The sequence below is a fragment of the Furipterus horrens genome, unplaced genomic scaffold (assembly GCF_987537825.1).
Source record: "Furipterus horrens unplaced genomic scaffold, mFurHor1.1.pri manual_scaffold_6, whole genome shotgun sequence".
NCBI lineage: Eukaryota > Metazoa > Chordata > Mammalia > Chiroptera > Furipteridae > Furipterus > Furipterus horrens.
Window position 1 is genome coordinate 65,491,483 of NW_028327176.1, and position 72,089 is coordinate 65,563,571.

The 72,089-nt window shown below is 38.8% G+C and overlaps 2 pseudogenes; one reads left to right on the forward strand and one right to left on the reverse strand.

Annotated features, from left to right (window-relative positions):
* Positions 1 to 36,323: 36,323 nt before the first annotated feature.
* LOC150006334 (trinucleotide repeat-containing gene 6C protein pseudogene) lies at positions 36,324 to 38,690 on the reverse strand (annotated as a pseudogene).
* A 249-nt stretch (positions 38,691 to 38,939) lies between these two features.
* LOC150006335 (protein RRP5 homolog pseudogene) lies at positions 38,940 to 40,189 on the forward strand (annotated as a pseudogene).
* Positions 40,190 to 72,089: the final 31,900 nt, after the last annotated feature.

Below are 72,089 nucleotides of genomic sequence, written 5' to 3' on the forward strand. Positions count from 1 at the left end.
ACCAGGACAGGGTCTTTTTTATAGGGAGTTAATGGTTGGCAACTAAGAGATAACATCAAGCAGTTACCTATATTCTGTACATTCATTAACCCCCTTCCCAGGTGCTGATGCTTATCTTTGGGCATCAGGCTTTCTAGGTAGTCAGACAAGCCTGAGGCTTTAGAGTTAAACAGTCAGAGAAGGTTAAACAGGCTCCAACGTTTCCCAGATACCTTTACTGCTGCAGCCATATTGCATCTCTGACTTCCAATAAAAATGAATATATAATGAAGCCTCAATAAATGCTTTAGATACTCATGCTGACAGTGGGCTTCTATGTTGACAATACTGTATATATCACCACATATCCTAGTCAGAAGTATAAGGCATCCTGAAGGACACAGAAGCTTTGCGTTTGAGAACCTCACAATCCCAGATTTCACCCTCTGCATCTCTTTCCTTGGTTCTGATTTTTATCCTTTTGCTATAATAAAACTGTAATCATAAGTACAACACATTCTTGAATTCTATAAGTCATTCTATCAAATTATCAAATTATCAAATTGGAAGGCATCCATGGTGACCCTTGAATTTGTAACTAGCTAGTCTAAAGTGAGAGTATCCCCAAGGACCTATGAACTTGCAGCTAGTGTCAGAAGTCTCAAACAGACTAGGGAGTCTGGAAGACTGTGCCCTTAATCTTGCAGTTTGGCTAACTCTGGGTTAATACATTGGTAAAAGATAAAGAGTGGATATAGCAAAAGAACAAATTAGTCAATGGGAACATCATACTGAAGACCTATTCCAGAAAAAGAAAAAAGTTAAATAAACAAAAACTCTTAAATGCTAACATTGGAATAATAAAGTCAGAGAAGAGAAAAATATCAAATAGAAGGGAATATTTGAAAAGATAATTGAGCTAAATTTCCCAGAATAATGAAAAGAAAAAAGAAAAAAAAAGGAAAAGAAAGGAAAAAAAGGAAAGGAAGGGAACAAAAGGGAAGGGAAGAAGGAAATATCTGAACATCTGACTAGAAAGCCCTACAGAATGTCAAACAAAAGAGATAAAAATAAAATTATAAAAATTTTTAAGAAAATCAAAGATAATAAAAAATAAGTAGAAAATTCTAAAATCTCTGGAGAAAAAGCAGACATCATATTCAAAAGGAATGATCATATCGACTGACCTCTAACCCTTTTAATAGCAACACTAAACATGAGAACTCAATAAAAAAATATTTTTAAAGAATTAAAGGCAAAGAAATTTGAACATAGAACTGTATATCCAGCCAAATTTCTAATTAAATATGAGATTTTATATATACATATATAAATTTAAGTTATATATAAATTAAAATTAATTTTTAATTAACTTTACCATTATCTTCACACATAATTTATGTGTATGTGTGTATTAAGAGAGTAGATAAACCTCTCTAGAAGATAAAGGCTTCAGAATATTTGACATGTAATTTCTTCATGTAAACATTTTGGAAGAAGTATTAAATAGAGAAACAAATCAAGGTGATGCTGTAAGAAAGCCCTCCACATACAGTATTAAATATCAATAATATTTAGATAGAGATAATATAATGAAGTTTGTATTTGTCTAAAAAATGTAAAATACCAAAATATATTTCCATAATAATGAAAAATTAAAATGCTACATAATATTAACAGTTTAGAGATTATAAAATGGGAAAATAATACGTAAATATTTGTGCCTTAAGATAAGGATATGTACATCAATTCTTTTTTTTAAAGTACTAATAAGAAGTAAAAAAGTAGGATAGTTGAACAATAAGCAAATAAAATATAAATAAATCCAAATATATTAATAATTACAATAAACATAAGAAGAATAAACTCAGCAATTAATAAACAGGTCATCAGGTTGGGTTAAAAAGTATCTGTGTGGAAGAGATTTAAACCATAACTATTAGGAAAGGTTGAATTTAAAAAGATGCAAAAGGAATATCAGCAAAATTTTCTACTATGAGTGTGTTGTTGTTGGTATCTTTCCTGAAGTCCTCCAAGATTTTCCTTGTATATTTGGGTACTCCTATGTTGAGTGCATATATGTTTACAATGATTTTATCTTCTTGATGGTTTTACTCCATTAAGTATATGTAGTGTCCTTGTCTCTTTTTATGGTCTTTGTTTTGAAGTTTATTGTCTGATATAAGTGTTGCTACCCCTGCTTTTTTTTCATGCCTGTTTGCTTAGAATATTTTTTTCCATCCCGTTAATTTCAGTCTGTGTAGATCTTTTGTTCTAAAGTGGGTCTCTTGTAGACAGCATATATGTGGGTAATGTTTTCTTATCCATTTGGCTACCCTATGTCTTTTGATTGGAGCATTTAATCCATTTACATTTAAAATTATTGTTGATAGGTACTTATTTCATTGCCATTTTTTCCTTTTGTGCCTGTGTTCTCTCTCTCTTCTTCTTCTTCTTCTTCTTCTTCTTCTTCTTCTTCTTCTTCTTCTTCTTCTTCTTCTTCTTCGAGCAAGCCCTTTTGCATCTCTTTCAATGATGGCTTGGTGGAAATGTATTCTTTTAACTTTCTTTTTTTTCTTTTGGTCTGAGAAACTCCTTATTTCACCTTCTATTTTAAATGAGAGCCTTGCTGGGCTGAGTAGTATGGTTGCAGGCCTTTGCTTTTCATTACTTATAATACTTCTTGCCATTCCCTTCTGGCTTGTAGTATTTCTGTTGAGAAATCAGTTGATAACATTATTAGAGCTCCTTTGTATGTTACTAGCTATTTCTCCCTTGCTGCCTTTAAAATTCTCTCTTTGTCTTTAAATTTTACCATTTAATTATGATGTGTCTTGGAGTGGGTCTCTTGGGTTCATCTTGATTGAGACACTCTGTGCTTCCTGGACTTGCATGACTTTTTCCCTCATCAAGTTAGGGAAGTGTTTTCTGTCATTGCTTTTCCAAGCAGATTTTCTATCCTTTGCTCCCCTTCTTCTCCTTTTGGTATCCTATGATATGAATATTATTATATTTCATGTTGTCCTTTAGCTCCCTTAAACCTTCTTTATTCTTTTTGAGTCTTTTTTCATTTTATTGCTTTGTCTGGAAATTTTTTTCTACCTTGTCCTCCAGTTCACTGATTTGATCCTCTGCTTCATCTAGCCTGCTTTTGATTCTTTCTACTTTGGTCTTCATTTCAAATATTGTATTCTTAATTTCCTCCTGGCTCTTATTGATAGTTTCTGTGCCCTTTTTCATGCTTGCGTAGTTCCCAGTAAGATCCTTGTACCTTCCATAGGGTTCCTTGTAGCTCTTACTGAACACCTTGAGCACCCTTATAACCATTATTTTGAACTCAGTGTCTGGTAGTTTGCTTGAGTCTATTTCATTTAGCACTCTTTCTGAGGATTCCTCCTTTCCTTCAATTGGTGGTTGTTTCTTTGTCTCCCCATTTCAGGTGACCCTTCTTGTTCATTTATATGTATTAGATTAATCTTTTTTGACTCCCTATCTTCATGGTGTGACCTTCTGTAGTAGATCTGTTGATCTCAGTGGTGCAGTCTCTTGATCTCCAGAGCTGGATGCTCTTGGGATACTCTTATGCCATTTATGTGGGTTCTCTGGTTGTAAGTGGATTTTTGTTGTTGTTGGGATTTTTGTTTTTCGTTTTTTGGTGGGTCCTTCCCTCTAGCTGGCTGACTGAGAGTTATACCACCCACCATGTCTTGAATGCTGCTAGAACAAAACCAAATAACTAAGGAAACAAAGCCACACCCACAAAAATAACCCCCACCCACAACCGCACTATCAACAGCAAATAAGAAAATATTAATAAAGGTATAAAGAGATTAAGACTGTTATTAAAAAAAGGAAAATGAACATAAGATGACTAACTGAAAGAAAAATTATTTTGAGAGGGTAGAAGGAGGAGAAATAATAAGAGTAGGGAATAGAAACAAGGCAAAAAAATAAATAAAATAAAATTTACATTGTAAATAAAAATGGGAGGGATGAAGGCAAAATGAATTAAGAAAAGGGAAGAGTATAGTATTAGGTTTAAACACATATTTTTAATGTAGTGAAAAAAATAGGAAAAAAACAGGAAACAAATTGGAGAAAAAGATCCACCACAGCCATATCAACAACAAATTATCAAGGACTAATATAGGTGGAATGGGAATAAAAAGGAAAAAAGAAAGAAAGGAAAGCTTAAGAGGTGTCTAGAGGAAAGAAAAGCAATTTTGAGAAGATAGAGGGAGAAGAAATATTAAGAATGAGGAATGAAAACCAGGATGAGACAGGGAAAAAATGAAATTAAAAACAAACAAAAACAGGTGGGGGACAGGCAGGAGGGAGGCAAAATGGAGTAGGAGAGGAGAATGGTAAAATGTGAGATTTGAATTACAGAAATAGTGAAGATCTAGAAATAAAGTTGAAGAAATGCAATAGCAACCACCATATCCACAACCAATGAGCAAATATTGATAAAGGTGGAGAATGAATAAGAGTATTTAAGACCGGGAAAAAAAATGTGAAATAACTAATGACAAGAAAAATGGTTTTGAAAGACTGGAAGGTGGAGAAATAGTAAGAGTGTAGAATTGAATCAAGTCACAGCAAGAGAAAAAATAAAATTTAAAACGAAAATTAGAGAAAGGAAGAAGGTAAAATGGAGTAAGAGAAGGGAGGAGTGAAATATGAGGTTTGAGATAAACTAAAATATAAAAACTAGTGAAATAATAGGCACAAACTTGAAAGGAGAGATGAATGTTAAAAAGCTATACAAGAGAGAAAATAATGCAAATAATGAAGAAGACCACAGGGGAATTCATCTCAGTACAGTGTTTACTATTGTGTTATCTTTCTGTATCCACCCCTGGTAATGTTAGATGGTGTCCTAGTCTGGCCCTAAGCAGCCTGTTCAAGAATAAAAGGGATTCAGTCTGTGGCTGTCTCTTTCAGATTTGAGGGTACCCACTATTCTTCCCTGACAGCTTTCTATTAGCCCTAGGCCCAAGAGTGGTTCATTTAATGCCCCGAGAGGACTACCAGCACCTTCTCCATCTGCCTCCAGAGTGAGCCTCTGGTGCAATCGATAGGGTGGAAACCCTGGGTAACCCCAAGGGGGCACTGTTCAGTCTTCAGGGAAGATGGTGGGAGTGTTTTCTTGCCCTCTCACCCCTCATTTTGGTCTATCCCAGAGTCTTTCCAATAATGTGTGGTTTCTGGTGAATTAGCTGTCAGTTTCCTGCGAGGAACGAATCTGTGTAAAAGGGGCTGCTTTTTCCTGCTTGGAACAGACAGCAGCTCTGTCTAGGTACTGAGGCTGGGATGGGGCCCTGCACACCCTTCTTGTACCTCCCTCTAATCTCTCTGCTCTGCTGGTTTCAGTAGATCAGGGCCCAAGGAACAGTGTATCTTTTTGATGATCCTAGATTCTAGTGAATGTGAAATACTGTTTAACTGTGGTTGTAATTTGTATTTCTCTAACAACTAATGAAGTTGACCATTTTTATGTGTTTATTAACCCCTGTGTCTTCTTTCCTGAAATGTATTTTCAAGACTTTGATCAATTTTTAATTGTATTGATTTTTTTCTATTATTAAATTTAAAGAATTCAATTACATTTTTGGAATACAAGTACTTCATTATATTTAGGATTTGCAAATATTTTCTCTACATTTTTCTTTTTAATGGTTTCTATTGAATTGTGGCATTTTTATTTTAGTGAATTTTAATTTATCAACTTTTTCCATTTGTACAGCTGTGCTTTTTTTGGTGCCATAGATAAGAACCCTTTGCCTAACCCAAGGTCACAGAAATTTTTTCTAGGTTTCTTCTTGAAGTTTAAAGTTTTAGCTCTTATCTTCAGATCTAAAATCTGTTTTAGTTAGTTTTTGTGTTTAGTGGAGTGAGGATTTAAGTTTTCCGTGTATTTGCATACTGAATTATCCCCAAACCATTTGTTAAACAGATTTATATACACTTAGTTTCAGTTTTAGATTCAGTAGAGAGGTCATCTCAGATGGGAGGAATCAGGGGAGATGAAGGTAGAGTATTACATAGGAGATGCCAGTTACTGTCATTGTCCTAGTTTCATTATTCATGAGCATTTATGATATGATAAAAACAAATAAACAAAAGGGAGATTCATTTACCAATGATTAAGATTATGTTTAGAATTAGAGATTTTACTAAGTCCAAGTATTTGTACCTGAAATCTAATAGAAAAAAATTTTTAATGTGGATAATTATGCCTAATTGGTAGAGTTGCTTTAAGGATCAGAAAAATAAATATGTATAAAGTGGTTGACATGTGGTAGATGCTAAACCCACAGAAGCTTTCTTGGTTATTATGAGACTATATTACTAGTACTGAAGGAGAAAATAGACTCATTTCAGATTAAAAGCCACATAATAATTTGGTGGATTTAAGTTAGCCACAGAAAGAAGGCTTATCAAAGGTCTCTCATCAATAAAACTGTCTCTCTGTTTATTCCTGAGAATATCTTATATGCTTGTAGATCTTATTGACCTGACTCTATTTAAAATAATGAAAGAAAAACTATGATTTTCATCTCTGCTCTAGTAAAATACTGGTTTAAAAAATAACAAAAGCCTGATCAAAGTGATTTGGGAAAATTTGCCATTATAACAAAAAGACTCCTCTCCCTCCAAGAGCTTTACTTTCTAAAGCAGCCTATGTCAGGCACATGCATTCTGTCACCCAATGCTGCTGCCACAGCAGTTCCATCAATGAATCCAAACAAAGGTGACATAAAAACCTCTCTGTCTCTCAATATACCTGGAGGAAAATAAAATTATATTTATATATGCAAACAAAGGTAGCTATATAGTAGAGCTGAGGATATCTAGCAATAAAACACACAAAACTATTAGGATTCTAAATCCCCTTCCATTTTGAGCCTAGAAACTGAAAAGAAAATTGAAACAGGCCAGACATTTTGTTGTAACGAGCTAAAACTTTACTAATAATTCAGAAAGGGACAGAGATAATTTAGTTTCTGAAGTGAGCAAAAACTAAAATCACCTGCCCATTAATTATCATGAGACACACCGAGAAACTCTTAGAAACTTGGATTTCTTACTCATTAATAAAAGTCAAAGTGTAAGTGAACTTATTAGAGAAACTAGGGAATAAAAATATTCTTGGTCCCAACACCAGGAAAGACAATAACTTATGACACTACTACTCCAAGACCAAAAAAAAAAAAAAATAGACATAAAAAACAGCCCTACTGACCCCATAACTCATTGTAACTATATCCGAAGAGGCTGTGTTGGTGAGGGCATGGGAAACAGCCATCCTGATCTCTACTATTCCATGTCATGTTTTTTGTTTTCTTCTCCCTCTCCCACCACATGGCATTTCTGTCAACTTTTACCCCAACTTATCTCCCTCTTGTGTATTTTCTGAACCAATGAGCACAGGATCTTAGGTACCCAAGGCAGAAACCCACAAGTCCCACTACATTGTCCCACAGCCCTGCCCCAGCATCTGATCAGTTATAAAATTCTGTTGACTCAATCAACTTACTGTTTCTTGAATCTGTTCATTTATCATCCCCACTGCTACCTTTTCAGGCCTTGTCATTTCTTGCCTGAATTACTGCAGCTGTGTCTTATATTCCATGCCAGTTTATTTACCCACTTCAATCCATTCTCCAAAATTAGCTAATGAACTTGCTGAAACAAACATCAGAACTTAGGTGCCTCCCCAATTATAAAAGAATAACATTTAAATTGCATGGCATAACATTCACAACCCTGCATGAGCCAGCCCCTGTTTCATTCCCCAACCTCACCTCTTTACATTTCCCTGCTTGTGCTTTTCATTTCATCTGTCCAAGCCAACAGTGCCCCTGAAAAAAAGTAAAAAATAAACTGATGAATTGATTTTTAAAATTATATTAACCCATCATATCCAAAATATTGTCATTTCAGATAAAATGTGGTATACATATACACATGCACGTGGAAAGAATATTATTCATCTATGAAAATTAAGGGAATCCTGCCATGTGCAGCAACCTGGATGAACCTTGAGGGCATTATGCTCAGTGAAATAAGTCAAAGAAAGACAAAATTGTATGATATCACTTATACATGGAATCCAAAAAACCAAACTCATAACAACAGAGAGTAAATAGTGGTTACCAGAGACTGGGGGTGGGCAAACTGGGGAAATGTTAAGAGTGCAAACTTGCAACCAGTGGAGAAATAAGTCTTGGATATCTAATGCACAGCATAGTGATTATAAACAATAATATGTATTATAAACTTCAAAGTTGCTAAGAGAGAGAGAGATCTTAATTGTTCCCAATGCAAATATATATATGTGTGTGTGTATATATATATATAATTACAGGAGTGACAAAGGTATTAACTAACACTATGGTGGCAATCAAATTGCAATACAAAAAGGTATCAAATCAACATGTTGTACGTCTTCAACTTTCACAAATGCCATATGTCAATTATATCTCAATTTAAAAAATTATCATTTCAACATGTTCAATAGTCACATACGGGGAGTAGTTACCAAATCAGATAGTGCAGATCTAAAGTACTTAGGATTTCCCCAGTCTTCCCTATGCCTACTTGTCTTTGGAATTTTCCCTAAGCTGCCACCTCTGGCTGGAACTCTCTCCTTCCTCATTCACATCCTACCACCCCATGGTGATTATCATTTCTCCATTATTGTGCCCTTCCTGACTCACCTCCTTCTAATTATGTTTCTTTCATACATTCCCAGAGCATCCTGAGTTTTCCTCAGCAAGGAAGGTTTTGGGTTTGTTTGTTTGTTTTAAATGGTGTCACAGATGTCTCAAAATATCCAGCAATTAGCAAAATATTTGACACATAGTAAATTAAGTGGACACTAATAGTTGCCTGCCTGGCCAGAATTCCTGTCTTACTCAGGTATCTACCCCACTTTATATGTCCCATGTGACAAAGGATGTAGAGTTCATTGCAGCTCTAAGATCAAATTAATCAGCACATTATATTATCCTGGGGATTATTATTGGTCTGGGATGGGCATGTGACCAGAGTTAGTTCAATCAAGCTGAAGGGAAAGAAATCTCAGAGTTAAGGCAAGGTTTTTGCTTTTTTCCCACCGTACGTGACCAAGAATGTGTATGCTGCCCCTATTACTATTGGCAGTCTTCTTATGAGCAGCCCTCTAACAGAGCAAAGACAGGGAAAGAACATGGGGCCATTAAGTAGCAAGGTTTTGAAGTCTAGATGGAGCCTGAATTTCAGAGTTTATGAGATAATAAATTTCCTAATTTTTAAACCCAGTTTGAGTGAGCTTTTTTTTTTTTTTACCTGCAGTCCAAAGTATTTAAGAGATATATGTTAAATGAATGTTTATGTGACATTGTTCTAGACATTTTACATAAAATAACCCCTTTCCAAAAAACCCATATAAGCTTGATAATTTCTGTGTCTTTTAAATTTTACTTCTATGTCTTGTTAAAAATCATTTCAGAGGTAAGATCTTTTTATACTAAATGGAGCATTTTTTTTTCTTCTACCAACCCCAAGGTGGAAAGCCTTCCCAATATATGTTTCCTGGGATTTTAGAGTGCGGGAGATCAGGAATGGTGGGGTGTTTGCATTTTTCACATCTGTTCCATAGTCCCCATTCCATAACTGTACAGAGATATGGGGTGGTAACTCATTTGTCTCTTTAGTTTTTACACCATCAAGCCAACCAAATGTAACAGAAAGCACGATACATAAACCAGTGGTACTGGACCATGATTAGATAGGATTTTGGGTTGAATTTCTTCGGAAGGATATGGGAGTGGGGAGTGCTATATATGTGGGAACATACTGAGATGGGTATTGATGAGTTGTGGCAGAGACCAAGCTAAGTATTCACATAATCTCTATTCACTCTCTTCTCTCTAGGCCCCTCATTTACAGTTAGATTGGGGGCCATATGAATGAATCTAACTAAAAGAATGTAATTATATGTAACATATGAGATCTGTCCAGAAAAAGTTCAGTCACTGTTAATATGACAATAACAGTTTGCACAACATCAATGTAACCTGGCAGCCAAAGAGAGTGAACTGGAATACACATGTGTGAACAATGATGGCTTCACTGTGCTAGTCAGTAGGGTTGGTAGACAGCATTGAATGAGGGTGTGTACTGTGTGATCCTCTCATTCAAAATGACTTAGTGAGTAGAGCACTGAATCTGCATCAAATTTTGCATTAAGCTTGAACATTCCTCTGTGGAAACTATTCAGATGACTCAGAAGGCCACAGCTATGGGCAACTGGCGACTGGCAGTTTCATCACAACAATATACCCACTCATGAGTCACGTTTTGTGCAGAGTGTTTTGGTGAAACATCAAATCACCCAGGTGACTCAACCCTGCTACAGCCCAGACTTGGCATCCTGTGACTTCTGGCTTTTCCCCAAACTAAAATCACCTTTGAAAGGAAAAATATTTCAGACTGTCAATGAGATTTAGAAAAATATAACAGGGAGCTCATGGCAACTGGGAGAACTGTGTGCCTACTTTGAAGGGGACCAAGGCATCATTGTCTTGTGTACAATGTTTTTTGTACTTGTATCTTCTTCTATAAATGTCTCTATTTTTCATATCACATAGCCAGATACCTTCTGGATAGACCTTGTATGCCCCTTCAGGTCTGGTCCTTGCAATAATCCCATGTGATAATCAACACTGTTCTATGATGGTCTGCACTGAAAATGGTGGCACTGCAAAATAGATGTCAGAATTGCTGGAGTAATGCTTGGAAAGGAGCCCAACCTCCATCAGACTAAAACATGAACCATAAAGAAGCTCTTCTTATTTTAAGCCACTAAGATTTTTATGGTGTTTTCTTAAAGACACTGGTGTTGCTTATGCTGACTAAATAGTACTCAATAAATGTTTGCAGAATGAGTGAACTGGGCTAATGTGTGGTATCATTTCCCTTTATGGTATGTCCATAGAAATTTATGCCAAAACAAAAATATAAAATAAATATAATAAAATTTAGAGCTGCACACTTCCTGAGTTTATAGCATCTGTATCTGAATACATGCCTCAGCACATGCCTGTTCAAAGCATGTGCTTAAAAAACATTTATTGTCACTTTTCCCCAAAGGGACCTATTAGCTTAGCAAAGGCTCAGCATTTCATAGACTCCTCTTAACCTGATTTTAGGTAGAGATACATATTTTATAGAATTAAGGTTAATTTTATTTTTGCCTTATACTTTTATATTTTAACTTAATAGCCATTAGTCATTATTTCATTATAATCAGGAAAAATATACAAGTTAATTGTAAGATATTATCAATCAAGTTGGACATTTTATAAAGAAGCAAAAAACCATGGCATTAAATTAAGATTTTAAGTAACAAACAAATACAAGGAAAACAAAGAAATGCACTCAGAAGCATTAACTATAACAATCATCATTATGAAAAAATTCTGTCAAGCAGCAATTCAGGCAAATGCTAACTAACAGAAGACACAATTACAAGAAAAATCAGCCTCAAGTTTCTATTCTCTGTCTTACTGTGTACAAAAATAAAATGTTATGTGTTATTTCAACACCTAAAAGGTTAGTTTTCATCACCTGGAATCAGAATCCTAATTTAACACTGTGATCCTTAATGTACTAAAGTACAATACACAGAGCCTTTTGACCAAAAACAGGAATAAGGAAGATTACAGTGTATGTTTTGAGATTTGAAAATGTAATCAGAAAATAATAGGCAAGGAGAGCTAGAAACTGGGAAAGGATGAGGGATCTGGTAGATTAGACCTTGTGCGCTTTGATTTAGCATCTTGTTCAACCACTTAGCATCTTATTCCCTAAAGAGTGTTTATCTTGATGTTTTGTAGGAAGAGTATAAATTGCACATAAGAATTAATTAATTTAATGCTTCAGTGTTCTACCTAATCAGATTATAAATCATTATCTTAGATGGTGTCTCTTATAATTATGACATCCCTAAGAGGTAAATTTGTAGATTACGTTATTGATTAAAAGTGGGGAGGGTGAGAGACATAAAATCATAGAGATTGACTGCCAGAGTTTGGCAGGGGCAATTGAGTGGCTAATGGTGTCATTTATTGTGGAAGTCCACACATTCTAATGTGCATAAGAATCACTTAGAAAACTTTTAACTATTTCAATTCCCAGGCCCACTCCCTAAAATTCTGGCTCACTAGATTTATGAAAGGAGCCCAAGGATTTCCATTATTTTAAAAGCATCCCTTGATGACTCTGGTGCAGATGGGTTGGGGATTCATATTTTCTGAGCTATATATAAATAAGGGGCACCCTATTAGAGAAACAGAATTAGGGAAAAGGTTCTAAGTTTTAAGGGAAGAAAAGAATATCCTGCTGATGTGAATCTGAACAAATATGTTTCTATCTGCCCTCTAAGTTAACCCTGTGAAAGAAATGAACATTGAGTAGTACTCAGCCAGGACATTAAAAGATTCCCAAATCATTACAATATAGGCAGCTCTAAGAATCCAGAAACTATGCAAACTCAGACAAAGAAGTCTACCCTCAAAAGACTATTATTTCCATATCCAAAATATATAAAGAGCTGATACGACTCAACATCAAGAAAACAAACAACCCAATTAAAAAATGGGCAAGGGACCTGAACAAACACTTCTCCGAAGAGGACATACAGAAGGTCCATAGACACATGAAAAAATGCTCAACATCATTAGCCATCAGGGAGATGCAAATAAAAACCACAATGAGATACCACCTTACACCAGTCAGAATGGCCATCATCAACAAATCAACAAGCAACAAGTGCTGGCGAGGATGTGGAGAAACGGGAACCCTACTGCACTGTTGGTGGGAATGCAGACTGGTGCAACCACTATGGAGAACAGTATGGAATTACCTCAAAAGATTAAAAATGGAACTGCCTTTTGAACCAGCGACTCCACTACTAGGATTATACCCGAAGAATCTTGAAACACCAATTCAAAAGAACTTATGCACCCCTATGTTCATAGCAGCACTGTTTACAATAGCTAAGTGCTGGAAACAACCTAAGTGCCCATCTGTAGATGAGTGGATCAAAAAACTGTGGTACATTTACACAATGGAATACTATGTAGCAGAAAGAAAGAAGGAACTCCTACCATTTGCAACAACATGGATGGAACTAGAGAGGATTATGCTTAGTGAAATAAGCCAGGCAAAGAAAGAAAAATACCATATGATATCACCTAATACAGGAAACTAAAGAACAACACAGACAAAGGAACTAAATAGAACAAAAAGCAGAGTAGCAGTCAATAGGGGGGAGGGGAGAGGGAGAGAAGGGGGATAAGTAAGGGAAGGGTTTAATTAAAGAGCCTGTATGAAGGACTCATGGACATGGACAGCGGGGAGGGATATGATTGCGGGAGAGGGGGTGGGCTGGGTGGGGGAGAGAAATTGGGGGAAAAGGGGACAACTGTAATTGAAAAACCAAAAAAAAAAAAAAAAAAAAAAAAAAAAAAGACTATTATTTCCAAGCCCTGGGAAGGAAGGGAGTAGATAGATTAAATATGAGAAAATAAAACAAAACGTCTGACATTATTTAAGTACTCTCAGTACTTATTGCAATCCAGACATTGTTATATCTTCTCTATGTGCTTTATAATATTTTCTGTTCATTAAACTCATAGCATGATATCATGCTTACAAAGGATGACAAACAATGCTGTGGGGGAGAGAGGAGGAGAGGGACACACAGGTAAAAGTACACGGTGACAAACAGTCCTACAAAGATTACCTAGCACATAAGGCAAACAGCTTATTATGGCTGAGAACTTGAAGCATAGACAGTAGAACAAAACTCAGTTTAAATTAACACAGCCCCTAGGAGAGGGGCTAGTTCCTCCAGTATAAATCAGCCATAGCAGAAGACAGAGCCACGTTGTTAATGCCATTATGGTTGGTTTTAAAGAATTCTGGGATAGAAATGTTAATTCTTTCATTTCAACATTTAAAGATGGTATCATTAAAAGAATTATAAAATACCATTTTTAAGTATCCTTATGGGTGCAAGTCTCTCCTTAATTGCCGGGTAAGTATAACCTTGGCAATTCTCTCAATTTAAGGGAATGCTAGATGTGTAGAGAAGCCATACAAGAGATGGCAATCTTCCTCACTGGAAATTTTCTCTTTGAGAAAAACTGAGCATATTATGATGCATTATTAATAGCCACCAAGGAGAATAATTTTGAATAAAATTCAAAGAATATATCTATAATGGCTTCCTACTCAGTAATTTCTTACCAATTTCTCTTTTAATGGCTCAATACAATTCCATTGCTTTTGGCATTCAGAGGCTTCATTAACATATTCCTACTTTCATTGAATTCTAAAACCAAAAGTTAAGATTGAATGATAGCCAAGAAAAAAAACATTTCATATATTTCTGCTAACCAGCAACCTGATGCATAACTCTGCTCATGTTTAATATATCTGTCAAAATTCTATTTTCAAAATTATACACTTTAGCTGTTTTTTATCATATTATGTAGCCTAGGTAATGGATTATTCCCCCTATTAAAGTGGCTCAAAAAATGTACATTACTTTTAAAAGTGCATGTCAACTGGCAGATTTAAATAATAAAAATAAAGCGTCGGCCTGAGAAACAAGTGTTGCTGGTTGGATTCCCAGTCAGGGCACACTAGGTTGCATGTCAGGTCCCCAGTTGGGGGCATGAGTGAGAGGCAACCACACAGTGATGCTTCTCTCTCTCTCTTTCTCCTTTCTCTTCTCTCTAAAAATAAACAAACAAACAAATTATTATAAATAAATAAATAAATAAATAATAAAAATAAAATGATTGGAATTTCACTTATCCTTGAAAGATTGGGAAATTGCTGTTTAATGCATTTAAATGAAGTAAAAATACTCTGATTGATTGGGGAGCAGGTTGCTATGTAAGTTGGTTACAGTATTTGGCGTTCACACACTCGTCAGTACATGAAACTTTTTATATAGATATGTAAACTCCCTGGGCACAGGCCCAGTTTTAAAATTTTGTGTCTCTAAAATGAAGAAATGGTTGAGGGCAGAAAGCTGTTACAATAAAATAACTGACTTCAGAGACAGCCACTTCTGGAGTAAGCATGGATTCCAGAGGATTTTCAAGGCAGAAGGTGACAGGACACCAAACTGTGCCTACTCTGAGGACCTACAGAGTTGAAACCATGGAAGGAAGAGGCTTTAAGTAGGGAGCAAACGGGTTTAATATGGAAAGTCCATTGGAGATGCCAGTGAAGGAAACAAGGGTTGGGCAGGGAAGATTATGGGTGTGAGTTTTGGATCTGCAAGGCTGATGTGGACATTGCACCCTTGCTGAGGGATGCTAAACTGGAATCCCACAAATTAATTGTACAACTGGTCATGCTTTACTACTTACACATACATCATCGTTTAATCATCAGAAAATGTTATCCAATATAAATATTGCTACCTTAGCTTCTTTTTCCCTTTACATTTTCATGAAATAACTTTTTCCATCTTTCATTCTGAGGTGGGTCTCTTATAGACAGCATATATATAATATATAGGTCTTGTTTTCTTATCCATTCAGCTTCTTTATGTCTTTTGATTGAAGCACTTAAGCCATTTACATTTAAAGTGATTATTGATATGGATTGAGCATCAGCCTGTGAATCAAGTGTTGCTGGTTCAATTCCCAGTCAGGGCACATGACTAGGTTGCAAGTGAGAGGCAACCACACAGTGATGTTTCTTTCCCTCTCTTTCTCCTTTCCCCTCTTTCTAAATAAATAAATAAACAAATAAATTATTTTTAAGTGATTATTGATCAATATATATTTATTGTTGTTTTATTTCTTAACTGTTATCCTGTTTTGTTTTGTTTTTTACCTTTTTCTTCTTTTTCTTAAAGCAAGCCCTTTAACATTTGTTGCACTGCTGGTTTGTTGTTAACAAACTCCTTTAGCTTTTCTTTGTCTGGGAAGCTGTTTATTTCTCCTTCAATTTTAAATTATGGCCTTGCTTGGTAAAGTAACCTTGGTTGTACGTCCTTGCTTTTCATTATCTTGCATATTTCATGCCAATCCCTTCTGGTCTGAAATGTTTTTGTTGAGAAATCAGCTTATAGTCTAATGGGACCTCCCATGTAGGTAACTAACTGCTTTTCTCTTGCAGTTTTTAATATTTTCTCTTCCTTTTTAAGCCTTTGCATTTTAATTATGATGTCTCTTGGTGTAGGCCTCTTTGGGTCCATCTTATTTGGGACTCTCTGTGCTTTCTAGACTTGATTTTTTTTTTCCCCTTCACCAGGTTAGGGAAGTTCTCAGGAATTATTTCTTCAAATAGGTTCTTGATCTCTTGCTCACTCTCTTCTCCTTCTGGTATTCCCATGATGTGGATGTTTTTATGTTTCACATTGATGCAAAAGTTTCTTAAACTCTCATTTTTTTAATTATTTTTTTTCTGCTCTACTTAGGTATTTTTTTCTTTGTCTTCCAAATTGCAGATTTGATTATCTGCTCCATCTAACAGACTGTTTATTCTTTCCATTCTCTTGTTTATTTCAGATATTGCATTCTTTATTTCTCACTGGTTCTTTTTTATGGTTTCTATGTTTCATTTGAATATCCTTATAATCATTACTCTCTAAACTCTATATCTGATAAATTGCTAGCCTCTATTTCATTTAGTTCTTCTTCTGGAGAATTTTCTTATTCTTTTATTAGAGTCTGTTTGTCCTCAGGCAAGGAAAACAAAAGAAAAAAAGCAAATGGGACTACATCAAACTAAAAAGTTTTTGCACAGCAAAAAGAACATCAACAAAATAAAAAGACAACCCACTGAATGGAAGAACATTTTCACCAATACACCTAATAAGGGGTTAATATCCAAAATGTACAAAGAACTAATAAAACTCAACACCAAAAAACCCCAAACAATCCAATTAAAAATAGACAAAGGATCTGAATAGACACTTCTGCATAGAGAACACACACATGGCCAATAGACATATTAGAAGATGCTCAATGTCAGTAATCATCAGAGAAATGAAAATTAAAATTACAGTGAGATATCACCTCACCCAAGTCAAAATGGCTATCATTAATAAATCAACAAACAAGTACTGGTGAAGATGTGGAGAAACGGGAAGCCTGTTGCACTGTTGGTGGGAATGCAGACTGGTGCAGCCACTGTAGAAAACAGTATGGTGATACCTCAAAAAATTTAAGAATTGAACTTCCTTATGACCCAGTAATTCTACTTCTGGGAATTTATCCAAAGAAACTCAAAATGCTAATTTTGAAGGATATAAGCATCACTATGTTCATTACAGCATTATTTACATTTGACTGGATATGGAAGCAGCCCAAGTGTCCATCAGTAGGTGGGTGGATAAAACAACTATGGGACATTTACACAATGAAATACTATTTTTCTGTAAAAAAAAAAAGAAAAGAGAGAGAGAAAATTTTACCCTTTGTGACAGCATGGATGGACCTGGAGAACAGCATGCTAACTACAATATGCCAGTCAGAGAACAACAAATGCCACATAATTGTGCTCATATGTGGAATCTAATGAACAAACAACTAACAAGCAAAATAGACTGACTCAGAGATAGAGAGCAGGTTGACAGCTCTGGGAGGTGGTTAGGGGTGGAGGGATCAAGCAAAAGAAAAGGGACTCATAGGTATAAACAACAGTGTAGTGATTGCAGGGGGAAGAGGTATAAGAGAGATAAATGGTAATGGGAAAAAATACAATAATAAATAAACAAGCAAATAAATAAATAAATAAAAATGCTAAAAAGCAGTAAAAAAAGGGGGAAAAAGTTTAGGCATTGTGTGAAACACCATTGTGATCTTGTTTAATTCACAAATTTACTTAAGACATTGTAGTTGAGATAGGACTCAGAGTGTCTATTTCTTTTGACCAAGCCACCTCTCTAAGAAATAGAGGATACAAGATTTGAACTCAGGTCTGATTGATAGTGGGGATAAAATTCTTGCATAGTTACTTCTAGCCATCAAAAGCTCAAACCCCTGGAAAATTATCTAACAGCACTTTAGCATTTTGTGTTGGATGCAACACAGCAATCATACTTGTTGATTTTTATTTATTGTTGATCTTTTAATACATGCCTATAAGATTCAGGTTAATTACTTATAGAGTTATTTCTGATAACTGGGGAAACATGCAAATGTAGGCACCCCCCCATTCTTTGTAATATTTAAAAATGCCACAAAAGTTAATCTTCTCATAAAAAGGTAATCTCAAAAATATCTGAACTCACTCTTCACTCCTTTGTCATCCTATCAATTTACACTCTTGCTTTCCTCAACTTCCTCTTTAAAAGTAGTCATAGCAATGCTGCTAATAATCATAGAAACCACCTATATAATTATTTTGAGCACATGGAATAGGTCAGAATACCAGTCATCTATCAAAAAATAGCAACCTGTCTGAAAAACTCAGTGAACATTTTTTTTCATAAGTAGGCATAAATCAGCCAATTTAAACTCAGCTTAAATGGACATCTCTACCTTTTAGCTGTGGGTCTAAGTTTGACTGAAACATTAATTTGTCTAGGTTGTTTATTTTCAAATGTATAGAAATATTGCAGTGCCTGGGAAAATAAAATTTAAAATGTGACTAACAGCAATGTGAAGTTGGTGAGAGAACAGGAGAGTGCAGTTTTCTTTTTCTGTTATAGCAGGGACAGGGAAAAATAAAACCCCACTTTATATTTCAGTATGATGGTTTTATCTTTTCTCAATAGATCCACACTGCTATCTGCCTGAGGCGGAGTACAGTCATTCATCTGTACTACTGTGGCCAAACCCCAGCCACCACATTGAAACTTGTTGGATATTCACACCTGCCAAGATCAGGGAGGCTACTATGCTTTCTAATTCTCTCTCTAGGTCAAATAATTTGAGGTCCAAGCTTCTTTCTCCTCTTCAGTGCAAATGTGCTTTACAAACAAGCCCAGCAATTTATGACACCAGCCAAAAGGGAAAACTTCACAAACACACACACATACACACAAAACAATGACAAAAAAAAAAAAAAGAAAAAAGAAAGAAAGAAAGAAAAAGAAAAAAACAACATCATATCAAAAAAGTCATTATGTTTGGCTTTTAAATTAGGGTTTGTGTATAAGAGTAGAGTGAGAAAAAAACTTATAGAATAGCCAGGTGTTACATAAGAAATTGCATGTGTCTTCAGGTTTATATTATTTCCTTAAAATAAATAACACAGTATCATTTATTGAGATTAAACAATATCTTTGTGATGTTATGTTTTCTTTCTTTCTTTTATTATTACTTAGTTTTTACTTCTGCCTTTTAGGTACATGATTCCATTCGATCTGAACAGTGATCAGCATCTCTTCCTGAGATTCATGTTGACAAAGCATAGCTTCTGGTTTTCTTCAGAATTTTATGTTTTGTAATTCTATAGATAACTATATATATGCCTGCATTTTAACAGCTGATCTCAGCCGTTAAGGAAAGGAAGGAATTGTAGCTTTTTATAAATACTCGTATACTTGGTTATTAGGTAATACATAAATCATTCTGTATGAAAAAGAACATGAACTTGAGGGAGAGGGAGAAAAAATGAGAACAGGAAGGAGAAGGGGTGTGTGGAAACATGGAGAAAGCTAAAGCTTAAGCAATGGGAGAGATGGGCAACTTTAGAAATAAGAGAACTGACATTAAACTTCTAGTTGTTTACCAGACTTCCAGTCAAGATGCAGGTGTAAGTAGACACGTTACATCTAATGCAGCCATAAAAAGAATTATAACCAGATCTCAAAAAATAATTAATAACCAGAAATGTCAGAAAACTGAGCTATTTGGAAGTCCAACAAACAAGGATTTAAAGAAATCACATTAATCCAGATAGGTAAGAAAGGTGGAGTTGCAGAGACAAAGCAGAGATGCAGTGTGGCTCAAAGAGACTAAGCAGTAGCAACAGCAGTGGTGACAGCAGCATGGATGGTCCCACATTCATTCTGATGGATAAAAATCTGGAGGGATACCCTGGGAGCAAGCGATCCCAGTCCCAGGCCAGACCACACAGCCCAGGGTTCCAGCACTAGGAATATAAAACCTCATTGCCTCTGGGATGGTAGATGATACTAACAGATTTTCACCACTTAAAAGGCCTTCACGGTCTTAGAAGATAGGCAAGCCCCAGGGCAGCAACTGGAAGGGCACCAATCCCATACAGGAAATGGATGAAATGACTGGCAATGGGGTGAGTGTTGGGAATGTTGCCAGAACCCAGGCAAAGGCATTGTCCTCTTTATGAGACCCCCAACATAAACAGAGCCACAAAGCAGTAAAGTGGGTGACCCCAACCTGGCAATTGCCTAAGGCGCCACCCTACAAAATGTACATGTGCCTTTACTACATAGGCTATGCTACTAAGACAGGGAATAAGAGCAGCTCTAACTAATACTCAGAAACAAGCACGGGGAGACTGTCATATTGAGGAGACAAAGAAATATAGTTCATATGAAAGAACAGAACAAAATCCCAGAGAAAGAACTAAACAAAGCAGAGATAGCCAACCTATCAGGTGCAGAGTTCAAAATACTAGTGATAAAGATGCTCAGAGAACTCATAGAGTATAGCAAAAAAATAAAGGAAGAAATGAAAATTATACAGAGTGTAATAAAGTGAAATATACAAGGAACCAACAGTGAAGGGAAGGAAGCTTGGGTTCAAATCAATGATTTGGAACATAAGGAAGGAATAAAAATTCAACCAGAACAGAAAGAAGAAACAAGAACATAAAAAAATAAAATAAAAATAAAAATAACAAGGAGAGACTTAGGAACCTCTGGGACAACTTTAAACATACCAACATCTGAATCATACGGTTGCCAGAAGGAGAAGAGGAAGAGCAAGAAATTGAAAACTTATTTGAAAAAATAATGAAAGAAAACTTCCCTAATTTAGCAAAGGAAATAGATGCAAGTCCAGCAAGCACAGAGATTCCCAAACAAGTTGGATCCAATGAGGACCACACAAAGACACATCATAATCAAAATGCCAAAGTTTAAAGACAGAGAATCTTAAAAAAAGCAAGAGGAAAGCAAAGAGTTACCTATAAAGAAGTTCCCATAAAACTATCAGCTGATTTCTCAAAAGAAACCTTGCAGGCAAAAGGGAACTGGCAAGAAATATTAAAAATAATGAAAAGAATGACCTACAATCTAGATTACTCTATTCAGTAAGGCTATAATTTAGAATGGGAGGGCAGATAAAGTGCCTTAAAGACAAGGTAAAGCTAAAAGAATTCATTATTCCAAGCCATTATTACATGAAATGTTAAAAGGACTTACTTAAGAAAAAGAAGATCAAAACTATGAACATTAAAATGACAACAAACTCACAACTAGCAACAAGCAAATGTAAAAAAACAAAAATAAAAAGAAACCAAGCAATCAACCAGAACAGGAACAGAATCATAGATATGGAAATCATATGGAAGGTTATCAGTTGGGAAGGAGAAAAGGGAGAGTGAGGGAAAAGGTACAGGATTAAGAAGCATAATTGTTAGGAACAATATAGACAGAGAAATATTAAGAACAGTGTAGGAAAGAGAAAGGCCAAAGAACTTACATGCACATGGTGGGGTGAGCATTGCTGGAGGGGTGGGAATACCAGGCAGAGGGGGGCAAAGGGGTAAAAATTGGAACAACTGTAACAGCATAATCAATAAAATATATTTTAAAAACTTCTAGTTGTTTACCTTTCTGTTAGATCAATTTCTTTCTTTTCTCCAAACCTTTTGTAAAGTTTTTCACACACACCAATGTGTTCTGTGAGTGCTTTTATGATTATTCTCTTTTCTCCAGTTTTGTCAAAATTAAGAAAAAGAAACAAATTCCATACCCAGAACAAAGTGAAACAGAATAAGTACAGAGGAAATGTAACATACATCTAAACTGAGCTAACTTGGTTCACCAACTAGAGATAACCATGAGAAAATAATTCCTCTTCTCCCTTTACTCTATGACTGTTCTAAACTCACCAATATGCACAGCTTTGTAGCAGGCTTTTAGTATTAAGATTACCTTTTCATTAGGTTGAAAATTCCTAAAGAAAAGGAAAAGTAGGATTCATAAATCCAAGCTATATTTTTGATTGATCACCATTTAATTCTGTATATTGATTTATAAATAACTGAGGCTGAGAATCTTAAAGAGAGAGAAGAGACCATTTTCTCAGATAATGGTGAACCAGCTGCATGCTTAGGGTTTCTGTAAGGCCAGGGTGTTAAATCCTAACACAAGGAGCCTTTAGCTAGGAATCAAGCACTCAAGTGATAGCAAAGATGTGTGAATCTAAAAAAGGAGGCAGGGGGAAGCCTGTATCTGTGTGTAATGTGATCAGGGGGTAAAACTTGGAAACTGCTTAGGGGCTACAACATGTCTGAGATGCATGTCAGGTAAATAGTGGCAAGTCACTTAAACATGTGCGTGAGTTCTGCCAGGAAAATTCTGCCTTCCAGATGGCCTCACCAATTTCAGGTTCACTTTATCTTAGTGTTAAAAAGATTGTGAATAAATTAAATAGAGCCTTTCTCCCTCCAAAAAATAAATTCATGGTTGTTTGACTCAAACTCTTATTTAATATACATACCTTTGTTTGTATGTTTCTGACATACAAGGGTCTGCAAGGAATCCCAACTGTCTGTACTCAGTGGCCTCTTCTGTGATGCAGTAGACAGTGGGGCTGACAGTACTTCCAGTGCTTTATTTACCACCCAGCTTCTTCAAGAGGCTGGGTCCATGGGAAACTCCAGTTTTGAAAACTTTGAGTCAAAGCCCTGTCTTAGCCAACCAGACCTCATCTGAGGGCCTCAAAGTGTGTATTCATAGGGAGGGTTGAAAGAGAAGGATATTTTAAAACAGTCAAACTTGACTGTGGCCAGCAATATCCATGGAAGATTTTTGAAGTTTTAGCTTTCATTTTTTTAAAATAAAGTTTCCTTGGACTCCTCTCAAACATTCTGACTCAGAATATCTAGGAGTGGGTCCAGGAATCTGGGTCTATGGAAGCTCTCCATAAGATTCTGACATATCCGGATATGGGAATCATATCTTAGAACATTCTTAGCCATTGACATTTAACGACAGTCTTCATAGGAAAGAGTTGTCCCAGGAAATGGTGATTTTGTAGTTTCAAAGCTCAGAGTTGTCTCATCTATGCCTGGATCCAATCAAAGAGATGTTTTCATAATAACCACTGGGTTTTCCAGTGTAGTAAGTGCATGCCTTAACTGTTCAATAAATGTATAAAGTTTATTTCCTGATGTGGGTAGAGTCATTTTAAAATTATTCTTTATAATGCTAATAAAAACTCAGAGGAACAAGTCCTGAGTGGCTCTTTCAGTTTTGACCCCAGTACCCAGAGAGAAAGATGAGAAAGAAGCTCGCAGTCTGGAAGTGCATGTTTGTGCAGATCAGGATATGCCAATTTGTGCTGAGGTAACAACTCCTAAAATATCAGTGGATTAAAACTGACAGTATTTCTTTTCTGCTTATGGCCATCATGAGTCAGTGAGCCTTGTTTTTCACAGTCATTCAGAGATCCAGGCTAAGTGAGAGGGAGAAATTCTGAAGAATATAATGCCAACAATTACATTGCACTTACAACTGATAGGCTAAGCTAGTTGTGTGGCCTATCACACCACAAGGGAGCCAGGAAATGCTTCCTTCTTGGAAGAAGAGAACCAAAAATATTTGGTGAATTGTAGCAATAATAACCAGAGTCATTATTCACATTCTCGAAATAATCTGTGCTATAAACCATGATTGTTGATTCAGACTAGCTTGAACCAAATATGTCGCTTAGTGCTTAATAGTTTTTCACAAGTTTCTTAATTCTCTTGAGTCTGAATGGCCCTGTCTAATAAAGGAGCATAATAAAACACCAGCCTCTGAGGCTTGTTAAAATAATTAAATAAGGTAAAAAACATACAGCACTTTTCACACAAAGCACACTAAATGTTTGTGGATGTTGTTTACAGATGTTATTATCAAAAGGGAAGAGAAGAGAGGAAGATGTTGGAGGAGTGAGGGGAGGCTGTGCTTTCTGGCTGCTGAGACCTGTCTGTAGTTTGGACTAAGTGCAGACAGAATATCTCAGTGAACAACTGTACACTGGCAGGAGTCAAGCCTTGGCACTGATGGATTAGAGAAAACCATCTGGGAATGACCTGTTTGATGAGGATAGCAGAGGAAAAAGGGATGAGACTGGGTTTCTGACTGGGTTGGCTTCCCGAGCTGCAGCTGGAAGTACACAAAAACTTATTGGTGATCACAGGCTTCCCCAGAGAGGAATCCGGAGGAGAGCGGATCTCTGCTCGTTGACAGAGACAGGATTGGGTCAGGTGGCATCTGGCACTGAAAGACAAGAGACAGCGTACTGCTGTGTATGTGAGAACGTGATTTTCCTTTATATTTTTCTCTTGTGTACAGCGGAGAGGGGAGGAAAGGTCGGGGGTGATAGGACATTCTTGAGGAGCGCAGGCACAGAGGTGCGCTCGCCCACTCCCCAACCCTCCCTTGGGTCATGCGGGAGCACAGGAAAGTGCCCTCATTCACTGGCCCAGGTGTGCAGGGCCACGCGTCCAGGTGCCCCTCAGACACATCCCAACAGACATAAGATCAGTGCCCCAATGGGCGCAGGGAGGGCCTGCTGGGCACACAGAAGACCATGCGCAGACACCCCTGGCCAACCCCAGTGGGCACCAGGCCGGAGCACAGAACACCCGTGCAAGCTCTGCTTGTGCCTGCCCAGGGGGGTGCGGGACCTGCAGACGGCTGCGGTGCAGGAACAGCAGGCAGTGGGGACTCACAGACGTTCACTTCGACCCTGCACAAGTGTCCGGGCGGCCTTGCCCCAAGGGGCGACAGACCAACTTCCGGGGTGTGGCTCAGCAGGCCTGAGACTAGCACGCAGGCAACCGTGTGCATGCCCATGTGAGCTCGCACAAGCACCCTGGACAGCTCCAAACAGGCGCCAAAGGAACGCTGGCCACCGCGGGCACACACCGCTGCTGCAGGGAACAGGAATCTTTGGCCCGCCTCATTAGACCAGCTGTGGCTCCAGAAAAAGAAGACGACACACAAAGAATGAACTGAGTAAAAACTTTCTTTTTATATATTTTTTTAATTTTTATTTCAATTTTAGTTTTTTTAATTTGTGTCTTATTTGATCTTAATTTTTTAAATTTATTTTTAATTTTATTTTAACTTTAATTTTAATTATTACTTCTTGTTTTTAAATTTTTTTTCCTTAAAAAAAACTCTTTAATTTGTTTCATACCATCTCTCCTTCTCATCCTTCCTCTTTAATTTTGGTTTATTTGTTTGTCTGTCTAGTTTAGCCTCCCTTTCACACTAAATAAATAGAATATAACTACTGTATAAATCTAACACTATACAATTCCACTTTCTTAATACTCTGCATTCTTTCCTCTTTTTCTTTTTTTATTATTAACATACAATGTAAATATTACCTACTGTCTTGCATAGTCTCGACACTACTTGCTACTATTATTAATCTGTCATCCCCTCTCTCAAAAATTATATTTTTGCTCTTTAAAAACAACTCTTATCTATTCTTCCTATAGTATAAAAACTCTAATCTCTCTAGATTTATATTAATACTGGCTTCTTGGCTGACGATAGCGGGATAGAGGGTGGGGAATATTTTTGAGGGTGTGGGTTTTCTGCCTGGGCTATGTGTTTATGTTTTTAACCTCATCTCCACAAAAGAACTCAAGACAAAGTGGACAGAGTGACTTTCAATCAACTAGTCAGAGGGAAGATCCTACCAAAGAGCATCTGAAATATACCCAGACAGCATAAACAAATGACATAAAGGGTATCCCAAAAACATCAGGTTCAGGAGATCAAAGAGACTGCACCACTGAAACCTCCAGATCTCCTATAAAAAATTTCATACCACAAAGGTGGGAAGTCAAAGCAGACAAATCCAAAAAACAAAAACAAACAAGAAGAATCCAACATGGTAAGATGCAGAAACAATCTCTCAATGAAAAGAAAAGAGGAACCCCCAGAAGGAGAGGTAGATGGAATAGACATAGCCCAAATGTCAGGCATGAAATTCAAAACAATGGTGGTGAAGAACCTCAATATACTCCACAACCTCAAAAACAACTATGACAACCTCCAAGGAAGTTACCACCAGCTCCAAGAAAATTACAAGGATCTTGCAGAGAACTACACCAGCATAAAAAAAGACATAGAAACTGTTAACAAGAACCAGGAAGAAATGAAGAACACAATCTCTGAACTCTAAAACACAGTAGAATCAATCAAAAGCAACCTAAATGAAGGAGAGGATAGGATCAGTGAGTTAGAGGACAATATAGAAAAAAACTCCAGACAATACAACAAAATGAAAAAAGATTGAAAAAATATGAAGATGTAAGGGAATTACAGGATAACATGAGAAGAAATAATATCAGAATCATCAAAATAAGAGAGGGAGAAGAAGAGGAGTGTGGAATAGAAAAACTGATAGGAGAAGTATTGACAGAAAATTTTCCCAACCTGATGAGAGAAAAAGTTATGCAAGTTCAAGAAGCACAGAGACTCCCAACAAAAAATAACCCCAAAAAGCCCACTCCAAGGCACGTCATAATTAAAATGGCAACACTCCAAGACAAAGAGAGAATCCTAAAAGCAGCAAGAGAAAAGCAGCAAATAACACATAAGGGAGTTCCGGTAAGGCTACCGACTGATTTCTCAACAGAAACACTACAAGCCAGAAGGGAATGGTCAAAAATATTTCAAGCAATGAAAAACAAAGGCCTACAACCAACAATACTCTACCCAGGAAAGCTCTCGTTCAAAATGGAAGGTGAAATTAGGATTTTCACAGACAAAGGAAGACTAAAAGAATACATCTCCACCAAACCAGCATTGCAAGAGATGCTAAAGGGAAGGTTTTAAGAAAAAGAAGAAAAAAAGAGGAGAGGAAGACAGGTACAAAAAGAAATGAATAAATATATGTCAATAATAACCTTAAATGAAAATGGATTAAATGCTCCAATTAAAAGACATAAGGTAACAAAATGGATAAGAAAACAGGACCCACATATTTGCTGTCTACAAGAAACACACCTGAAAACAAAAGATTTACACAGACTGAAAGTAAAGGGATATTAAAAAAATATTCCAAGCAAACTGATATGAAAAAAAAGCTGAGGTAGCAGTACTCATATCAGACAAAATGTATTACAAAGCAAGGGCAATAAAAAGAGACAAAGAAGGACATTTCATAATATTTAAGGGAACAATCCATCAAGACGATATAACACTGATAAACATATATGCACCCAATATAGGACCACCCAAATACATAAAGAAAATACTAGAAGACCACAAAGAAGGATATTAACAGCAACACACTCATAGTAGGGGACTTCACCACTCCATTATCAACAATAGACAGATCTTTGAAGCAAAGAAACACCAAGGATATACAAGCATTGAACAACACAGTGAACCACATGGACTTAACTGATATATATAGAACTTTTCACCCCAAAGAAGCAAAATATATATTCTTTTCAAAGGTACATGGGACATTTTCAAAGATAAACCACATGATAGGACACAAAACAAGCCTCAACAAATTCAAGAAAATTGAAATTATATCAAGCACCTTTTCAGACCACAATGCCCTGAAACTAGAAATCAACCTCAGAGAAAAAAATCAAAGACACCCAAAGTCATGGAGAATGAATAACATGCTATTAAATAATGAATGGGTTAACAATGACATCAAGGAAGAAATCAAGAAATTTCTAGAAACTAATGATAATGAACACACAACAGCCCAAAACCTATGGGACACAGCAAAAGCAGTCCTAAGAGGGAAGTTCATACCAATACAGGCATATCTGAAATGGATAGAAGAATCTCAAATAAAAAATCTAACCCTAAAGCTACAAGAACTAGAACAACAAAAACAAACAAAGCCTAGGGCAAGTAGAAGGAAGGAAATCATCAAGATCAAAGCAGAATTAAATGACATAGAGACCAAAGAAACAATCCAAAAAATCAACAAAACTAGGAGCTGATTCTTTGAAAAAATAAACAAAATCGACAAGCCTTAGCCAGGCTCATCAAGAAAAAAAGAGAGAAGACCCAAATAAACAAAATCAGAAACGAAAGAAGAGAAATCATGACTGATACCACAGAAATACAAATGGTTGTAAGAAATTACTACAAACAACTGTATGGCAAGAAATTTGACAACCTAGAAGAAATGGACAAATTTCTAGAAACATATAACCTTCCAAAACTGAATCAAGAAGAAGTAGAAAGTCTCAACAGTCCAATAACAAAGAAGGAAATTGAAACTGTAATCAAAAATCTCCCTACACACAAAAGCCCTGGACCTGATGGCTTCACAGGCGAGTTTTACAAAAAATTTAGGGAAGAACTAACTCCTACCCTCCTCAAACTATTCCAAAAAATCTAAGAAGAGGGAAAAATCCCAAACTCTTTCTATGAAGCCAGTATTACCCTAATCCCAAAACCAGGTCAAGACACAGCAAAGAAAGAAAACTATAGGCCAATATCACTGATGAACACAGATGCTAAAATCCTCAACAAATTATTGGCAAACAGGATCTAGCAATACATCAAAAAGATCATACACCACGATCAAGTGGGATTCATTTCAGGGATGCAAAGAAGGTTTAATATTCGCAAATCAATAAATATAACACATCACCTAAACAAAATGAAAAACAAAAATCACATGATCATATCAATAGATGCAGAAAAAGCATTTAATAAAGTACAGCACCCTTTTATGATGGAAACAGTCAGCAAAATGGGAATAGAGAGAGCATACCTTAACATAATTAAGGCTATATATGAGAAGCCTGAAGCCAACATCGTACTCAATGGACAAAAACTGAAAACATTCCCCCTGAAATCAGGAACAAGACAAGGCTGCCCACTCTCTCCACTCCTATTCAACATAGTGTTGGAAGTCCTAGCCACAGCAACCAGACAAGAAAAAGAAATAAAAAGCATCCAAATTGAGTAAGAAGAAGTAAAACTATCATTATATGCAGATGACATGATAGTATACCTAGAAAACCCTATAAACTCCACTAAAAGACTACTCGATATAATAAGTGAATTTGGCAAAATAGCAGGGTACAAAATAAATATACAGAAATCTAAGGCATTTCTGTACACCAACAATAAAATATCAGAGACAGAAGCAAAAAAGAAAATACCATTTACTATAGCAACAAGAAAAATAAAGTATCTAGGAATAAACTTAACCAAAGAGATAAAAGACCTGTACACTGAAAATTATGCAACATTGAAGAAAGAAATTAAGGAAGATACAAATAAATGGAGGCAAATACCATGTTCTTGGATGGGAAGAATCAACATCATCAAAATGGCTATACTACCCAAAGCAACTTACAGATTCAATGCAATCCCTATTAAAATACCAATGACATATTTCACAGACCTAGAACAAATACTCCAAAAATTTATATGGAACCAAAAAATATCCCGACTAGCAAAAGCAATCTTGAGACAGAAGAACACAGCAGAAGGAATTGCAATACCAGACATCAAACAATACTATAAAGCCACTGTGATCAAAACAGTCTGGTACTGGCATAAGAACAGACATATAGAACAGTGGAACAGAATAGAGAGCCCAGAAATAAATCCAGGAACATATGTTCAACTAATACTTAATAAAGGAGGAAGGAACATAAAATGGAGTGAGAAGATCCTCTTTAACAAATGGTGCTGGGAGAACTGGACAGGAACATGCAAAAAAATGAAACTAGATCACCAACTTACACCACACATGAGAATAAACTCAAGATGGATCAAAGACTAAATGTAAGCCATGACACCATAGAAGTCCTAGAGCAAAATATAGGCAGGAATATTTCAGATATCCGACGTAACAATATTTTCATGGATACATCTCCTAAGGCAAGAGAAATAAAGAAAAAAATTAACAAATGGGACTACATCTAACTAAAGAGTTTCTGCTCAGCAAAAGAAAGCATCAGCAAGATGAAAAGGAAACCAACCATATGGGAAAACATATTTGCCAATGATAACTCAGACAGGGGACTGATCTCCAAAATATATAAAGAGCTTAAATGACTCAACATCAAGAAAACAATCAACCCAATTAAAAAATGGGCAAAGGAACTGAACAAACACTTCTCTGAAGAGGACATACAGAAGGTCCATAGACACATGAAAAAATGCTAAACATCACTAGCCATCAGAGAGATGTAAATAAAAACCACAATGAGATACCACTTTACACCTGTCAGAATGGCCATCATCAGCAAATCAACAAACAACATGTGCTGGCGAGGATGTGGAGAAATGGGAACCCTACTGCACTGTTGGTGGGAATGCAGACTGGTACAGCCACTATGGAAAACAGTATGGAATTACCTCAAAAAACTAAAAATGGAGCTGCCTTTTGAACCAGCGATTCCACTGCTAAGATTATACCCGAAGAATCTTGAAACCACAATTCAAAAGAACTTATGCACCCCTGTGTTCATAGCAGCACTGTTTACAATAGCTAAGTGCTGAAAACAACCTAAGTGCCCATCTGTAGATGAGTGGATCAAAAAACTGTGGTACATTTACACAGTGGAATACTATGCAATGGAGAGAAAGAAGGAACTCCCGCCATTCACAACAACATGGATGGAACTAGAGAGAATTTTGCTTAGTGAAATAAGCCGGGCAAAGAAAGAAAAATACCATATGATATCACCTAATACAGGAAACTAAAGAACAACATAAACAAATGAACTAAATAGGACAAGGAGCAGAATAGCAGTCAATAGCGGGAGGGGGGAGGGAGTGAAGGGGATAAGTAAGGGGAGGGTTTAGTCAAGGAATGTGTAAAAATGACACAGATGTGGACAATGGGGTGGGATATGATTGCGGGAGAGGAGGTGGGCTGGGTGGGGATGAGCAATGGGGGAAAAATGGGACAACTGTAATTGAAAAAGCAAAAAATAAAATTAAAATAAAACGGGAAGAAGAGGGTCTTGCATAGCAGAAACCATAGTGGTCTTGCACAGCCAAAACTGGGTTGAACTTGAAGAAGAAGGTTTTGCCAGAGTCCAAATGAGACACCTAAGTGGGCTGTTATGGGAATGTCTCAACATATCTTCCACAGGGATCTCCAGGGAGTGAACCCCAAACTACCTTTAGGATAATCTAAAAGCAAGGGAAAGGTAGTTGATTTCCCTTCCTGAGGCTAAAACTGTTTTAACCCATATAGTTCTCTTTTCTAGGTTTCTACAGTTTCCTTCTAAGTTTCTCATCTTTTCTTTTTCATTTACTGTCCCTCCTTCCAAAACAAATCTGTCAGTGCTTATCTTCCACCGAGTCTTCACAATCATTGCCTCAGTGAAGACAGTGGCTGAATCTCCTCACAGTGTTTGGTTAGTCTTGCAAAGAAAAAAAAAATCATGTGTCTCTGTTCATTCTTTCAGAGAAGAAATATCCTTTACTCATCTCTATACCTCCAACCATATGCTGAGCCAGGCTCAAAGCATGCACCCAGGTGTTTCAACAAATGAATGAATGAAGGTGGTTGATCATTTTATTTAAAATTTTTTTGTTCTTTGAGGCTCTAAAAGAGACCAAAATCATCAGTTAAATAATCCATCAGGTTTAGAGAAACTAAGACACAAAAAATATAGTTGACTGATTTGACAGAAAATGTCACTTCTTAGCTGTCACTTGAGATCTATGTGCTATCTAAACTATGTTTCCAGACTTCAGTCTACATTCAGGCCAAATATATTCCCTCTAGCATCTTCAAGTTACTTAACTAGGTCATCAGAACACAGAGAATCACAAAAACTTGATTAACTTCCTGAATTGAACCTTCAATGCCCAACATGGGTTGCTGATACATTTCTGAGATTTCATTTCCTGAAACTAATGCCCTCTGAGTAAAACAGAATTGAAGTGATGCTGTTATGACCATCAATCCCCTGGTCTCAGAGAAGTCACTTAAAAATGAGCGCTGGACAGCAGTCTACAAAAAAGGCACAAGGGAAATGACAAACAACATGAATCAAGGCAGAACAGATGGCAGGAGCAGCTGTGGCATGACATCCACCCTCAGAATAGTGTCTCTCTCTCTCCCACATAGGCTGCACCAGCTCATATGACAACGGGAATAGTTGCAGATCCAAGTCCACCCCATCCCATAGAAGGTGGTGCACATTAGCTGCCTTTACAACAACTTCTCCTTAAAATATCTCATTGCCCTAACTGCTGTAGCCACACTGGGATTTTGTGGATGTAAACTCCAACCTCTATTGTCACCCTTCCTGCTATAATAAACTGGAGTTAAAATTGGGTACATATAATTAGATATTTTTGAATATATGGACACCTGGCTTTACATAGAACTTGGTAATTGATTTCTCTAGTGAGAATTTTTTAATTACATTCATTGTTTTTTATTTTCTTGCTATAAAGGTAACCTATCATCCTATAAAAACTTAGAATATTGTAAGTATAAAAGTTTAAATTCAAAAATAAAACATTGTTTCTCATATCTATGATTCTGTTCCTGTTCTGATTGTTTGTTTAGTTGTTTTTCTTGTTTGTTTGTTAGATTAAATTATTGGTAGTTCTGTGTCTGTTGTCATTTTAATGTTCATAGTTTTAATCTTCTTCTTTTTCTTAAATAATTTCCTTTAACATTTCATGTAATAATGGCTTGATGAGGATGAATTCCTTTAGCTTTACCTTGTCTGGGGAGCACTTTATCTACCCTTCCATTCTAAATAATAGCTTTGCTGGATAGATATGGAGATCATTTGGAGGGTTATCAGCTGGGAGAAGGAAGGGGAAGAATGGCAGGAAAGGCAGGAATGAAGAAGCATAATTGGTAGGTACAAAATAGACAGGGAGATGTTAAGACTAGTATAGGAAATGGAGATGCCAAAGAACCTATATGTATGATCCATGGACATGAACTAAGGGGGAGGGGGAGTGCTGGAGGGAAAGGGGGTACCCAGCAGAAGGGGGCAAAGGTGGAAAACTGGGACAACTGTAATAGTATAATCAATAAAATATATATAAAAACAAAATAAACATTGTTAATCATTTATTTTTCTCTTTTCTAGGATCACATATATAAAGTCTTATAAATACTTCAGCCTTAAAGAATCTCATAAATACATCTTTGATTATTTCTCAGGTTAGAGTCCAAGAGTATGAACATATCTGAGACTTCTAATATGTATCATCTTCAAGAATATTTGTAAAATAATATATAATCCAAAAGCATAAGATATATGTATACCACTGCTCCTTAATAGCTTTGAATCTGATGTACATATTATCTTTATCAATTTGATAGCAACTAATAAAACAACATCACTTTAATTTCTCTATAATTGTTTTTTTTATTCTATAATTGCTAGTTTAGTCTTTTCCTTAAAATTGCATGTTGATATGTCTTTCTGTTCTATTGAGTTCTAAAAGTGTTAAAATCAAGGGCTATATTATTTTTTTCTATTTTCACCACAGTCTCTGGCACAATCTTTTCATACTGTATGCATTTAATAAATAATATTAAATGAATTTTGTAGATTTAATTCATCTTAAGTGATCAACAGCACAGTCAGAACAGAAATTTCTAAATGCCTCTAGTATATTGGAATAATAAGTTTGTGGACCTTATAAAACCTCTTGACAAAGGCACTTTGTTTTTTCAACTTTCAAATAAGCAAAATAATTATAATGGTAGTTATAATGTGGAAAAGTTGCAAAAGTGATGAGTGAAAGTGATCAGGAAAAAAGTCACAATGTCATATAAATGTAATAATTATATTAAAAAGGTGTTAATAATTGATAATATTCATTAATGAAAGGTTATATGGAGATATTTCTAATTTCAAGTTTCTTCATCTGCTATCTGTTATACTTTTCCAGACTCTAGAGTCTATATTATTTGTTCCCAAGTCTAACAATGAACTTCATGAAAAGAAAAATGCAACTGCTATTATGTATGTGTATGCTTATGCTTTGTTATTAATCATTCCATAAAAGATGTAATGTAATTTTTAATAATAAATCAAAATAATGGAAGTGGAATAAGAAGTGAAGTCCAAAGGAAAATATGATTTGAAAAATAAAATAAAGCCAAGGTTATACACAGATATGTAGAGCAGAAAGATGTCCATAATTGTTAAAACTGGGTTACTTTGAGCTTGAACTTGAATTGAGCTTTGAAATAAACCAGAGGAAAATGGAGAAACTTGATTAATAACACATTTAAAATCCAAAAATTAGAAGTTTCTCAGGAAAAATAATTGTTTCCTGTCTTTTCTGTCAACCCCCATCTTATCTCTCCCACCTCAAATGTAGCACATAAGTTTAAGAGAAATTTTTATCCAGGAGCCTGTTGCAAAAGTGAAATTATAGGCAATATCTTTAATACCCTATTTACTTTAAATTAGCAATTTTTGTAAATTTACCCAATTCTACCTGAGTAAGGCCAAAGAACAATTTCATAAATACAATCTATTAGAAGCTAATGAATGTAGTCCAAGTAATTCGTTTTCCAACAAATTGGTTTGATTTTGGAGTAAAATTCAGATGATCTAAATTAGTTCCCAGCATCTTTCAAAATCCAATGGGCTTTCACTCCCCAAAGTCCAACTGAGAGAACCTGGGTGGGCACCAGGAATCTGTCGTTTTTAAAAGCTTTCCAGAGAAGCCTCGTGTACATTTCTGAGAGCCACAGCCTTACAGAAATTAATGGATTGCCTATCCTTGAGGAATTTTTGATAAATATTTTCTTACACAATTATAATTCCTGCTATCTAGATTAGCCCAATCCTCAATTAACATCTATATTCTTAAGAGAGGGCTCAGTGGGAACACAAATAATATATAAGGTAGATAAATATGGAGAGATTACAGAGTCAAATAGAAAAGTCATAGAATAGACAAAAAATATATTGTGACAGAAGAATTATCTGTTGGGACTTCTGTTATGCTATCCAATGCTATGTGTGAAGAAAGGAGATTAGGTGAAGTAGGGTTCATGAAACGTACCAAGACTGGATACTGAGAGAGAAGGTAGGGACAGGAGATGATGGAAACCAGGACACAAGAATATGACTCATGTTGAGCAGAAGCTCCATCCTTGAGAAAGCAGAAGACTTGTTCTAAAATGTGATTATCCAAAATGATGATGATAGGGCACGGACTTCAGACAACTTCCATGTCTAGCACCACTCTTAATTCTCAGTTCTGGACTAACTGCACCTACTCCCACCCCCTAGACACTGCTCATAGACACTGCTGAGCCTTGTTCTACTTTAGGGGTCATTTTAACTGGAAGATCCTAATATAACCGACTTGAGGGCTTGGCAGGGTTAGTATTATCCCAAGACCTCTTGGGCTATCTTTTTTCTCTTTTGTTTACCCAGTCTTTTTCAGTCATCACAAGTCTAAAGGGATGAACAGAAGCCCAGTGGAAAAAGGAGTAGAAAGGGTAGGGGGTCAGTGAAGACACTATGTGACCTTGGAAAAATCATTTTATTTCTCTGTATGTTCTTTTTCAATGATCTATAAATCCATAATTTTGGTAGTCTAAATAAGATATTTATTGTGTGTATGTGTGTAAACATGCATGTGTGTGTGCATACATGCATGTGTATGTAATTAAACTTTTTACTGCCTAATGTTAACTTTTAAGTTTATGTGAATGGAGAAAGGTATAAAATTCCTGTTTGAAATAAATTTCCTGACAATAATTTAATAGGCCAATATCAGATAAAGTTTGTAGTTATCTTCATCTGTAATCCTATTTTATTTCCCCAAATAATTAACAAACATCATTTCATCAATTCCAAAAATAATTCCTCTCATTTAGTCTTTTCCACATATGAAAAACTACAACCTATTTTTTTTATCTCCTCAGTTAGTCATGCAGATATTGAGAATAACACTGACAATAAATATATGGTTAACTCTATCCACTGGTAACTAATAATATTTCTTCTCAAATTTGATAAAGGGAAGCTAAATGTGTGCAGATAGTGTATCAGAATAACGGAGTGCTTTCTGATACCCATTTATTTGTGTGCAATAATTTAACAAATATAATATTCTGGCTCCAGACTCCAAGATGCTAGTTTACAAATGCAACAGTAACAAATCATCAAGGGGCTGGGATATGCATTGGGTTGATCTTTCACTTCTACATTTCATTGGATCTCATGTATCTAGGTTCAAGCTGGAGCCAGGCTGTGAATTTCTTATTTCCTTTCTCATTTTCACCAGACTCTAAGGGAGACCAAGGTCCTCTCAGCAGTGTTAATGAGCTATACGAGTCTTCACGTGACCACCTATTGGAGACAGCTACTGGAGGACTGGCTGGTGACTCACTGTTTTGGATTAAATCATACCGGCCGTAGGAGTCATCAATGGAGGACTTAGCTGGAGGCCCAATGCTCAGACCTCCAGGGATAGCACCGTGCTTGCCGGGATTCTGGTTGAGAGGGGAAGCAGCACCGGGTACGCTGTCCATCGGGTTGGGGTGTGTTCACTGAGCGAGGCGCGACTGTGACTGAGACGAGTCCTTCACCGACAAGCCGCCAGTCATGTCCATGCTGCTGACATTCACGTTCAGGTTCAGTCCAGCAAGAGGGTAAGGAGCAAAGGTGTTCATTTAAGACTGCCGCTCTTTGGTCTGCAGGTTGAGCAGGCCGGGGACCTGAGGGTGCGGGGGAGCGGAAGCTGTCCAGGGCCAATTTGCCTGCAGAGGGGTGCAGAGGCAGGTGCGGCGGGGACGACGGAGGCGGGGCGGGGGGGGGGGGGGTGCATCACAAGCAGGGCCTGGGTTAGCGGGCACTGCTGCTGCTGGATCTGCTGCTGCAGGTTAGTGATTGTGCGTGCAACTTGCTGCTCTTCCTGTCTCAGGGGTCTGGACACATTCTGTGGGGCCTGGAGCATCTGCTGCTGGATCTGTAAACGTTGGTACGCCAGCTGCTGCTGATAGAGCTGGTTCAACATCGTCATACGCTAAGGGTTAATTGGCGAGGTTAATAGTGCAGGGTTGAGACCAATGTTTTTTGCTGCAAACTGCAAAAGCTGTGCTTGAACCTGAGGGGATAGAAACTGAGGCACTTGCGCCTGGAGGCCGGGCTGGGAGGGGTTCAGCGGTGGCATGGGTGGCTGTGAAGGTGGCATGCTCCTGGCTTGTGCTGCTCCACTGCTGCCGAACACGCCCAGACTGCCGCTCTGTATCTGTCCAGAAGAATTCAAATTTTGCATGCCCAGTCCTGAGGCAATCCAACCCAGGGCCTGGTTAGGGAGTGCACTGCTTGAGAGAGTGGGCTTCAGGCTAAGCGAAGGCAAAAATGGTGAAGTCGTGGGCTCTTCCACGAGGCCGCCGTCCTTGTAGAGAAAGGTAGGGCGGTCCACAGAAGACTCTTTGGAGATTGGTGGGCGGCAGCCAAGGGGTTTGGTGAGCATCCCATTGTAGTCGGTCACTCCCAGCCCACGCTTGTCCGTGTCCACCTTCTTTTCCAGCAGAGCACTCATGGCCTGATCAAGATTCATATTATTTCTCTTCAAGGCCTCTTCAGCTGGTTCTCTTGGGAAGCCCATGTCCATGAGTTGTCTGATGAGCCGGTTTATGATCCAGGTTTCATCCTGCTTGCCAGATGTTTACATGCCCTTTTGGAGTCCTTTGGGGGGGGTGGGGGTGTTCCCCCAGGAGCTAAAGGAGGAGGTGCTGTCCTGGGAAGTAGCACTGTTCCACATGCCCCTTCTTCGTCTTCCCACTGACTGGCACCAAGGCTCATGCCATCCCCACCACTACCCCAGCCTTCTTGCATAGATTTTGAAGCTGGTTTGCACAGGGCTGGGCGGTGGCTGGCGCGCCGGCTCTCCTAAATGTCAGGGCCGGCTCCGCGGGCGGGTCTCTCCAACTGCTGCCGCTGCTGAGTGGCTTGCCCCATGCTGCTGTGCCATTATCAACCAGGGTAGAAGGAGAGGATGGTTCTCCCCAAGAGTTTTCAGCCTTTGAATGAACGTTAGGCAGTTCTCCCCAACTTGATGAAACTGAACCAAGCAGTGGCAATCGGTTCAGCGTGGTGCTGGCCGGGTGCGGCGGCGGCAGCGTCTCTATGGCATTTGTGCTGCTGCTCATGCCGGCGGCGGTGGCGGCAGTGGTGGCTGCTGCGGCGCTGCTCTGGAGGCCTGCGTTGTTTCTGTCCCACATGTTTACCGCTGTGTTGCTGTAGTTGCTCGGGTCACCCCAAGCTGAGGTACATCATCAATTTCCATTTTGCGTCGAATGGATGGCGGAGAAGGTTCTTCCTAGCCCGTGGTCTCCCTGTTGTCCTTCTGTTTGACAGGGATGGGCCCCCCATCCACCCTGTTCCTGTCTGTTTAACGAAAGTGACTCCTCCCCAGTTACTCATGTTGTCTTGAGGTCTGCTCACCCAGTTCTGTTGGGGGCCAGGTTTTAAAGACTCTCCCCACCCCAGTTTGCCCCTGGATTCACCTTTGCATTTGTGCCGTTGCCCCAGCCCGTCCAATAAATCCCTTTATAGCCGATACCTCCCTGAAGGGAAGCCAAGGCCCTAAGTGTGAACCACCGGAAGAACCTGGCAGAGCTGTCGTTCCTCTCTGGTGACACAGGGAAGCCGGACGTGTTTCCTGCCTCCTGAGGACAGCCACTTCTAAAGCAAGGCGACAGGCAAATAGAGGCAGAGGAGAGAGACCACAGAGAGGAAGAAGAGAAGGAAAAGAAGAAGAACCAGAAAAAGAAAGAAAGAGGGAGCAGAAGGGGCAGGAGGAGGAGCAGATGCCCAGCAAAGAGAAGAAAGAGCCCCAGAAACCACAAGCGAAGACGCAGAGCAAGCAGCCGCGCCAGGCGTCTGGCAGCAAGCAGGAAGGAATAAACAGGAAGCGAAAGAAAGCTGCTCCGGCAGAGGAGGACGACAGTGGTGTTGAGGTGTATTATGGAGAAGGGAGGAGATCGAAGAGACGAGTGTGCTACCCATGGAAAAGCAGACCAGACCAGCAGAACTGCCCTGGCTGCAGCTATCTTCTGGCTTCATTTGGGACATGGGGCTAGACTCTCTGACTCCGGCCTTGCCACCTCAAGTAGAGAGCTCAGACAGTGAGGAGGACTAGAAGCCATAGCAAGTCATGAAGAAAAGCAAGAAGGAAAGGGAGTTGGAGAAGCAGAAGGCAGAGAAAGAGCTGTCCCGTATTGAGGAGGCACTGATGGATCCTGGGTGACAGCCAGAGTCAGCAGATGATTTTGATCAATTTGTGCTGAGTTCCCCAGACAGCTCTATCCTGTGGCTGCAATACATGGCCTTCCACCTGCAGGCCACAGAGATTGAGAAGGCCCGGGTCTTGAGGGCTTTCAAGACCATCTCCTTCAGAGAGGAGCAAAAGAAGCTGAACATGTGGGTGGCCCTGCTGAACCTAGAAAACATGTACAGCTCTCAGGAGTCCCTGATCAAGGTCTTCAAAAGGACCGTGCAGTACAATGAGCCTCTCAAGATCTTTCTCCAGCTGGATAACATATACACCAAGTTAGAGAAATTCCAGGAAGCTGGAGAGCTCTACAACTAAATGCTGAAGCGTTTCCAGCAGGAGAAAGCTGTCTGGATAAAATATGGCGCTTTTCTCCTGCGGAGGGGCCAGGCGGGGGCCAGCCACCGTGCGATGCAGTATGCCGTTGAGTGCCTGACTAAAAAAAGAACATATGGATGTGATCTCCAAGTTTGCCCAGCGGTAGTTCCAGCTGGGGGATGTGGAGCAGGCCAAAGCCTTCTTCAAGAACACACTGAGCACCTACCTAAAGCGCACAGATGTCTGGCCTATCTACATTGACATGACCATTAAGCATGGCAGCCAGAAGAAGTCCAGGACATCTTTGAGCAGGTCATTCACCTGATCCTGGCCCCCAAGTGAATGAAATTCTTCTTCAAGCGCTACCTCGACTATGAGAAGCAGCACGGCACCAAGAAGGACGTGCAGGCAGTGAAGGTGAAGGCCCTGGACTACGTGGAGGACAAGAGCTCCTTGTTAGAGGACTAGAGGCAGATTGGCTCCGGACAGCCACTGTCCCAGGGGCCCACAGCCAAGACTTGGGATCCCCGCAGTTGAAAACTGTGGCCTGAGGACTCAATATTTAAGTGCTGGTTCAAAAGGGAGTACAGCACAAGTGCAGAGAGATTGGCAAGATTGGCCCAAGGGATGCAACTTTTTTATAGGAACATGGTTACATGATTGAATTCATTAAAATTTATTATGCTCTAAATGTTCCAGATATTATGCTATTTTGCTCAAATGAGGAAGAAAAAAATATATATAATCAATTAATTTTAATAAATACAAAATAATACATGATATAGTTGAAGTATAAACAGAAATCTAAGGAAGAGTAGGGGAGGGAACAATTTATTTAGTTGGGAGAGAGTTTTGGCAGTTGGGAAATCCCAGACAGGCTCCATAGAGAAGATGGCATGTGATAGACCTCAAGCAGAGTTTGGACAGATTTAAAAAAGATGAGAAAGGCAATTAAAAGGCATTCCACAAAGAAAGAAATCAGAAGCTCCAGAGGGGAAGGGCTACATTATTCATTTTTAATTGGTGGTATAGATCAGTTGTTCTTAACCAGGAATGATTGTACCCACTCCCGCATCCCTTCACCCTGGAAACATTATGCAAATCTAGAGATATTCTTGTTGTCACCATTAGGCAGAGTGGAGAAGGGAGACCAAGGATGCTACTGGAATTTAGTGGGTAGAGGCCAGGGATGCCATTAAATTTCTTACAATACACAGGTCTGTCCCCCATAACAAAGAATTATCCAGACCAAAATGTCAATAGTGCAAGATTGAAAAAATTCTGCTGTAGATTATGGTTTCTAACCCAAGTGCAGGGGACACAATTAATGTGTTTTGAATGGAGGATTTTAAAAGATTATTTTGGTCATTGTGTGGGAAACTGACTGGATGGGTGACAAGACAAAATTGGGGAAGTTAATTGAAGGCTACAGCAGTAGTTTCCACAACAGATACATGAAGTGTCAGGGAGGGATCAAATCCTTTCACATACCCTTTATAGCTAGACTACTAATAAAAAAATAAAATTGACACAAAACTAGATTAACAAGAGAAAAGTGTATGCATGGGAGAATCAAAATATGATGCTCACACCATTAAAATAAAGCTCAAAGAAATGATCAAGCCAGGCATCTTTTTATACTTTTTAGACAAACAATAAATTGTAAAAAAGTTGCCTGGACAAAGGAATAACATTAATGCTCATCAGAAGGAAATGTAAGCAAGTTTTAGGTATTTATTACAGAGAAATCTAAAGAAATCTAAACAATGTTTGGGCTTGGGTAGCAAATTAGAAAAGAGACAATAAGCTTTATTTATACAGACCCTTCAGCTCTAAGCTGTTTAGCTGTCGCCATCAGTAATGTCTTCAAGTACAGGGAGGCACTGTCACATGGAAGGCATCTCCTCCTGCCTTTAGGGGGACAGAGAGATCAGAGTGTTCTTCTTGCACTGGCAGTTTCTTAAGTATTTAATTTAAAATAATCAATATACTATTATGGTATACCTTAGGACAGCCTTCCTTGATCTCTGCTGGAGGAATACCATGTGCCATAAGACCAAAGCAGGAAAAAGCATGTCTTTGCAAGGATCAAAAGAAGGCAAGTGCTTCTGTGTCTAGATCACAGTAAACAAGAGGAAAAGACCAACTCTGCACTGTGTTCAGGTCTTGATTCTGTCCTGAGATCAGAAGAGGCCAATGAAGAGCATTCCCATGTTAGGGGAGGGATGCACACTAATTAACTTCTCTAAGTTGATGGTTGACAGGTGGAAACTGGATTGGAAAGGAGCTAGCAGAATCAAGCAGGAGAGCAGGGACAATTCTGGTGAACTGAGAGATGGTGGCTACTTGGAGGGAGGTGGAGGCAGTGGAGTTGGGGACAGTGAGGTGGATGCCAAATAAATTTTTTGTAGATTTGACAGAGTTTAGTAATAAATTGGATTTGAGTCATGTTGGGGAGGGAAATGTTACAAATGCTTCCAAGAAAAATAAACATTTTATCGAAGAATTTGCAGAATATTTACAAAAGTATATCATACATTCAATCACTAAGGAAACCTCAATAAATTCTTCTAATCAGATATGCACAAGATATTGTCTCTGACAACAGTTCAATAAAATAAAAACAATACTTTAAATGAAAACAAATGACTACATGGATATTAAAAGATGAAAACTAGTAGTAAAACAAACAGAAACCTTTATTGTTCTAAATAATAACTCTTAGGTTAATGAATAAATCAATGTCACAGTGATAGATTATTAAACATGAAGAACTCTATATGTCAATTCCAATGGATGGACAATACAAGCTATGTTCACAGGCAACATCGTAAATTGCTTTGTTATTAAATCAAAAATAAGGAAAAAGAAATTAGATTATGCCTTGAACTCAACATAGAAAAAGAACAAGAGCAAAATCCTATAGAAAGCAAGAGAAAGAAATTAAGACAAATACAAGCAGAAACACAAACACAAAGCGCAGAAAAATTGTATAATGGATAAATAAGAGACTGTTTTTTTAAAAAAACAAAAGTATTCCCCTCCAAAAAATAGACGAAGGTCTAGAACATTAAATCAAATCATATAAAGAGAAAATACAAGTACTCAAAATTACTGGAAGAAATACTAGGTCTCCCACTCTGGCAAAACCCATTTATTGCCTAAAGAGAGAAAGTCCCTAGAGAATGACCTTGTATTGTACAGAACCTGTTTCATTTACACCAGGTGATCCACAATAGGGATTCTCAGAATTAATAGCAGGCAAAGAGGTCTCAGATTTGCAGAGATAATTGATGCAGTAATTCTAGAAGTTCAAGAGGAATCTAGTATATTATTCATTCCCCCACCCCTTCTCTCTTGGAATAAAGATGGAGGTGAAAGAAAGGGCCGATGCAGAGAACATGGGAGTTCTGTGTCATTCATCATTAAAGGAAAATACCTAAGCACATTCTCCTATGGGTCGACACATTATTCTATCCTAATTTATTATTTAATAAATAGTTTATAGTTCTTACTATATTTAGGCTTTGCTCGTTTATTCACTTTGTCCTCATTGCAAATCTGTAAAGTAAGTACACTTACCATCTCCATTCTACATATAATGAGGCTATAAGACATCAAGTAACTTGCTCAGGGTCATACAAGTAGTAAGAGACAACCTGAAACACAAGTCCAGGCAGTGTGACTTTGGAATCCATGCTTCTATCCACATTACCGTGCATGCTTTCATTTATTAAAATTCCACACTTTCTCTCTTTTTTAATGTTAGGAGTAAGGTACCTCATATGCAACTCTCAACATCACAGGAGTCGATCACCAGAGCAATAATTTCCAAACTAGTATACAATAGGATGCTGCTTCTGAAGATATTAAGAGATGTGCACTGAAAAAAATTGTCAAACACGTGTCAAATGCACTTGAGAAATTCTGCAAACTACACCTTACTCTTAAGTACACAATATATTGCTTTCAAAAAATTTTGTAGTAAGTGAAACAACATAAATCTGACAAATTTCCCTAATTTATCTGAACATGATACACTCTCTCCCTCCCTAAATCGAAGCTTTTAAAATTCCACCAAACTCTGTACAATGGGCACTTGTCTGTGAAACAAATAGAACATCTTGTCAGGGTGAAGTGAGACTCCCTACCCTCATCACTACTGCCATGTAACATGGATCTGTCAGGTCTGGTCAACAGAGTAAGATGCAAAAAGTGAGTTAAGAAATAAAAATATCAGAAGTATAAATTTTATTTTATTTTGTTGCAATTGCAGTTTTTGCTTAGAAAATCCAGATGTATCTACTAAAAACTGATGGAATCAATAAGAGATTAATAAACTGTCCACTTAAAAATAAATTTATGATAAAGTAAAATGTTTCCCTGTATGTAACAACTTGTTATAAATCACGTGACAAATAACTAGACTACTCACAATAAGAAGACCAGACCCCTATGGTAAACAAGAAATATGTTAGTACTATAGAAGCAAATGATTATCCTTTACTAAGAGACATCATCCCCACTCCCATCATCATCATGAAAGTTTGCACTTATTGCACACTTATTCTGTGCAGAGCATATTAGGACTTTACATATGTCTTTATTTTTTTTAGTTGTACTTTTATTTTTGTTTTTTAAGTATATTTTATTGATTATGTAGTTACAATAGGTCCAATTTTTTTCCCTTTGCTCCCCTCTGCCCAGTACCCCCTACCTTTGGCAATCCCACCCTCCTTAGTTCATGTCCATGGGTCATGCATATAAGTTCTTTGGCTTCACCCTTTCCTATATTATTTTTTTTTTTTTTTTTTTTTTTTAAGCAGCAAAGCGAGGCGTTTATTCACGAGTCTGCACAGTTGGGCGCACCCTCAACCAGGAGAACGTGCATGCAAAGTAGACAAAGAAAGCTGACTTTCTAGTAAGGTGCCCCACCCTAAAGTGAAATTGATTAGCTCCCCCACCCCTTTCATTCTTCCCCGTTTCTCCATTACTGGTTACTCCAGAGTTACAATCTAATGCCATCATCTAAACGCCCCTACTGTGATTTGCAAATATGCTAACGCTGTCAACTCCCTTCCCAGAGATCCTCTAATTACATTTGCCTGAGACCCTTTGATTACATTTGCCATTTGTTACTAATGACTTTCTACTGGTTTGGGAGTCACTATGTCCTTGTCTCCTACAGTTCCCCTCTGTCTCTTTTGGAAAATCGACTACTCAGACCATTCCATTTATCCCTTCGAATCTAAGGAGGATTTCTCAACTTTCTTCCTCATAGTTAGGATTCCCCTTGGCCTCTAGGAGGAGGAGATTATGAAAAGTTCCTGGCATTTGTTTAGTTAGTGCGGTCTCAGTTAGTCTCTGAACTAAACTTCTGATGCATGGAACACAGCAACCTAAAGCTATGAGGACACCTGCTACCACTACGAGGAATGCGAGAGCTGATGAGATCATTCCTTTCCAGTTGCCAAACCAATTTTCTAACCGTCTGTTATGGGATTGTCAATACCTGAGTTTTCTGCCAGCTCATTTGCTAAGGTAGTTAGTCCCTGCAGGGCCTTAGTGATAGATCCATCAGGGGCTGTATTACTAGGGATAAGGGTGCAACACTGCCCCCTGAGCATTGCACATACACCTCTATTTTCTGCCAACGTCATATCCAGTGCCATCCTGTTCTCCCAAGCCACTTGACTGGTGGCATCTAATTGTTGAGCAATTCCTTCTATAGCACTCCTAGTATAATTGATAAACCTCTGTTGGTTATAATAAATATAGTTTATCTAATCAACAGAAGAGCACTGACTCAAACCCTACTGCTATCTGATTTCTAGCTTTAAACTCATCTGGAACTCCTCTGGGGACTCCAATGGCATCACTATAGATATGAGGATTATAGGATTCACCAGGCGCCACTGACGTTTTTTTCCTAACATGGGCAGTCTGGATCGGTTTTGGAAATGCTAAGGTAAATGGGATAGCCAATTGAACCAGGGCACAGGTTCCACTCCACCTGTCAGGTCGGAGTTTCCAGAGGCTCCTTTGCCCACAATACCACCAGACATCTGTCCTGGGGATTCGGAGGGGAATAGAGTCGCCGGCCCCACTGTGAAGGTGGCTCGCATTTCTGGTATGAGTGCATGTTAGGAGTTCTTCCACAGGGGTACCCGAGTTCGCTTCCCACCTAGAGAGGCAATTAAGAGTGATTCATGGGCCCCTCTGAGTATGGAGGAAGGGGTTGAGTCCCATTACTCCTTATAGAGGGAAAGAGGAGAGACAAGCTTCTGCAAGTCTCATTTCCCCATGCATTCTCGTTCCGGTAGAGAGCGAGCATACAGGCCATTCCCGAGGAGTCAGAGTCCCAGCCTAGTGGAAATGGTACGACCTGTGCCTGGGGTCTCCCTGTGGTACAAGCATAACAGTTGCTTTTATTCAGGGATTTAACGGTAAACTTGACCCATTCTACCCAAGCATTGGCGTCCCCCTACCCAGTGTCTATCTCTAAGGTTTGTCTGAGATCTAATACCTCAAAGACTTTTACCTTGGCTGGATCATTCTGGGGTCTTTTCTGAAGTATTTCTGAGGTCCGGCTGGGAGAAGTTAAATTTTCTAGGGAAGGAGGAGTTGTCACTAAGTGAAGACCTAGCCACCCTACTGGATCTATGCCAGATACATCAGCTCCTAGGCCACAAACTCTGGTAGCCATATGGGGTTCCTGACTTAAGGCCTGTGGATGGTTAAGTGTTAGAAGAGGGGTGCACTGGAGAGGCTGGCAGTTTGGAGGAGGAGCTCCTTTGCTTAAAGTTATTTCGGACCAGTTTTAAAGTGAGCCCACAGACCAACCGTACTCCACCAGCCCAATCACTTAGTTCAGCCAACCTGTTGAGTCTCAGGACGTGGCAATGCAGATGGGCTTCTTCAGTGAGACTTGTATCTACAATCACTCAGGTAATGAGATCATAGGCTTATGTCCTAGGAAAACAAAAAGAACACACGTGTTAATTTACACAACACAATTCACAAAACAGTCTCTAAATCTACAAGACTGTCTTATTGGGAAGACATCCAGTTGCAAGGCATTTGACATTCTTTTTGCCTGTAAATTAAGCATCTTTGATAATGTCACAGACCTGGTTTAACTTTCAAATGAAAACAAACTTTTAATTAAAATAAACTTTATAGACAGAGTTAGCTGCACTAGTGTATAGTCTACCACTGAGCATTGTGATTTTCCTCAAATCACGATTTTTTTCTCCTTAAGATTACCCTCCTTGTTATTAAAGGGACTGCATTAAGTTCAGTTTTAACTTAGCCTGTTCATTTGCATAAACACGATAAGAGCAGCAGTTGATCACATATAATCTTTTAGGTCTGCTTTGCTGGAACTCATACAAAGAACCTTCAGGTTGACTTTCAGTCTGCCTCTGGGCACAGAAGCTGAGCCACACACCTGCTACCTGGCCTTGCCTGGAAAACCCATGCTTTTTATAAGTCCTTCAAGTTTTCCATTGTGCCTTAAGTTTCCTCCTAGCCATTTATCAGGGAAGCAACCTTCGTTCCTTCCCTAGAAAGACTGCCATGAACCACATAACCAACCAAGGTGCTAGGCTTTTCCCTCATGGGCTTCCATTAGCCTAGGCATGCCTCCTTCAGGCATGACATTCCAGTCAAAGCCTCGGCTGACAAAACCACCATTAGCAACTGGTCTTATTCGTTTTATGCATAGGAACCTTATGTCATTTCTTACCTCTTTGGGATGCCAAATACTGAGGGTTCCGGTAGGGAGAACAATATAAAGGCACGAAGGAGAATCCTTGTCCTTCAAAATTGCATTTCCATGCAGTATATATTCCATTACTAAAACCATACAATTTATTTTCAAAAGCTTTATAAACTTCTAACAAACCTTATCATTTACATGCCTTACACTTTCCCTGGTTCCCTTTCTTTCATGTGAAGTTTTAAATTTCCCTGGGAAACCTCAATTTTTCCTTTCAGAGCACAAACAGAGCAATAATTCAAAGCACAGGTAGTTAGGCCCTCTCTCTCCAGTATGTCCGCTGCCCTTCTAGAGAGACACGCCCTTGGCAGAGGCATGTTCATTTGCCCAGGCTGGAGCACCCAGCAGCCCAGAAAGACCATTCCGGGGTCCTGGGTGGCAAAAGGAATTTTTGCCAACTGGTTTACAGACAACCTTTCCTAGGTCTCATTGGTCAGAAACAGATACAGAGAATTCCACAGCAGAATAGATGAAGATACACTTTTGTAAAATCAGAACACAAGAAGCTGGGGTTTCCTGTTCCCAGGTTTAAAACTTCCATAACTTTCCTCTGTATTACTACAACTTTTCCACAGACTTTCTGCAACATTTCCAGACTTTCTAAATACTCTTTACTTCTTTAGATTTAAGCATAACATGCTCCCAATCCTTGTTCTTTTCCACATGGGGAAGGACTATACTCAAAGTCAGTATCTGGGAGGCAAAAGTTCCTAGATTTGCAGAGATATCCTGCAGCTTTTTGAAGTTCCTGCTTCTCCTCCTCTCTTCTAACATATACTTTCTGAGCTTCCCTGAGGAGTTTTTCAATTGTTCTATCTGGCCCATTCATCTACCTTCTGCAATTTCTTACAAATATCTGGCCAGTTTCTGTTACAACGGTGACTTTTAAGAGTCCCCGTCCTACGGCACTCTCTGGATTTAGACCAGAATATTCCTCATCTGGTCCCTGAACTTCTGTAGGAATGCTGATGGAGCTGTATCTCGAATGCCTTGGAGACGTTCTATGCTTGGGGAACGGCCTCCTTGATTCCCCTGATGATAAGACTCTTGAGGTCTCTCATCTGAGCCCCATCCTCCAGCCTGCTATCCCATTCAGGGTCTATACTGGGAAACTTTTGTTAGGCTGGGACAGTTCCCTGACCAGGAGGATGTTCCCTTTCCCATATCCTCATAGCAGCCCGTCTGATCACTCCCTTCTCTTCCCCACTGAAGATGTCTAGCATAGACATTAATTCCATCCACATGTATATGCTGGGTCCAAGGAACTGATCTAATTGTTCTGCCAGTCCAAAGGGGTCCTCTACCAAGCGCTTCATATTGCGCTTGAAGTTTCTAACTTCAGTGCTTGTTGAAGGAGCATTTGACATATCGAATATGTCCTGGACCCATGGAGACCTCCCTAAGAAGAAACACCGGCTGCTCTGAGGGAAAGGGGAAGTTCTTTAGGTCTTGCTAACATTGTTCCAATTCCTTTCTTAATTTAGAATAAGTTCCCACTGGTGCCGTAGGTGTCATGGGGGTGGATACTGGTAGGGTATCTGCTAGGTGTTCCTGGCCTCTTCTGTCTGTACTGTCTGCCCTGGTGCCTCCGCCCAGTTGGCTGCCGGCTGGCCGGGGCTATAAGGCAGTGGAAGACAGAACAGAGGGTTCCAGGCTTTATCTTCTTTCTCTTTTACAGGGAAGAGACCTGCAGATCTGCTGGTAGATGGTGATCAGCAGAGAGCATATTCCCTCTCCTCTTTAAAACCTGATGCCCGATCTGGCTGCTGTGGCCCAGTGGACCAAGGGCCGGCCCATGAACCTAGTGTCGCCGGTTGGATTCCCAGTCAGGGCACAAGACCAGGCTGCATGGCAGGTCCCCAACTGGGGGCACGAGTGAGAGGCAACCACACAACGATGACTATCTCCATCTCTTCCTCCCTTCCCCTCTCTGAAAAAAAACAAACAAAAAAAAAACAAATAAACAAACAACAAAAAAAAGCTGATGCCTGATGACTCACATATAAGGACAGGGCTTGAAAACCCTAACCCTAACCCTAACCCTAGCCCTAACCCTAGCCCTAGCCCTAGCCCTAGCCCTAGCCCCCAACCCCAACCCTAACCCCCAACCCCACCCCCAACCCCACCGCCACCCCCAACCACACCCGCACCCTCACCCCCACCCTCACCCTCACCCTCACCCTCACCACTCCCCTCCTGAAGGACATTTAGATAATGGCCAAACTTTTGCTTTTAGCAGTGTAAGAAGGCTGCACTTTGTCACATAATAAGCACCTCATTACCCACATGTGCAAAGACAGTGCTTCAATGAATTCTTAGAATGGCATTTCTTAGTAAAAGGAATGTATGTTTTCCCCTTGCACAGACATTGCCAAATTGCCCCCTTGGTGTTGTACCCGTTGACATCCCCAGCAATATTTCACCAAAGTCTTTCCTCTACCCATCCTCATAGACAAAGAGCCTTTTCCAATATTTGCATCAAGTATTCCCTCAGGTGAAAATCATTTCTTAATGTAGTTATTCATGGGGTTTTAGCATTATGAGGGACCCCAGAATTTGCTCATGATAGTTCAGGGGAGTTGCAACTTATCTAAGGTCATCGGGTATGGGTTTTGGTGTCCAGGTGTATGGAACAGGAGCCCCTCTCACGCCTCACCCTGTGACGTTCTGCCAAGGACATCTCTCTGTGTTTACAGAGTCCTTGTGCCCCACACAACTGCCAGCACCACTTGAGTCGCTATTTTATTCTGATTTGAAAAATTAGGAAAAAAAATGTATTTGTAAATTAATAAAACCAAAAGGGTGAGGGGAGCATCTGTGACTGTATGCTGACCTTTGACAGACCCTATTTTACCACATTCACAGAGCACTCCAGGTATTCAGGAATTACTGGATGTAGCTAAACAAAAAATTCCTTTTGGCTTCTGGAAGACCACCCCCTTGGTCCTCAAGGCCACAGCTGGTTTATGTCTGTTACTAGGAGAAAGGGCTCAGAATTTACGACAAAAGGTGATCTTATCCATTCCCTGCTTGGGGGTGGCTTACAGTAACTGAAAACATTACATAGTCAGTCAATGTCCAAGTAGTCAGGCGATCGGATGCTTTCTAATAGTGAGTGAATAGTATTTTCTTTCTTATGACAGTTAGAGCTACTTGTGCCTTCTAAAATAAACGTTTTTATAATGAGAACAATTTTGTTTTAAAAAATTTGTTGTGCTTTTGAAGGGCTTCCTGTCATTCAAGGACATTCTCTGTATCAGATGTTATGGGAACTAAATTCCTGACATTTCAGCTCAAGCCTGTTTGTTGTCATGGAAGCTGCTAGTCCTGCACTCTGTCTGATACTCAGATGTAACTACTGAGGAGGTCCTTTGGCCTGTTCTTGGCTCCTACCTGGCCAGAGTGTGTCCCAAGGCCCTGCACAACTCCTGCAGAAGGGCTTTGTAATCCATCTTTTTTAACAAGTGCTTAGAGGGTGGCAAGTCAGGGAAACTATTCTAAGCAAAGTGGTCCTAAACCCTCTATACTTTTCTAAATTACCTGCTAAATGATGGATTGTTGCACATCTGTGAAAGTCCCTTACAAAAATTACACACAAGTAGGATTGTGGAACACAAGTGCATTTGTACTGAAGTTCCTGTGTATCAATACTTGCTAAAAAATGGATAAAATGAAATACAAATGGATCTGCTCACTGCCTTTGTGTCCCCGCCGTCAGGCTGTCTCCTGGGAGCAGTATCCACCAGACCATACAGGGGTCCCAGGTCTGAGCTCTGCCTTCTGGGGCTTCCAACTTCTTCTCCCATCCTAAAGCAGGGCAGCATTTGGGGGCCCAGTAGAGTCTGTGCACTCCTGCGCTTTTCTAGTACAGAGTGCCTTAGCACAGGGCTCTCCAAGGAAGCGTCTGCCTCAGCTAGCCCAGGGAGAAGATTAACAAGGAAAGTACTTGCAGAGTACTAAAGAAGCTTAAAACGAGACCTGAGTTTGTTACTTTGCAGCATCGGCTGATGCCTCTGGTGTTTTGTGACTACCTGTTGAAACCATAGCATGATTGGAAACTACGAGTTTAGATTCTAAAGAATAAAGACATGTCTCTCTTTACATTTAGGTGAAAGAAGTATTTAAGGCATCACCTTTCCTTGTAGGGAATGACTGTGTTTCCATCATGAATGGAACAGATGAAGGTAGTTGCCAGAAGTGCTGTGTGCAAGGAGGCTACCCCAGTAAGATGGGCTATGCTCAGGGCTGCTGGGAGCACTCTCTCTGAGCTCTCTTCTGGTCCGTTGCATGGGTGAACCATGACTGCAGGACTGTTCCATTCCAATTTACAACTTAACTGTCTCAGGTCTTCTTGGAGCCAGTGTTAATTAGATTCTCATCTTGGCTGGCTTCAAAACTAGCATAGATAGTTTTGAAAATAATCATCCTTTCAGTTTTAAGAATATTTAAAGAGAATGCCCAGTTGCTACTGTTACAGAACCCCTGGGCTGCTCCAATAGAAACAGAACCAACAGGCTGTTTTGTTAGGGGCCCGATTGCCCGCCGCCAGAATTATAACTCTCAATACCAGACTTTAGTGAAACGAAAAATAATTGTCTACTTAGTAGTTATATAGATTTAGATTTACGGATTTCTGTCTTTAAGTCTTTTAAAACACCCACAAACACATATTTCCGCCTCCCCCTACCAATCCAGGCTAGTTTTAGAAAAGTCAGAGATACCGTTTCCCTATTTTCTAGACATGGTTTGGCTTTACTGGTAGCTGCCAATCATTCGATTCTGACTGGGGAGACCTTGTCCGTGTTAAGGGGCTCACCAGCTTTTTCATCCAAAAACCTCATGGATTCTCAGCTTCCTTGTAAACTGTGTGTAGTTTTTCCTTCTTTGTAAGCCGCATGGGAGACTCCTCCTTTGTAATCCGCATGGTCAGTGTGTGTCCCCCCCCACCTTAAAACGGCATGGAGAACGTTCCTTTTAAAACTTCACTGTCAGTCCCCTTCTTTTTAAAGCGGCATGGTCCCTATATTATTCTTAACTTTCCCTGTCTATTTTGTACCAAACAATTATGCTGCTTAAACTCTGCATCATTTCCCCATTTCTCCCCCTTTCCCCATCTAGCTAATAACCCTCCAAATGATCCCTATACCTATGATTCTGTTCCTATTCTGGTTTGGTTGCTGGGTTTTTTTTTTTTTTTTTTTTTTTTTAGATTCAGTTGTTGATAGTTGTGAGTTTGTCATTTTAATGTCCTAATTTTGATCTTCTTTTTCTTAAGTAAGTCTCTTTGACATTTCATTTAATAATGATTTGGTGACGATGAACTTCTTTAGCTTTACCTTGTCTGGGAAGCACTTCATCTGCCCTTCCATTCTAAATGATAGCTTTGCTGGGTAGAGTAATCTTGGTTGTAGGTTTCATCACCTTGAATACTTCTTGCCTGCCCCTTCTTGCCTACAAAGTTTCTTTTGAGAAATCAGCTGAAAGTCTTATAGGCACTCCGTTGTAGGTAACTCTCTGCTTTTCTCTTTCTGCTTTTAAGATTCTCTCTTTATCTTTAACCTTTGGTATTTTAATTATGTTGTGTTTTGATATGGTCCTCTTTGGATATAGCTTGTTTGGAACTCTCTGTGCTTGCTGGACTTGTATGTCTATTTCCTTCACCAGATTTGGAGAGTTTTCCTTCATTATTTTCTCACATAAGCTTTCAATTTCTTGCTTTTCCTCTTTTCTTTCTGGAACCCTATGATTTGAATGTTGGCATGTTTAAAGTTGTGCCAGATGTTCCTAAGCCTCTCCTCATTTTTTTCCATTCCTGTTTTCTCATTCTGTACTGGTTGACTGTTTTTTTCTTCATCATTTTCCAAATCATTGATTTGAACCCTGGTTTCCTTTCCTTCACTGTTGGTTTTGTGTGGATTTTCCTTCATTTACTTTAGCGTAGCCTTCACTTCTTCCCTTATGCATTTGTCATATTTAAGAATACCTGTCAAGCCTGTAAGCATCTTTATCACCAGTGTTTTGAACTCTGTGTCTGTTAGGCTGGCTATCTCCTCCTTTGTTAGGTTAGCTATCTCCTCATCCCTTAGTTCTCCCACTGGAACCTTGACCCTTTCCTCTTTGGGCCATACTTCTCTGTCTTCTCATCTTGACAGGCTCCTGTGTTTGTTTGCCTCTGTGTCTTAGGTAGAGCTGTCACACCTGTTACGTTATAAGGGGCAGAGCCTTAGGTATTCATCAGTACAAGGTGACCCTTTTCACCACGTTGTGGTGCTTTGTGTTGGGGGAGGGGTCTGAGAAGGAACAATGCCACTTGCTCAGCATTCGCCCGTTTTCCAGGCACTTCTCCCACTTCCGTATGGAACTGGCACCTCTCTAGCTGTTGCCCTGATTGTTGTTTCCAGAGTGGGTGGGTCTGTGAACATTCTAGGACCATGAGGGCCCCTTAAACAAGCGGACTCTGCTGAGAGACCAGCAGCCTCCTCCTCCTCCCCAAACCCCCCTGGTTTTCACAGTCAGAAGTAATGAGGTTTTATTTTCCCTGACACTGGGACCGTGAGCTGCGTGACCTGGTCTGGTGCTGGGAGCACTCCCCAAGTGTCTCTCCCGACTTTTTAAAACATATGACTGTGCTTTCTGCCAGCCTGCCACTGCCATCACCACGCCAAGTCCTCTCCACCCCAGCTCTGCCCCTCCTACCTGTCTGGATGAGTATTTCTTCTTTATATCTTTGTTTGCTGGACTTCCATGTAGCTCAGTTTTCTGGAACTTCTGGTTGTTTCTAATTTTGAGGTAGTTGTATTCCTTCTTAGTTGTTGAGGGAGATGCAGTGTTTCTGTCTAGACCACCATCTTAGCCAGAAGTTATACGTGTTATCTTGATTAATCTTCACAATAACCCTACAAGGCAGAGTCTCTTGTCTCCATTTCATAAATGAGGACGCTAACATTTTTAGGTCAGAAAGTTTAAAAGATATCTTGGATATACACTGAAGCAAACTGTTCATGAATAAGGTTATTGTAAGTAGTGATAATGTTAATTCTCCCTCAAACAAATGTACACTTTTAATAAAATTTCAATCAAAATCCTAATAGAACCTTTTAACTTATCATAGTAAATTTATATTTTTATCTGGAAATTTAATGAGTGAATACAGCCAAAAATATTCTCAAAAATACTAAAGGAATTTTTCTCTAATGGTTATACAATCAGAAAGCTACTACAGAGTTAACACAGAAAGGTAACACACTAATGTGAGTATGTGATAAAGGGATTATCTCACATGAATGTGGAAATTATAAATCATTTACAAATGTTGGGGCATTGGCCTCATGTTCTAGAAGACAAAGGAGCAATAAATAGATCAACATACTCAGGACTTAGTTATCCTGAAACACTGGCAAGATAAAATATTTCCAGATATATAATTATCCTTGTTTGTTTTTTTTTTTTTTTTCTTTTCCTTCCTGAGTTGAAGGGCAAAAAATGTGAAAGTCTCAGGGTTTTCCAATGTATTTCACCTCATCCTCTCACCTTCTCCTGAGAAGCACCAGATGTTTACTAAACATCCACTGATTATTCAGCACCTGGGGAAACATGCCAAGAACACAAATGGAAACAATAGGAGACAGAATTGTTAGGAAAATATTCTAAGAGAAGAAGTTGCTCAGTAAGGGATGGACTAGTAAAGGAAACTTTATGTAACAGGAACGTGGAAATGTGCAGGACTTTTGTGTGCAAAGGGAAAAAGAATGAGAAGGCTTGTGCAGAAAGGAAGAGGAGCATGGAGGAATGACTGAGAGCAGAGAAATAGAGGTAAATCTGGTGACTGGAACAGAGGACACACCTGGGGAGGAACAGAGGTCCCTGAAAGTGAGTTAGAGGAGTTCCAGGGGACAGGATCCAGTTAGATTTGGAAGCAGAAGAGTGAGCCAGAAAGACAATGACAATAAAGAAAGAAAAAAAGCCTTTGGCATGAGGATGGAGAAAAGGGGGTGTACAATGAAATCAAGGGGCCTGACATGAAGGCTAATGCTATAATCTAGGTGTGAAGTGACTAGGATAAAGCAAAAGTCTGCTGATGGTGACAAAATGTGTGAAGCACTTTGAAGCAGTATCCTCAGGACAGACTGGATTTCTGGTATAGTTATTAAAAACACTGGGATAGAAGCAAGTGCAGGGCCCAGCTGAGTAACCAGTAGCAATAAGATCTCCTTCTCTCAGTTCTTCCATCCAGCTTATTCTCTTCCACCCAAAATAGCACTGGTCACAAAAACTTCTTCCTTCCCCACAGCCAAGGGTTGTTTTATCCACATTTCATCCACTGTCTTAATCCAACCTCTAACTTCATGTGTCTGTATTCCTAAAAAAGTCTTAGACTTTTTTTTTTTTTTCACCATAATGACAGTAACCTTGGAAAATAGAATCATCTGAATTTTTATGTCGGTTTTGACACTGGACACCTTTGCAACTTTGAGCAAGTAACCTTTGCATCTCAGTTTCTTTTTAATTTGGAAAAGGGGGAACTATTTTCTGACTTTCAGTGATACTGTGAAAGTTAAAGAAAAAATACATATATACTCTAATAATCTACTGTAAAGTACATATAAGATATAAACAAAGGAAACTATTACCAACAATGCTTTTTAAGAGTGTGTCAGTGGTTCTCCAAAGAGTTATATTTTCCTTCTCCTGCAGGGTCAATTATAACAACAATTCCATGACCACTACACACCTACAATTGGTTTCTGTTAATGTAACATAGTAGAATTGAGATCATAACCTTTTATCATATGTAAACTCCTTCTCTCCAAGGACAGTGTGATAAAATTGTTTGCTGAAATTACTTTTCCCAGGGGAAAATTAATAAAAATTATCAGGTGTTAGGACTCAGCTTCTCCAGATATTCAAATTCCATTATTTATTCTGTACACCTGGATGGTAAATGGAAGCATCTCTAGCATCAATTTCTCCAAGCTGCCTTCAAACACATTTAGTAAGAGGACTAGGAGTTTGAATAGATTTCTAACTGTAAAAAATACTTTTCTCATTTTTCATATTGCATTCTCAAAACCAGTTTGTCTTCCTGACATTCTAGCTTGCCACCATCTTGAATTGGAGGATGGCTCCAGCCAGTAGGAAGAAGGGACTGTGCATCACTCTGTGATCTCCAGAATGTTGACCCACTGGAAACATTAAGAACTTGCGACATGCACAGATATGAACTAGGAACTAAAGAGAATTCAAAAACCTGTGTGTTGTCTTTTTGTGATAAATAATAGAGAATTGCATGTGAAATATTGGCTTTCATTGTAAGAAACGAAGTAAAAAAAAATCAAAATGTTTTGTAAGATATTATGGGAGAGTTAAGAATGTGAAGCAAATTAAAGGAGACAAACTCGAAGATCTAAAAAAAATGGTTCTCTACCCTGGTTTTCCATTTGAATCACCCAGAAAGCTTTTAAAACTCCCAATACCCTGGTTATACCCCAAACCAATTAAAATATCCAGAATCTCTAACAATGGGACTTGGCTATATACATATTAATTTTATTTTTAATCTTCCAAGATGATTCCAGTGTGCAGCCAGGGTTACAAACTACTCATGTGGTTCCCTACAAGTCTGAAGCATGACCATCAAGTGAGGTCAGGGTTTGAATGGTGAAGTGGGAAACAATTCTGATTCTGAGTAGTAAGTGCATTTTATTATTCTGATAGTGAAATATAATTCCCAAAAAGTGCAATTAGCTTTTTTGGTTAAGGCCCTGAGGAAAACACAGACTCCCATGGTTATAGAGTAAGGTTGATAACATTAACTAACAGGTTTCTAAGACAGCATCCATGATTAGTTTAACTATTCCTGTTATTCCAAAGTCATCATTAGGGACAGTTGTTGTTGGGGGAATTCAATATACCTGTAATATCAACAGAAGTGAAGAGGGAATCTTCTATTAGTCGAATACATGTGGAAAAGGGAGGATATAATGGATAATACAAGCTGAAGGAGAAATGGGCATTTTGAAGTTTTCTGGGTATCACATAGTAGGATGACAATGAACACACTATAACCAATGAAAGAAGATGCTCATTGGTGAGATCAAGCAGGATTAGAGGATGCCTGTGTCATATGAATTCATCTGCCCATCGATGACTCCCACCTTCACTTCCTGCTACCTAAAACTGCACCACTGAAAATATCCTTCTTCTTTTTATGTATACATAGAAAAAGCATAGGGTGTTATAACTGGAAAATAATTTGGCAATGTTTGATAAAGTTAAAGGCCATACGTATCCTATGATTTAGCAATTCCACTTAGAAATAAATACAGTAGTGATATTCTGAATATACACTCATTATTGTCTATTATAGTGAAGAATAAGGATGGGGATAAATTACACTATTTGAAAAGAGATTAAATAAGATAGTATATTTCCACATGAAATAATATGTAGTACTTAATATAAGTGATAGCTAGAAAATTGATGAATAGATAAATGATGTGAATACATTTCAAAAGCAAACTTTTAAATGGAAAAGGCAAGTACAAAATAATATATGCAGTATATACAACTTATTTGAGTTTTAAAAACAAAACACAACTATATGTTCTAAATTTTTATGGCTTGATATGTAAGTAGTCAATGCATAAAAATTTGGCAAGAAAGAGAGAAAAATGCAATTAGGCTGAGTACAAAGGGAGCTTTAACTATAATTGCAAGGTTTTGGTTCTTAAAAAACTGATCTGCAGCATATGATGTGATAAAATAATAACTAGTATCACACCTGGAAGATGGGTACTTATATTAAATTGCATATATTTAATATTCAACAATAAGTAAATAAATGATCTGGGAAAGTGTTTCTATTATTTCCAGACAGTCACTTAACACCAGCAGTCCAAAACTAACAAATAATATTTTCTACATGCTGCCTACCACCACATGCACACACAACACATTTTGTACAGTCCTTAGATCCACTTGCTAACTAAGTATTGTGGATACAATTGGATGGGTATTAGTATGCATGTCTCACAGTAAAGGAAAAGCTCATGAAACACAAGGGACTTGCTCTAGATCTGAAAAATATAGCCCTAAATGTGTCTTCTGCCTATCGCTCTTCACAAAAAATTTCTTAGAAAAAGGCTGCTGGGCACATGGAATGTATTTTTACATAGAAACATTGTCATTGATGGTGATGAGGCTTCCAGGCAAGTTCATTAATTAACCTGCCTGAGAGAGAAAGGCAGTGATTGCCCAGAAGCGTATTCTCCAGAGTGTGGATGCATGCAGATTGCGTTTGTGGCATATGGGCAGGGAATTAGCTGCTTTGGACTCCTTTTTTGAGAATTACTTACTTTTCTATTTTCATTTACTTCTTCTGGTAATTTACAAGATGAAGCATTAGTTTAGTATATATGTGTATTAACTAAGAGAGTTTAAGTCTCAGAGTCAGAATTTCAGCAGGTAGCAGTGTCCAGCTTGCAATTGAGAATAAGGTTCTGTTTCTCTATGTTTATTTATATTAGTACCTTCTGTTTTAGGCAAGACATGCTGGCTTTTCATTATGGTAGCAATCAGGTTTTTTAATTACTATATTTCAGTTTTAAAAGTATGCTAATTTAAGTAAAAATATTACATAATGATAATACAGTGGTATTTCACTGTAGCACAAATGTTTAAATACTATTGAAACTTGGATATCACTACCCTAAGGATTCATGCATCTTCTTACTTTGGCCTCTTCTTTGTTCCCATTCTGTTTCTCATCTCTGTCATTTGGTTGCCCATCTTCAATCTTCAGAGCCTTTCAGAACAGATGGTGACAGTTGACGGTCTACCAGCAGCCAACACTAACCAAAAAATATTCAAGGTTTAACTATTACTTAACTCCTTCCCCTCCTTCATGTCCTCCAAATTCCCTACTAACTCTCTAATTCTTCAGTGGAGTTGTACTAATTCACACTTAGGTATGAATTTAATCACTCATTTAAGAAATAAGCAAGTCTTGAATCTCTACAGCACCATTGGCTATAATGACACAAGCTTCAACCTTCTGACAAATGAGTGAAAAATTAATTCTTTAAATTATGCTAGGCTGTATGTGCTGTTAATACATGTTTGAGCACAGTATTATAGAAGAATAAGAAGAGAAGGCATAACTCTGCTTGTTATGGAAAGAAAGAGAGTCAGGATGTCATAGAGTGAGTAATATCTGTGATGAGTCATGAAAGGAATTTATCAGGCAAAGATTGGAAAAGATAAGTTGAAAGGTAAGTACAGCATATGCAAAGATTCAGAATTATGGAATTTGAAAAAAATTGCCTAAGGAATATGCTTAAGGAATAAAGAGAGTTTGAATGAGCAAGGACATGGGAAATGGCTAGGAGAAAGAGTGAAGTCTAATCATGAGTCTTGAGTGCAGGTCTAGGCCAAGTGAAAAACCTCAGTAATATTGTTTCTAAAGGCAATGGGATCCCTTGTATTTTTTAAAATATGAGTCCCATTATATAACCTGTGTTCTGGAAAGATAACTGTCTGCAGGAATAAAGATGGTTTGGAAGGGAGAAACTGGATATGGGAATACTATTAAAGAGTTGGGTTGTCCAGGACTTTTCCAGAACACAGTTAGCTCTTTAATGGAGATCTAGGGAGCATTAGAGATCATCTAAACTGACAAGGAGTTTTCTTCTCAATGCATTTTCTTGTACCAAATCTATGTTATGGTCAAAATCCCTTTGGTGATTTAGAGAAGAAACAGCCTTCATGCTGAAATTCGTGAGATGACCACTGAACAGGTTTTTTGGCCATGTGCTGCCTCTTGACTTATTCTGCACTCTCCTCTGCCCTGCTCTGTGTTGTGGGGAGCAGACCTCTACAGTCTGTATCATCTGACTTCATTGAACTCTGGCTATCATTTGACTTTTGTGTGAAAAGGCCCAGCCATAAGACTAGAGAGGGAAAAGAGAGTAATTGGGGAAAAATTCTCCTGACTGTCTTAGACTCCTTGTAGTTTGGCAAGAACTTGATTCCACTCACTAAATCCATAGCTTCTGCCAGGTGGTCCCTCTGTGAGAAATGCTCACAATAAAAACTGGGACACAGGACTTGAGCAGTAAAGTGAGGCCTTTATTCACGAGTCTGCAGAGCCAGGCGCACCCTGACAGCCAGGAGAATGTGTGCACCAAGTAGACAAAGGAAACTGGTTTTATAGTCTTAGCTTCCCCACCCTGAAATTGCCACCCTAAAGTGATTATCTTTTCCACCCTAAAATTGCCACCCTAAAGTGATTAGCTTCTCCACCCTAAAATTGCCACCCTAAAGTGATTAGCTTCTCCACCCTAAAATTGCCACCCTAAAGTGATTATCTTCCTCACCCAAAAGTGAGAGCAATTAGCTTCCCAGCCCTAACACAATTAGCTCCCCTTCCCCTCTCCTTCTTCCCCGTTTCTCCATTACTGGTTACTCCGGAGTTACAATCTAACAATAGCAGACCCTCCATATTACCCTGCCCAGGCTCTGTAGCTTCAGCGTCATCGCAAGATGTCGATTCAACACAGGAGGAGACAGATACTACCATGTCACTCCCGAGTCGGACTGCACAGCCATTCTCGGCGGTGCAGATAGACTCTTAAGAAGCTACACCATCGTCTCTCGACGGACAGCTGCCAACGACAACGACGACAATCTAACATGGTTATCTAAATGCCTCTATTGTGATTTGCAGATATGCCAGTGCTGTCAACTTCCTTCTCAGAGATCCTCTAATTTCATTTGCCCTTTGTTACTAATGACTTTCTACTGGTTTGGGAGTCACTATGTCCTTGTTTCTAACACCTCTTCTGTAGGTACAGCTCTTGATTGATTCCAAGAACAGCTTCTTACTGGTTGTTTGAAAAATAGACTTGGGGTTTGTTTCCAGCAGGTGTGGTTAAGACATGTGGACATGGAAATGACTGTTGTGTTATGGGTTCATTTATGGGCCCAATGCTTCAACAAGTCAAAATTCCAAACATCAGAGTTGGGGGTAAAGGAAGAAAGGCTGGTTGATCGTGTAGGTGCCAACTGAGAACATGGGAGACCTAGTCCTCAAATTCATCTTAAAAAGGTACAGAAGTCAGGCTTCTTTTATGTCAAGGGAAAGGGAAATGGGAGGAGTAAGAGGTGATTGATGACCACAGATATTTGGCCACCAGCAGGGATCCAAAGAAGCTTGTGTTTAGTCTGCTGACCCTAGTTAATGTGGGTTTGGTACAGGTTCTTGCAAATCTTTGATAAACGATACGTGCTTCCCTATCTTCTTGGGAGAGGCACCTTCTGGTAAGGGCTGTTTTTGCAAAACTCAAGCTGTAAGCATAATTCCTCTACTGATTAGCATGTCTATATGCAAGACTAAACAGAAGCTGTTAGCCTCAAGGACAGGAAGCAAAGCAGGCTTGAATAAAGTGGAGGAGCCAAAGCGTGAGCATTTCACTCTGCTACAAAAGAACAAGTTTATACTCACAGGTCCCTGGAAACAGGAGGCACTGCACACTAAAGGGGTCACACTGGGAATGACCAGGACCAATCATCAGGCAGAGGATTGGGGTGGGGAGGGGACAGAGCATGACCCAGAGACTTTATTGAAGATACGGGTGAGACAGATTAAGATGAAAGAATTTAAATTTCCAGGAGCTCTGGGCTATGGGAAGGGTGGGGTAGAGGGAGGAGACATCCCTAGTTGTTTTTACCTGGACTTGGGTGACTTAGAGTGGGGCTAATGTTAGCTAGTGTGAGAGTTTGATAAAGAAGATTACTGAGCGTGAGCTCTGAATTGGGTGGTTTGCATAGCAAAGGTGTGCTCCCAGGAGAATCTTCTGCTATCTCTAGGAATTAGCTAGCCCTAGCAGAGTTAGTCTCTCCAGGGTCAAAGTCCCAAATTTCAGAGCATCAAGAACACAGAAAATAAGAAAATATAGTCAATACACTGTTGTCTCTAAAGTTTATGGGCAGCACAAATTTCCCACCATCTCCTTATCTCTTGTTGCTTCTTTCAACCCTGCACACACCTCTACAAATAGTTATTTTATTAAACTCTTCAGTTAGCCTTTCAGGTGGGCCATTGGTCTTCTGGCAGGACCTTGACTATTTGCCTTGTTAATCTCCATTTCACTTTGGGCCACATAGATACTACTCTGTCACATATATTTCTTACATCATAAAATTCTTATTACAATACTACTGATCTTTGATATGATACAGCAAACTTTTCATTTAGGATACTATTTCTACTGTTTAAATTTAGTTATGAAAAATGTAGTCAGCCAAAACTAATTCTCCAGTATTTTCACTGTAGTTCCTTGATCTTATTTCTAAATGCCCAAAGAGTCAGCAACATATTCAAAACTAATATTCTATAATTGAGAATTTGAAGCTCCTCCCAACCCCCAACTAAAAATTCTGTCAAATTTCTTACTGGTAGTGCACTGCATGGAATCAAGCCAGAAAGGAAAATAGTCATTTCCATTCCACTCTATGCCAGGAGCAGGGATCTTCCAGGGAGAAAAGAGCCTATGAGCACCCCAGGCCATGTCTGTCCCCTGCCCTCACCAAACTTCAGCTTCACAAGGCTTACTTAAGTTCTTAAGATGGGTTAATTTCTGTTTCAGTTCTCTATCTAGAATTCTCTTCACTGCAGGTCTCAACCCAATAATTCCTACTTATTCTTCACTTCTCAACTTAAACATCATTTTCTCAGAGAACATTCCTGACTAAATCAAACTTGCTCTTCATCTCCAAATGGCCTATTCTTTTCCTTTCTCACACTTCTCCCAAGTTGTCATTGCAGTTCTATGTGTATAGTGTCTGAGTGATCACTACTCCACCCATAAGAGCATGAGCTTCACAAGGGCAGAGATCACCTCTATTTTCTAACCCACTGCTTCCATGGACTCAGCACCAAGGACAAAGGCAGAGTGCCCATACCTAGAAGATGGGTGTATGATAGAACATTAAAAGCTCCCTTCAAAGATAGTTCTCTTTTTGCCAACTTCAGTACTATATTTGTTTGCAGTTAAATGTAAATATAAATCTAAAAACTAATCATTGCAGCCTATTACATGAGTGCTTATGCATATATCATAGTATTCGACCTTCACCACAATGTTATGAGAGATGGAAAAATGCCAGATATTATCTCAGTCCCCAAAACAGGCCCAGATAAATCAAACAACTTACTCAAAGTCATGATCTTTGATTAACTAATATACATTAAGCATTTTCAGTATAATTAATAAAAATGTAAGTGTATATAATTTCTCTGGACCTGTTCTGGACACTAAAATAATATCTTGTTTTTGCCCATTTCTTATAAGGTTATTGTGAAGGTGGAATACAATGATATATGTACAACCACTCATGTATTGGCTGCAATAATTTTTTTTTATTATCCATAAAACATGCCACATAGCTCTAAAATGCATCCTGACATTCTCAGAAGCCCACAAAATAAATTTCTAAATCACACCTTCAGAATTTGAAAAGGCCTCCATCCTCATGTTTTCATTTATTGATTCATTTACTAAGCACCTACTCAGAGAAATTCTATGACTATTAAGTTAAAGGATGCCTGTACTTGGAGGCCCACAGTCTATGAGAGGGGACAGACATAAGCATAGGTATCTCCTCTAAAGTCCTCAAGCCACTAGACAGAGGGCAGAGGGGAGGTCCTATGTCTGCACATGCCTGTATGATATATTTGAAGAGACCTTTTAATGATAGAACTATTTGCAGTGTATGGTTGGAGTTAAGAACATCTACAAGAGATATTGAGTGACTAGGGCTAGCAATGATCACTACCTTGGTTAAAAGGGTCAAGAGAAGGAAATAGTATTACTGGAGCCCAGTTGAGAGCTAGATCCTTGGAAGAAGGGCCAACTTACAGAAACTGTAGCTACAGAGGAGGCAACTATGGTTGGAATTACACGACAAATCCATTTCCCAGCATCTCATGTAGTGTGTCTCTATGTAATAGAGCATGACATTTAGAAAGGGTTTTCAAACCGTGTTCTTTTCTATCTGAAGTGAATCTCATGTAGACAATATATGTAAGGGTCTTGTTTTGTGATCCATTTAGTCACCATATTTTTTTTATTAGAGTATTTATTCCATTTGCATTTAAAGGAATTATTGATAGATATGTATTTGTGACCATTTTATTATTCATATTTTTTATCTTTTTTTCTACTTCTTAAAAAAGACCTTTCACATTTTTAGTAATTCTAGTTTGTTGGTGATGAACTCCTTCAGCTTTTTCTTGTCTAGGAAGCTCTTTATTTGTCTTTCTATTCTAAATGATAGCTTTGCTGTGGGTAGAGTAATCTTAATTATAGGCTCTTACTATTATCACTTTGAATAAGATCATTTTTAAAGAAAGTGCTGTGTGTGTGTATTTCTAACTGGTTATGGCTGATATAGAGAAAAATATACAGTCTTTTGTGTATTTGTTTCTTAATTGGCCATTTACTTAATTGTCATTTGTTCTAATATTTTTCCTAAATTTTTCAGTTTAATCTTCATATACTGATAAATTTATTTGCCGACTTCCAAAGTTAGGCACATTAGTTCTTTACTTGTGCCTGTGAGTTTTGATGATAAAAGGAATTTGGAATGGATCTTAAATAGGCAATGAAGGTTGAATCCCAGTGGTACTTTGCAGTGGAACTCCAGGCTTTGGGAAGCATCAGGGTACCAGTACTGAGGATATGTGTGTGAATGGGGTGGAGGAAAAAAGGAGTGGAGAAGAGGAAGTCATAACAAAGACTGCTGAAATTAGGATTTTGAAAAATATTTAAAGCAAGTTTGGGTTCACCTGAAATAAACTTGTAAGGAAACTTGAAAGTTACCAGGTTGACAACCTCATTTTATCTATGAAAAGAATAAGCCCAAAGAGGAGAAGATAATTTTCCAAATCTGCAAAGTTAGTGGCTAAGTCTGGGCTAGAACATAGTCCAGGTCTCCTCCACTCTCATTTCACTAAACAGGGGGCCAATCTCTAAAGAGAAGAAACAAACCAATGGGAAACCAAGAAACAACAGAAAATCTTTAGCCTTATCCTATCACTTTTGATTGAGGAGAGGATAGAATACCTTATGTGCCCCATATCTCAGCAGATGTTGAATTGGAGAGATAGAGGTATACAGAGAGAGGGGGGACCATCCATGGGAGGGATAGAGAGAGAGAGACAGAGAAGAGACAGAATACTGAGCCATCAATTATTTCTCCTTCTACAATTACTAGGCCTTGGAAAAATACACTTATTTCCCTAGACCTGAGCAATTATCACTGTAAAAATGAAAAAGTCCATTTAAATAGGAGGCTATATCCAGTCCATAGATGTGTTTTTATTTTCTATGTTTGAAAACTATTTTAATTATTTGACATCATTTAGAAGCCATGAAAGTTCACATGGAATCTAGCTTTCTTGATTTTCTTGAAGAATGTGAAGATATCACAACTCTGGGCCAACTTGCCATAAGTACCAATTGTCTGGTTGAGGGGTTCACAACTCACAATCTGCTATCATCCCTACTTATTTACTTAGGTTTCCCACCTTGCTCCAGTGGGCTTCTCTAACATAATCTCACAATCTTCTCAGCCCTGAGGTTCTGTGTATCTGTGATACTCTGATTCTGAGCATGGTCTTGACAAATACATCTCAAGTAAAGTTATCCTACACATCTGTCCCTCTGAATATCTCCTCCTCCATGTTTCAGGTTCAGGAGATTTCTCCATTTCCCTACTGTTTTGCACACCACCTCTTTCTGATGCCCAGGCTACTAGGTCTTGGCAGTGTGGTCCCAAAGCCTTAGCCAGTCATCTGGATGTTCTCCATTTCTCTCCTGAGCTAAATGGCTTGGCTTCTGACTTCTAACCAGCATGGCTTGGATAGGAGAAAGTGACAGACCTGGTTTCCCTGGCTCTTCCCCAGAACAAATCCCTCTGCTCTCTTTTATACCTTCATTCCACAAACCCCAGGATAGTAAATGAGTCAGCAACAAATGGTGACTATTGTATATCTAGGGAAAAGAGGCCAGAGTTGGCACTAGCTCCTTAGCCTGCTATTGGCTCCTGCAGTCAAGAAGAGCAAACAAGCAGAATGTATGTCCTAGTGCAAATAGTCTGTTGTAATCTGACAGATAGATCTACAGGAACAGCCCTGAGATGGGAGGCAATCATGCTGAAGTCAGAATAGATTTCCAAGAGTATTATCAATCTTTACAGTCTGGGAAACTGTGAGTCTTGAAGACAACCAGGCAAAGATTGAGAAGGTCAAAAGCACATCAAGAGTGCCAGGCTGAAACAGTTACCATGAGAGAAAATAAGTTCATTGAGTTGAGTCTAGGATGATTATGAGAAACACCCTTTAGTCATGAGACAAAGGTATAAGACAAAATGGGCAAAATTTGGGCCACATAGAAAACAGGTTGGGCTCACAATTAAAATCCAGGGATGACAGCTTCTCTGTGGTAATTTGTCAGGCTGAGATGGCTGATGACCTAATCCTCCCCAAAGCTTAAAAAGGATGTTTTAGCAGATTTAATGCCTGTGTGGGACTGGGTGTGTAGGCATGTTTGGTGCCTGCCCTCACCTCTAAGTCAAATCCTCACCTCTATGTATTTGAACATTAAGCAGAGAGAACCCAAAACTTGACTTTGTATAGATGTAACTTGCTATAGCCAAGCAAGGTGCTGCTAACATTGGGTTAGAATGGGTTTGTTTTGCTTTGGGGGCTTAGTAGGCTCCTCTGCAAGGGATCTCCATGGGCAACACGTGCAGCTAGGGAAGACCGGAACCCCCAACTTGTAGCTCACTGAGGTTCTAAGTCAAATTTTGACCAAGGGAAGCTTACCACCAAGCTATAACCATGCAGTCATATGTACTGAGAGTCTGAGTCTCCCTAGGTCAAGTTCAGAGAGAGACCTTGCATGACATCCATGAGGCCTCCAGTTCCCTCTGCTCCTAAGAACTCTCGTACTATGTGTGCCTGTGAAGCACAAAACATCAGGGAACAGAGAGCAGAGGACTGAATTACGGTGAATTGGCAGAATGTTGTTTTCTATCCTAAAAGTTCTCTTAGGATCCCTCCTCCCACCCTCTCTGAGAAACAGTCTTGAACTCTTTCTAGGAAGAGACCCACAAATAGATGAACAAAATCAATGTACCATATTTTTCACTCCATAAGATGCACTTTTTTCCCAAAAGTGAGGGGAAATGTCTGTGTGTCTTATTGAGCAAATATTGCATCACAGACCATGATGTGTATTACCTGACCTGTCAGCGATGGTGACAGCTGTTAGAAGAGGAAGCAGTGGGCACATGCAAAAACCCTGGGAATGCTTAAATATCCCACTTTACTGCTGAATCTCAGGGCATCTAGTCAGTTGCCATCTGCCTCTACCCAGGGACTCGGGAGAGTGCAGAGATCTGCCTGACACTCCCAGCTACAACCACTGACCTGTCGAATCAGCTGAGGCTAATAATAGGTATGAGGCATAGTGTCAATTTCCAATTGTCTTTGACACTGAGTGGGGTCTGTGTCACTAGAACCACCTCCAATCACTACTCACTGTGTCATAAGCTCTGCCAATCACAAGAGGCAGATGGGTGGAGCTGAAGTAACATGTTCTTGGCTGGTACTGGCTCCGTTAGATGCTACAGCTGTCTCTTCTACCTCCATACTGTTTCTAGTGCACACCAGATTTCTGTGTGAGGAGACCAGCAGTAACTGAGTGAGCAGCCATAAATGCTGAATTTTGTAGTATATAAAGGCAGTTATGGTGTGGTTGCAATTCTACTAGTAACACATGCACTGAAGGGATTAAGGGGTTTCACTAGCCATAACAGGCAGTGGGGGTAATCTGCCAGAACCTGTAACTAGGATAGTGGTACTCTCAGTGACTGTTACAACTAGTGATACCTCTTAACTCCCTCAATGCCTGTTATTAAAGGCATCCATAAATTCTGACACTAGTAATTATGAGTTCTTGGGGTTCCCAGAAAACTATAAGAGTACTTGAACCTTAAAGTCTCTACTCATTTGTTAATGACAGTGTTGATGGTTCTTAATGCCTCTGTTGACTGCTGTTCACTTTAGATGGTTGAAACATTATTCTGTTTTATTTTATTAAATATTTTAGTACACCATTTGGTTCAGATTTTTTTTTCTTGTTTTTCTCCTCTAAATCTAGGTGCATCTTATGGTCAGGTGTGTCTTATAGTGCAAAAAATATGATAATTCTTCTTGTCTCACGTGGAAAGGTCTGAGTGGATCTTACATGAGAATGCCAGATAAGAAAAAGAATGAAGGAAAGAGGAAAACCAAGTGGGAGAGAACTCAATTAAGCAAAGACTTATTGGGCACCCTTTAAGTGCCAAGCCTGTCAGAAGCTGAGGTTATAAAGGTGAATGAGATAGAGATCTCCCTGTCCTCAAGGAGCTCTCAGGATGTCAGGAGAGACAGATGTACATACATAATGACAATCCAATGGGATGAGGACTAAAAGATAGGATTTAGCTCTTCTAGGGTAGAGATGAGGGGATAGAGTGAGCAATGGGAGTAAAGGTGGGAAGGGTAAGATAATAGAAACCTTTACAGAGAAAGTGATACAGAGAGATCTGATTAAGATCACTGGGGATAAGTAGGAGGGACCATAGGAGGAGTTTGCTGAGGCAATGGAAAGCAGTTTAGGATGGGATTGGCTGAGAATCTGAATGCCTCCAGAATCAATAGAAATAAAAAGAGGGCAAGTTTTTTTGGCTCACAAGCTTTTCTGGCTCCTGAGCTGGCTCTCGCTCTGTCTCTAGCTTGGGTTTTCAGGCTCTCTACCTCCTGGACTGGCTGGCTCTGGCTCTCAGGCTCCCTCTTCTTCCTCAAGGATGCCTGGATGATGGTGCTGCAGCTGCCTGCATTTCCCAATAAATGGTATATTGGATGGAAAGGAACTCTGGGTACAGCCTAGGATTGGGCTGGCCTGACAGAGGGTGGAAGGTCTATTCTTTGGGTGTTCTAGAGAGAAGAGGCTCTGAGGCAGAAGCCTGCCATTCTTCCAAAATTGTGTAGCTTTTTTATATTTCATTGTTTTAGTCTGTAAACTAACCCTACAGTAACTGAGGAATGATAAAAGAACTCAAGTGTTAGAGTTTAGCCTTAATTGATAGGCATAAGTGATTAAAGCTGTGACTTGATAGGCTTAAGTAACTGCTTTTGAATAAAGACTCTTCCTTTATCACCAAACCTTTGCCTCTGGAATTTTGCCTAGAGTGTGGCAGCAGGCAGCAGGACCCCAACTGCTGTTCGGAAACAAAAGCACCATCTGAGGTTACCCTTAAAACAGAAGTATGAGGTTGTATGGGGAAGAGGGTGGAAGAAGGATAAAGTGTTCCAAATAAAGCTAAATCATGTCCAGAGAGTATCAGTCTGAAAACAGTCCTATAGTCCTAAGTGAGTCTGATAGGGTGGCTGAACCTCAACTCAGCATCTGTGATTTCTTGTCTTAAACTTATTGTGTTCCTAAAGTAATTTGATATATATTCCTTTCCATTGTGTTCTCATTATGAATGGTATCCTAATTACTCAACTGCATAAACAGGTACATGGTTTACCCTTACACCCCCTTTCATATATCATAATATCCCAAGTTGTGTAAGTGTTACCTTTCTTATATCCATCAACCTTTCTCCTTCTTCCCATAGTCTATTGTTACGAACTAAGCTCTTGAGTGTCATCATCCCTTTGTGAATTCTTCCAAAAGCTTTCTAACTCAATTCTGCCAAATCCAATCTTCCCTCTACACAAAGTGATCTGAGAAGGAAATCTAGTATATCACCCCTCAGCTTAAAACCCTTCCAGGCCCTACACTCGTTTCTAGGAAAAGTAACCATCTGACTCCTCCTCACAACTTTTTCAACCACTCTCCAACACTTCCTTCTAATTGCACAAAGTTTCTGGAAATTTAAAGGACCAGAATGCTTCTCACAGCTGTGCCTCCTACTGGAATGCCTTCATCATCCACATAGCTCTTAACCCTCCTTCAAAAAGCAGCTCAGATTTCTCCATCTCTAGGAAATCATTCCTGAAATTGTAACCTATGTTGTATGCCTTTAGCACTTGGCCACATCGTCCTGTAATCAATGGCTTTGATACTTGACTATCTTCTCCATGAGGCTAGACAATAAACATTGTAGGTCCAATAACTTATCAAGTTGGGTATCTTCAATATCTAGTAAAATGCCTAGGCATATTAGGACATAAGTGTTGAATGAATGAATAGAAGATAGATAGATAGATAGATAGATTCATAGATTCATAGATAAAATGTTTGAATAAGTGAATGGCTCAATCATGCCATCATCAGCCAATCTATCAGTCCCAAGGTCTCAGGATGAACTGAATTCTTTATTAGCTGAAATTTACTCTAGGGCCTTTATAAGACACTTAAGAGAGCCAGCTGAATCAAATATAATCAAATTACTAATCAATTTATTCACTTCTCTGTTCTCTAAAATTAGGAGCATTGAAATGAATATGTATGAACATGTGTAATTATAGATGCTTATGCACATAAATTATCTGGCAGAGCTCCCAGGGCTATGTTCATAGGAGTAAGAGGTTTATTTTCACCTACCTTCACTGTAGAGCTGCCTCTGAAGCACCATAAGCTAGAAGTAAAGTGGCTAAAGACTCTCCCCACTTCTATTAGTTATTCATTATCTGTTCTTTGATATTCTGCTCTCAAAGCATCAGAATTCTCCAGTGGCATTCTTGGGTGGCATAGACCTATAGAATTAGGGAGATGAACTGTGATATTACTAGCTTCAAAATTCCATCACATCCCCAGGAAACTAAATGTTTCTCTCATTGATCTTCTTTTCAAAAGAGTTGTTGACACCAAGTTCTCCATTCCTTGAATTCTTAAAAAAAAAGACAAAAATATTTTTTTCTTGTGATGTCATGTGGAGAGGCTGGAATTGATATATACCATTTCTAAAAAAAAAAAACTTCTCAAGAAACTCACATCATGTGCTAAACCTGAATGCTGGCCATTCATCATTGCTGTGCAGTTTATGGTTGCTATAGTCCCCAGACCATGGGTGATATTATGGAAAAATATATCATACTGATGGCACAAGTGTTTGGAAATTACATGTCCTCAATGTTGGGAAAGGATATTTGTCACCTTTGTAGGACCAATAATGTGAAAAGAACAGGCTTTTGAAACTAAAAGATACTGCTTCAAATCCCAGCTCCATGGCTTACTAGTTGTATAAACTTAAACAAATTGATTCACTTTCTGAATCCCTGCTTCCTAATCAATAAATCAGAGCAAATAATAAAAACCTCAAAAGATTGTTTAGCATAACACATGTAAATTTAGAAAGATTCCTATCTTTAGTGAGCAATTAGTAATAACAGCCCCTTTCTCCCTCTTGTCTCAGGTGATTACTAAATTGAAAACATAATCTTTGGCAAGTTCTTGATTGAGTCCTCAATTCCAAGTGATCCAGTAAATGTGGTTTTATAGAAAATACCAGAGCTTCTACATAAAAATCATA